The sequence below is a fragment of the Schistocerca nitens genome, chromosome 7 (assembly GCF_023898315.1).
Source record: "Schistocerca nitens isolate TAMUIC-IGC-003100 chromosome 7, iqSchNite1.1, whole genome shotgun sequence".
Classification (NCBI taxonomy): domain Eukaryota; kingdom Metazoa; phylum Arthropoda; class Insecta; order Orthoptera; family Acrididae; genus Schistocerca; species Schistocerca nitens.
In genome coordinates, this window is record NC_064620.1 from 291,535,802 (window position 1) to 291,607,890 (window position 72,089).

At 44.5% G+C, this 72,089-nt stretch overlaps 1 non-coding gene across 1 annotated transcript; it reads left to right on the forward strand.

Annotated features, from left to right (window-relative positions):
* Positions 1 to 47,709: 47,709 nt before the first annotated feature.
* Trnat-agu (transfer RNA threonine (anticodon AGU)) lies at positions 47,710 to 47,782 on the forward strand. The gene has a single exon. It is a non-coding gene; the product is annotated as a tRNA-Thr (tRNA).
* Positions 47,783 to 72,089: the final 24,307 nt, after the last annotated feature.

Here is a 72,089-nt window from a genome sequence, read left to right on the forward strand (position 1 = left end):
GATGACGTCAGCAGTTTGGTCCCTTAGGAATTCACACATATTTGAACATTTGAAAGTGCATGTACCAAATGCACCTCATTTTCAAACATGCAGCTTTATTGTTATAGTGGCTCTTGCGAGATGAAGAAGTTATTAACAGAAGCGTCTCAGAAATTCCTCGAAAGGAGCGGTGGTAACAGCTACACCAAACTGGTGGCAACACAGGGCGAGGGTGGGAGGGGGGTGCTCATAACTGTCAGGGTGGAGTCCCAATCGACCGACACGTAAAGCCGCTGCCTCGCGCCCGGCAGCAGTCACGGGCACGCAGGCCTGGTAGTTCCTGTGCGATCCAAGTCGGGTACGACACTGCGCGTCGAGGAGTGTAGGGAAACCGCGCCCTCTATATGGCTCAACGGTATCGCTCGACACTGCCCTCGGGAAATTCAAATTCCATGCCGGCATCATTGGCACTACGAATAACGTTATATTTATACCTGTGGTCGAACTATCCAGGAAAAGAGGTGAGACGTACCAAGATAATTTTCTTGATGATTGGGCCTGCAGTGAAATATATGTCTTGAAAGTACATTGTACGTAATGTTCCAGTTTGCTTAAGACATTTATTGATTATTACGACAGCTATTTCGGAATATTTCCATTTTCAAGTGCGTCTGCGTTGTCCTGAGGCATATATGACATCTTCTATGACTGTCCGGTAACTGCTCTCGTTATATTTCATGTGAAATATCGATTTCACGTCAATTTTGTGTTCTTTTGTATAGTATGGCGTAATATTCCGATATTATGTAAATATAAAACATCTGTGGTGTGAACCGACAAAAAAAATTACAGGAAATATCTACAATGTTTTATCAAAACATTACGCCACACTGTATAAAACAGCAGAAAATTGACGTTAAATGGATATTTTAGAATTTCGCGTGAAATATAACGAGAACAGTCACCAGATAGTCACACCAGATGTTATATATACATCAGAACAACGTAGACGTGCTTGAGTGTGGAAATCTCGAAACAGCTGCAGTAATAACCGATAAATGTTTTAAGGATAGGCATAAAAAAGACGTATAATCCAAGGTGGATGTATCAGCGCAGAATTTTCTCTTGTTATGTTTACTGCCGTAAAAAATGTGAAACAAGCTAGTCATAAAAGATGTAGCATTAGTTAAAAACGATAAGGTGGCAAACTAAACTGGAAGCAGACCTTGGAGAGATGCTGCTAACAACGCCCAGAAAATAAGTCCGTATAACGCTAGTTACAAGGACCAATACAATATTTCGAAAGATATGGGAATAATGACGTACGGAACACATCTGACGCCCTGCGTACCTTCGGATGTAAGATTGGGTTGGCTTGTTTGGGGGAAGAGACCAAACAGCGTGGTCATCGGTCTCATCGGATTAGGGAAGGACGGGGAAGGAAGTCGGCCGTGAGCTTTCAAAGGAATCATCCCGGAATTTGCCTGGAGCGATTTAGGGAAATCACAGAAAACCTAAATCAGGATGACCGGACGCGGGATTGAACCGTCGTCCTCCAGAATACGAGTCCAGTGTGCTAACCACTGCGCCACCTCGCTCGGTCGGACGTAGGAGAAAGATGAACAAGGTTGGTTGGTTTGGAGAGTAAAGGGACCACATTACGGGGCCATCAGTCCCTACGAACAAGAAAACGGAGGGATACAGAATTGAAAGAATTTTCATAATTTGCATTGGATGTGAGAAAGATAGAGAATTCTTGCTACACAAATCTTTCAGAAAAATAAATTCTTTGAAGTGTAGTGCATAAGATCCGAAAATGGCAATATGTTTTACTGAAACAGGTAATCTGAATAACTGCTGTAAACAGCGATCGTGGCATTTTGAAGTTTGTTACTTCCATTTTCATTTCTGGAAAAGATTACCGTTGTACCAATTCAGCAGAAAAGTTTGTGTGACGAAAACTCTTTGACAAGGGACCGATTGCAGGTAATCAAAGCGCTGTGGATATGAGTGTGGATCTGTTACGGCATCGACGTTGAGCGTTGACGATACCATTGTCGTCGTTTGAGGAAGTTTGTGCCAGTGGCAGGTACGCCCCAAACAAAATCATGACCGATCCTCTGAAAACTAAACGGAAGAATTTCTTACGAATTGTCTGCTGGTAATAGTATAAGTGCAGTGTGACAGATGCAGATACAGCTGTCAATAACAATAGGAAGTGTTTCCTGTCTGCAGCGTCCGATATCGTATTAAAACACCAGGATGCCATATGTCACACCTGTTCATTATACTTGTCTCTGGTCTACCTTGCCGACAGATGACGTCTAGCGGCGCTTGGGGTTTAACGGGATGGTTCAATTCGTTACTCAATGGGGCATTATTACTGACACGATCTTTTATTCATTCACTGAAGTCGTCATGTTTGTAGCTCACCACGAACCGCCTGAAACTCATTGCCTGTCAATTTAAGAACAACAGCAATGCCGCCGAAATATTATGCATAGTTTGTTAAATTTCTGGGTATCGATACTGGACTTGCATTCTGGAGGTCCGGGTTTCAATTTTCCGCTTAGCGACCCACAGTTACGCTTACCGTATATCCCTAAGCCGCCGAAGATAATTGCAAGGAAGGTTCTTTGGGCGATCTTATCTTTGACAGATCGTTAAACGCTAAATTTCCTTTTTTGTCTCTATCGGACTGCTTCGTCGGATAAGAACAAAAATAAATATGTAAATAACTCCTTTCTGATTTAACTACAGTCAACACTTTAAAACCGTCGCAATCGATCCAACCGAGATATTTCACTAGACACTTACTAAAGTTGAGAGCAAATCTCATGGGAAAATTTAGCTTGATACATGGATTTACGCATCGACAATATTATTTCAATCAATTCTCACATATATTTACGTGGGGCATAGTTCAGGAACGCAGCTGTGTAACAGACAAGAATGCTGAAATGAAATTACATTATAATTCAACACACTTGTTCAATACATGAAATAACATTTACAAAATTATGATTATTAAATGTACTTAGAATATTTACAGCAAGTTCGATGAGAATGTAGGGACGCAAGCTGTTTCGAAAATCATCGATGCTAATTTTGGATTTAAGATTGAAAGATAACACTTCAAAAAATAGGGCACGTCTCTTTCATTTTTTCCTTTCGTTGTTGTTGTCTTCACAAATCACATTTTTCCAGACTATTTCTTTAAATAATTTCACGATCATCTTCACCTTTCATTCACCAAATTTTTCATTCCTGATGAATACACACTTGAACTGACGACAAATCTAAGTGCGCAAGGCACTGGTAATGTTGGACTATGTATGTTGCTGATAATCGTGGGTTCGGTGTGGGGCGGCGGCGGGGTGAGTGGACTGCTGTAGCCTGTTGTGGGGTTGTGAACCACTGAGGCCTACGGCGGGGACGAAGCCTCTCCGTCGTTTCTAGGTCCCCAGTTCCATACAATACAATACAATGTATGTTGCTCATCCACAGGCTTCGTAGCACCTCACTGATTTTAAAGCTTCACTTGTACGAATATCTCCATGATTATGCATCGTTTCTGTCTACATATTTCTCACACACTTTTTTATTTGTTTCAGGTAAGACCCTTGCTTGCGAGCGACGTATCCAGCTGTTGAAATCTGCCGGCGTGGCTGTCTGCGAGAGCGCACGAGTCTTTTCAAGGTGAGCTGTGGGAACTGAGCCACGTTATCAGCACCGGCGATCACCGCGCCGGCAGCCGGCAGCCGGCTACGTCAGCGCCAGCAGGCAAGGCAGTATGGCACACGGGCCCCACGCACCAAGGGTACAGGTGTAGCAACTCAGTCGGTAACTGACACGAGTATCAGCAAAATAACTGATGGTGGTCGAAGTAGATAGGATAGAAGATTCAGACTAACTATAGCAAGAACAGTGTTTCTTAAAAGAGAGATCATAAATTGCAGTGTTGGCAAGTCTTTTATGAAGATATTTGTGTGGAGTGTACTCTTTTACAGGAGTGAAACTTGAGCAATAAACAGTTCAGACAAGAAGGGAAAGGAAGCTTTTGAAATGTGTTGCTACAGGAGAATTCTGAAGGTTAGATGGGTTTATCGAATAACTAACGAGCAGATAGTGAATAGAATCGGGTTACGAATAAATTTGTGGCACAACTTGACAGAAACAGAGATTGGATGATGCGGGGCATCAGAGAATGCTAAAGATATTAATGACAGGAAGTGTGAGGGTGAAAATTGTTGAGGGAGAGAGAGACTTGAATACAGTAAGCAGGTTGAAATGGATATAAGTTGCAGTAGTTACGTAGAGATGAATAGGCTTGGACAAGATACACAACCATAGAGACTTTAGCAGCAGTCCAATCTTTGTACTGTAGGCAACAACAACAAAAGCGATTTATCTTCTTCGATGTGTTGTCATCCTTTACGTATTGAAACGTATGTTTACTGGAGCAGTAAATGTAAATAAAATCGTGATCGGGAAAACAGATATTAAGGTTGACATTTTTTTTTCCCTCAAATTTCCGTCGTCGACATATAGCCAACTTGCTTTACTCGCAGCAGCTCTCATATGTAAGTAGTTTTGTTATGATAATGGATGGTGTCATGGTGAGTAAGTAAGCTGTTCTACATGCAATAACATCAGCTACCCTCAAGTTCGGGTAAGCGCTATGTGCGGCCCCTTCGCCCGTTACCACTCCCCCTCCCTACCCGCCCCCCTCAACTACCACAACGCATGACGCGGCAGCACACGCAGCGTCGCTGCCAAGTGGTGCGTGCGGGGCGAAGTGGGCACATCTATATATTGTGGTATTGAAGTAGCTCTACATCACAGACCGTGCATATTATGCAACAAATTAGGGATCGATTTTTTTGTTTTTTATTTACTCATTCATTTGCTTCCTGAAGTAGCCTACGTCCACCCTCGGGGTTCAAGTTACAGGGGATAAGCAAAATAATATGAACACCTGTACTTATTTGGGAATCGTTTATTAATAAGGGGTTGGACACCCATTTGCCCGTAACACAGCTGCGATTTTTCTTGGAATAAATGGCTCTGAGCACTATGGGACTTAACTTCTAAGGTCATCAGTCCCCTAGAACTTAGAACTACTTAAACCTAACTAACCTAAGGACATCACACACATCCATGCCCGAGGCAGGATTCGAACCTGCGACCATAGCGGCCGCGCGGTTCCAGACTGTAGCGCCTTTAACCGCTTCGCCACACCGGCCGGCTTTCTTGGAATACCGACATATAATGATTGTACAGTCTCCAGTGGAATGTTATGCCACTCTTCGATCAGAACCTCACCTAACTCCTGTAGTGACGAGGGAGGCGGAAATCTGCTCCGGAGGCTGCGCTCCAATGCCGCCCACAAGTGTTCGATAATATTCGAGTCCGGGGACTGTGCTGGCCAGGGAAGACGCTGCAGTTCAGTTGCATGCTCATACCACGATTTTACTATCCTAGCTGTATGAATGGATGCATTATCGTCTTGAAATATGGCATCATTATTGGGGAACAACATTTGGATCATGGGGTGCACCTGATGACCTAAAATGTTCACATAATCGTTGGCTGTAATATAACCTCTGAGAGTAATGAAGGAACCCGCAGAATACCGTGGTATGGCTGCCCACACCATCACACATCCACCTCCATGTTTAACCGCTGGAATCAAGCCATCGGGATTGTAGTTTTCTTTAGGCGTTCTCCAGACGGAAACCTGTTTCGATGTTGGAAATAACGAAAAAGTTGACTCGTTGGACTATATGACGTGTTTCCACTGATCAGCCGTCCAGGATCTATGCTTCTGACACCATGTTTTACGCTTCTTTGCGTTGGTTACCGTCACCAATGGTTTCGGTATATCAGCTCGTTCACTAATACTCGCTTTATGGAGCTCTCGACCGTCAGTATCGATAGAAACGGTGTCTCGAAGATGGCTATTGAGCTCTGCAGTCACTTTACCCGCCGTAATTTTGTGTTGTTTTGACACAATTCGTGTTAGCGACGACGATCTCTGTCATTTAGTTTTGATTTGCGCCGACAGTTACGTTTACACGATGCCGTCTTTCTATGTTTTGTGTAGGCTGTCAACTCTTTTGAAACATTTGCTCTTGAAACATTCAGTAAGTTGGCTGTCTCGGTTACTGATGCTCCAGCTAATCGGGCACCCTCAATCTGCCCTCCTTGGAACTCTCTTACGTCTTTCATTGCACGTCGACCTCGGCTCTGAATGCAAATACGAAGTGCGCACTGCTCGTAAACCAGCTGCACTGATGTCTAGTCCGTACTGAACACGCACAGCCAAGCGCGACACGTTGCCTTACCTGCGTTGTTGACCGTCAAACACAACCATCCCATTACTAGCACTGTTCACATTGTTTTGCCTATCCCCTGTGTATCGGTACCAGATTTCATCGAGATCAGCTCAGCGATTTAGTCGCAAAAATGCAACAGACAGAGTTACATTCGTGTTTATGACTTTGATATGGGAATACAGATTAAACACGTTGAGGAGCGTATAGGCATTGTATTCATTACGTTGATTCGTATTATGTAGAACATAGCAACCAATAAAAACATTTTCAGAAATATGATGAAGTTCAAAAGTGAAAGAGTAAATAGCTTTTTCAAAGGATAGATATTTTCCGCAATTCGTGTTATTTTCTTCAATCAGTAAATATACTGTACTAACTTTCTAAATAGGCTCGAGCATCTCCAAAGCAAATTTAATCGAAATCGGTTCAGTGGTTTAGTCGTTACCTGCAGACTGTGTCCATGACTCTTGATTTTTACTGGTACCGAGCAGGAGAAGGAATCATATCGCGTCTTTGCAATTTCTGACTCGTTTTCAATGCATGACGACGCGCTTAGCACCCTTTACTCCATTTTCATACGTTGTGCTAGCCACACAACTGTTTGCCAACGGACATTGAAGCAGATGGTTTCCGAAACAGAAGGGATCATAGGGTTTAGTATTCCGTTGATGTTGATGTGTTTGGAGAAGTAGTAGAAGCTCTGGGGAAGTATCGGGAAGGAAATCTTGTCAAAGGAAAAGGGCCAGTATTTGCCTTAAGCGAGTCGGGGAAATCAAGGAAAACTTTAATCTGGATGAAATGGAAATTAAAACACTTGCATCCGTCTCTTTGGCATTTAATTTATTTACGAAACCAGTTTCGGTGTTTCATTACACCATCTCCAGGCCTTTTGAGCGACGTAAACCGGGAGGAATCCAATCCAAACTTGTGTGAAGTCGTAGCAGGAGCTAATATTAAATAACCGATGTTCAGAGATCTCTGGTTTATACGACACTATCACTTCGTTCATGAAGTCACGAGAGTAATAGCGTCGTATAAACCAGAGTTATCCGGACCAAGGTTATGTAATATTGGCTCCTGTTATCACGGCACACGAGATTGGTTTGCTCAGAACGTACGTTGGTCAAGGGGCCTGAAGATAATGCAACGGGACATTAAAACTGATTGCGCCAATGAATTAAATGCAAAAGAGACGGCTGCATGTGTTTTTTCATTTAATACTGAACAGCCAAAGTCCTTGTAACGATCTACTACAAGGATGGACATACAGATATTAAATCTCGATGATCGGGCGAGAATTTGTACCGCTGACTCCCCCCCCCCCCCCTTCGAATAGGAGTCCAGTGTGTGTTACCACTTTGCTGTCTCGCTCGGTTCCGAAACGGAACATAGCTTGAGGAAGAAGAAAGACCGACGAAACACATCGGGATGCATTAAAAAATTGAAGAGGGAGATTTTGTTTTGTTTTTGTCCTTTATTGTCAAGTGGTTTGAGTGGAATATTATGTTTTAGCTGAAATTTATGACATGTGATTGCTTCGTGATAAATCATGTTGACACTTCAAGAAGGGGTCTTGCCGAACTGGAAGTATCTATTTTGAACTTGGAAACACCTGCTGTTATAATTCGTTGCTGGTGCGGCAGACCGCAGGCGGGTGATGCGTGGCACTGCGCACTAAGCCACGCCCTGGTATCGTCTTCGATCAGCGATCCCGCGCGATGCTCTCTCTGCGGCTCCACGTGTGCTCCTTGTACTCTACCCAGCCCTCCCCTGAAATACGATATCCACAACGCAGGGGCGCATCGCACTTGTTCACGAGCCTGTGAAGGGCAACGCAGGCCGGCTCGTGGTATTCACGACGTGGCAGTTCCCTGCCTGTACGTCGCCTGCGACGACTAACTTCTGCAGATTTGGAACTGTAGCAAAACTTCGTAACAGTGTCTGCAACGTTCCTTTCTTCCGCGACTCGCAGCTTCCGTAGCGTCGCGCGAAAATACACTCTCGGCGGCCAGAAAGCGCGCAATCTCAACGACGTGTCCGGCGGGCCAGACGAAGCACGCGACATACTGCTCCACAGATTTACGAGGTTCCATTCGTAAGTTCTTTATGCTTTAAGATAGGATTGAGAAAAATGGTTTATTTTACAAAATACCTTTGAAGGCCTTCAATATAATCTCCGTTCTTGCTTATGACAGCTTCCCATTGTTTTGGCAACTTCGCCCGCAGCTCGTGGTCGTGCGGTAGCGTTCTCGCTTCCGACGCCCGGGTTCCCCGGTTCGATTCCCGGCGGGGTCAGGGATTTTCTCTGCCTCGTGATGGCTGGGTGTTGTGTGATGTCCTTAGGTTAGTTAGGTTTAAGTAGTTCTAAGTTCTAGGGGACTGATGACCATCGATGTTAAGTCCCATAGTGCTCAGAGCCATTTATTTGGCAACTACATTTTTGACCTTTCTGATTACTTGGGTCAAAAAATGGTTCAAATGGCTCTGAGCACTATGGGACTCAACTTCTGAGGTCATCAGTCACCTAGAACTTAGAACTACTTAAACCTAACTAACTAAGGCCACCACACACATCCATGCCCGAGGCAGGATTCGAACCTGCGACCGTAGCGGTCGCGCGGCTCCAGACTGTAGCGCGTAGAACCGCTCGGCCACTCCGGCCGGCTACTTGGGTCACCTCACTGGCAGCTTCCTCGGTTGTATCAAAACGTTTTCCACGGAGTTGTTCCTTCAATTTGGGAAACGAATCAAAGTCTGGTGGGTTCATATCAGGACTGTATGGTAGCCTGGTGGCCGGCCGCAGTGGCCGAGTGGTTCTAGGCGCTTCAGCTTGGAACCTCGCGACCGCTACGGTCGCAGGTTCGAATCCTGCCTCGGGCATGGATGTGTGTTTTGTCCTTAGGTTAGTTAGGTTTAAATAGTTATAAGTTCTGGGGGACTGATGACCTCAGATGTTAAGTCCCCTAGTGGTCAGAGTCATTTGAACTGTATGGTGGATGGAGGGGGAAGTATTTCCAATCCATATTTGTCGACCATTTCAAATGGTTCAAATGGCTCTAAGCACAATGGAACTTAACATCCGAGGTCGTCAGTCCCCTAGAACTTAGAACTACTTAAACCTAACTAACCTAAGGACATCACACACATCCATACCCGAGGCAGGATTCGAACCTGCCACCGTAGCAGCAGCGCGGTCCAGATTGAAGCTCCTAGAACCGCTCGGTCACAGCGGCCGGCGTTGACCGTTTCTCTCACTGCTAGGGCAGTATGTGGTATTGCGTTATCGTGCAAAATGATGGGACCAGCTGCAAGCATATCAGGCCTTCTTTGACGGGTTTTCTGGCGCAAAAAATTTTGTAGAAACAGCTTACAAACGTCCACTGGACACTCTGCTTGTAGCTGCAACTCCATTCGCCTTTGACTGTTGGCGGCAGAATCTTTTCGAGCATAGAGAGTTGGAAATTTTCCATTGTGATGACAGTCTTCAGTTCAGGCTCAAAATCTTGCGTCCACGTTTCATCTTGTTCGAAATCATTGTAGCAATTCTTCAGCAATTCTTTTGCGACGTGCTTTTTGCTCTTCACTCAGATCAAGCAGAACCCATCTGGCAGCAACTTTTCTCATCTTTTCTGGAAACTAAAGTGACAGACATTCTGCCCTCACATGCGATTTCCTCACATGTATTTCGTCGATCCTCTCTCAAAATGTCAGTGACAATAACCTGAGAGGTTATAGTCTGTTGCAGTTTATGGCCTCCCTGTTCTTGGGTTGTCCTCAGTGCTTGCCCGGCCTCCACGGAAGCGAACTGACCACCGTGATACTATGCTACCATCCTCTACACTGTTCCATCACATCTCTCACAAAGGGTTGCAAACTTCCATTAGCTTACTTTCATGTAAGAAATCGATTTTGATATAGGAACGCTGGTCACTACGCGGAATCCGACCTGACTCTGTTTCAACTTCCATTTTGAAACTGAATTACTCACGACACATCCACGTGAACTGTCAAACACATATACGACAGGCACGCTTAAGGTCTTGCTCACAACTGACGTGGTCTTCAACTTCGTCACACCACCGTAATGGTCGCGCAGGGTCCAGGACTTTTGAAATGACCCTCGTAATTGGATACGTTTACTGGCGGACCGGGATTACTTTTCTGCGCTACTACACTATCCAATCAGTTTAAGTAAGGGACGCCGGCCTCGTTTTGACCTGAGAGACAAAGCTTTCCACAACTTCAAAGTCACTAATGAAATGTCCTGTAGCTTCTCCAATCACCTTCTCCTACCTTGTCAGTAATCGACCCAGCAAATGAAAGTCAGATAACGGCAACTGTTTTGGCAATATTGAAGGTAATTTTGTGACAGTGTTCTTTTTTTTCTTATAAAGGAAAGTTATAGCACTTATATTGTATTAGGTATCAGTGTCTAGCGGCTCTAATAGTGCACATCGATCTCCAATAATTACATCCGTATATCGAGGCTGATACATCATTTCTTTATTGTACTTTCAAATTTCTTATGGCGTTTATAATTCATTCGTACAACAGTTACACCATGACTGACTCATTGCAGACCAGCTACCTAAGTAACTCATTACGATAGTGCTGTAATGCCGCAATCGCCGGTCCAAAGACATTGCAATAGCTACGGCGCTTACTTAAATATTGATAACGATATAAACCTTTACCGCATTTTTTCAGTACTGACAACAGAAAATACTGCTGGTGTACGGGTTGGTTATATTTAAAGCGCAGCTTCTCATGGAGCGCCAGTGTGGCTGTGATTATCGCACGGCAACGAAACTTGGTAGTTATGCTACAGCGTTCATGCGGAACCGATTTACGCTGAAAAAAAATTAGCTTCAATTTTAGCCATCACGTGCAAATTTCGCGCTGTACACTGTGTGACGGTGTGACATCCACGCTGTCATTCGACAAGCCATACAGTGAGTGAACAGTATGTCTGTCGAGAAGAGAGGCGGCGCCCTGTTAGCGAATCGGCGGAATGTGAATGGCAGCAATTACAGGCCTGCATTGAGAGAGAATCACCGTTTGAGACAGGCTCAGTCATTAAGTGGTTTGAAGATGATGGTAATGTAATTGGGAATCATGGGTGAGCTTGGTTTGGCACCTAGAAGAGGAAGGCGTCGTATCCCGGCGGAAGTTATTGACGAGGTTACTGTTGCTGCAACTGACCACGCAGCACGTGCCCAGGGAGTGCTAGCGCTTGTGCAGTGCCATGTGAATTGTCCATCTCATGGTCAACAGTACAGAAAGTTTCACGGTCTATGTACACTGGTACTGTACAGGATTCAGACGCTGCAGCAACTGAATACTAATGATCCGCAGCAGTTCAAATTTGCCGAAACTAGTCATCACTGTACAAACAATTGCAATCTTGGCAAATAAAGTGTTTATACAAAAATACTTAAACATTTTGTAACGTAAACGATTAACATTATACTAAGGGGAGAATGGAATCTTTTGAAATGTGACGTTTACATAGCTATGCTGAAGATTATGTCTAAAAAGTAATGTACGATATTAGTATTGAATCAAGTTGGGGAGAAAGATCTTTACGCTATACAACGACTAAAAGAAAAAAATAGGTTGACTAGACACTTCATGATACATCATAGAATAGCTAATTTGATAATGGAAAGACGTGAGGGAAGTAAAAACTGTTGACGGAGAGCCAGAGTTCAATATGGTAAGCGTGCACAGATGGGCTATGTTTCAGTAGCGATGCAAAGACCGTCGCGGCATAACTTAGCGTGGAATACTGCATCAAATCTGTTGTATGTCTGAAGACTGCAATGCCAAAGGACGTCTATCAGTTGTAGAATTTTGGAACACGAATTATGTTCGAGTATAATGACTTTTCTGGAAACTAGAAATCTACTCTGTAGGAATCAGCATGAGTTTCGAAAAAGACGATCGTGTGAAACCCAGCTCGCGCTATTCGTCCACGAGACTGAGAGGGCCATAGACACGGGTTCACAGGTAGATGCCATGTTTCTTGACTTACGCAAGGCGTTCGATACAGTTCCCCACAGTCGTTTAATGAACAAAGTGAGAGCATATGGACTATCAGACCGACTGTGTGATTCCTAGATAACAGAACGAGAACGCAGCATGTCATTCTCAATGGAGAGAAGTCTTCAGAAGTAAGAGTGATTTCAGGTGTGCCGCAGGTGAGTGTCGTAGGGCCGTTGCTATTCACAGTATACATAAACGACCTTGTGGATAACATCGGAAGTTCACTGAGGCTTTTTGCGGATGATGCTGTATATTGAGAGGTTGTAACAATGGAAAATTGCACTGAAATGCAGGAGGATCTGCAACGAATTGACGCATGGTGCAGGGAATGGCAATTGAATCTCAATGTAGACAAGTGTAATGTGCTGCGTATACGTAGAAAGAAAGGCGCTTTATCATTTAGCTTCAATATAGCAGGTCAGCAAATGGAAGCAGTTAATTCCATAAATTATCTGGGAGTAGGCATTATGAGTGATTTAAAATGGAATGATCATATAAAGTTGATCGTCGGTAAAGCAGATGCCAGACTGAGATTCATTGGAAGAATCCTAAGGAAATGCAATCCGAAAACAAAGGAAGTAGGTTACAATACGCTTGTTCGCCCACTGCTTAAATACTGCTCAACAGTGTGGGATCCGTATCAGATATGGTTGATAGAAGAGATAGAGAGGATCCAACGGAGAGCAGCGCGCTTCGTTACAGGATCATTTAGTAATCGCGAAAGCGTTACGGGGATGATAGATAAACTCCAGTGGAAGACTCTGCAGGAGAGACGCTCAGTAGCTCGGTACGGGCTTTTGTTGAAGTTTCGAGAACATACCTTCACCCAGGAATCAAGCAGTATATTGCTCCCTCCTATGTATATCTCGCGAAGAGACTATGAGGATAAAATCAGAGATGTTAGAGCCCACACAGAGGCAAACCGACAATCCTTCTCTCCACGAACAATACGAGACTGGAATAGAAGGGAGGACCGATAGAGGTACTCAGGGTACCCTCCGCCATACACCGTCAGGTGGACTGCGGAGTATGGATGTAGATGTAGACGTCAGTTAGTTTCTGTCGTCCTTAGGCTTGTGGGATTGCTAGTATTTCTGATCCATGTGCGGCAAATGAACTCTTATAAATGTTCAAATGTGTGTGAATTCCTAAGGGACCAAACTGCTGAGGTCATCGGTCCCTGGACTTATACACTACTTGAATTACCTTAAAATAGTTTATACTAAGAACAACAAATACACCCATGCCCGAGGGAGGACTCGAACCTCCGGCGGGAGGGGCCACACAATCCGTGACATGGCGTCTGCAGCCGCGCGTCCACTTCGCGCGGCTAACTCTTATCAAGACGTGGTGTACGAACTTCATATTTCCGGTGAGTACTGATGGTAGGCTTCAGGGAAATGACTCAAAGCGTCCTGTTGGTCTGTCAGTACGAAACCACGTCCTGAACATGAGAACGTACATCCGATAATAGCTGTATTTGATTTACCGAAACAATGCTCTTGTGTAAGCGTAGGCTCCCGCGGCAGTTGTCGCTACCAATAAAATTCTTCGGGGTGTGTGACTGCATTGCCAAGAAATGAGAATCTCCGACATTTCGATCACTGTCGCAGATGACCTTCCTCAGGATGTTTCGCTTACTGCGTTCCGCAAAAAACGCCCTGAGAAAGGCAAGTTGCAACAGTGGCCGAAACGTCGGAGAATTTTATATACTGGCAATCTGGTCACACACCTTGAGGATTTTTATTGGTAATGGTCTAGTATTCCGAGCATGTTTCGGATCAATAAACACTGTAGTGTCGACACGATCTGGACAAGTATAATAAGTGTCATCGATATTATTATGGTCTTGCAGGTGGCTGAATGGTCCTTCTGAAGAATGGATAAGCACGTTCGATTTGACACATCTCGTGTGTATCAGTGTTGGTTCCTTTTGCCCAGAAGATGCTGTAAATGCGGAGAGTGTCCAAAGAACTGGACACTGCTTAAACAGTGGAGCGTATCACTCTAGAATCGCAACCTCCGGATATTAACAGAAAAGTTTTAATTCAATTCCGACGTAAAGTGAAACCAGAACTGCGTTCAGCACTTTGCTAACGGGAAACAAACGCTGCTTAGTGAGGGCAGCGCTGCTGTGAGAGATTTGCTTTAGACGGAGGACAGACACGGCGAATGTTCCAGCGGTTAAGAATTCGCAGTTGGACGGAGTGAGTGCATTGTCTCCTGTGAAGCCACCGCTCGTCTCCGTGACAGCTGATCGGTTCCGGCTACGGCTTAGATGTGCGCAAGAAATGGACGAGATTGGCTGGAAGCGTCTTGAGTCACGAAGTTTCGGATCCACTCTGTCGAGAGAAAAGCTCCTCCGCAACGGCAGAATCTGCGGCTCACTGACGCGACTCTCCCTGCTATTCGTTGTCCACTGCAATGAACACCGAAGATTCCTGAAGGCGAATTCGTCCATATCCCAAACAGTGATGGGGGCAGCAGTCCAGTCTTAACAGTCATATTCTTTTGATAATTTCGAATACCGCAGGGCCTGGCCTAGTCCTGCTGAATGTCCTGCTTACGAAGTGGAAACAGCTACAGCGTCCGCCCATAGGAATTCGCTCTGGGGCAAAAAGTGGCTTCGTAATAATCAGAGTGATAGTGAAAATATGTCGTTTTTTCTGTAACTGTTTAAAATAAACTACATTTTCACGATTAGTGTGTAGTCTGGTATTTCGACTGATGCATTCTGAGAAGATACGAAAAAGAATTCAGAACGAATCTCTCTAATTGCTTTGAACTTCCTGGCGGATTAAAATTGTGTGCCGGGCTGGGACTCGTAACCAAAGCCTTGAGATAGAAGTGAGGTTGTAGGTGTGGCAATTGAGCTGTGCGTGGATAACTCAGTCAGTAAGCGAGATGGTATTAATTTAAACTAAACGTTCGAAAATCCATTGAAGTGTCTGAAGTGTATATCCCATGTTGTTGGTTGTATGCATAGGGCAAACCTCGAGGTCGTCAGTGAACTTACTACACTACTTTGAGACCAGTGTTGGCCGGCCGATGTAGCCGAGCGGTTCTAGGCGCTTCAGTCTGGAACCGCGTTGCTGCGACGGTCGCAGGTCGAATCCTGCCTCTGGTATGGATGTGTGTGATGTCCTTAGGTTAGTTAGGTTTAAGTGTTCTAAGTTCTAGGGGACTGAGGACCTTGGATGTTAAGTCTCATAAGCCATTTGAACCATTTTGAGACCAATGTTGTTAAAGTGGGTAAAGTTGCGTCCCAAATATGAGCTAGAAATATATCCTCACTCTTTCAGTCTCACTCACTTACAGGTTCACTTCTGCATAAGAGCACAGCACACATAAGACTGTGTCTATAGCCTTTCGTAATATTCATTGTTAAAATACACTCACTGTATCTATACAATGTCTAAAATAATGTAGGAGTAAACTGTGACAGGCTGATTACTGTGAAGGCAACAGTATGAGGCATTCGCCCTAGAAACGCATTAAAATATCAGCTCTGAATAACTACACTCCTGGAAATGGAAAAAAGAACACATTGACACCGGTGTGTCAGACCCACCATACTTGCTCCGGACACTGCGAGAGGGCTGTACAAGCAATGATCACACGCACGGCACAGCGGACGCACCAGGACCCGCGGTGTTGGCCGTCGAATGGCGCTAGCTGCGCAGCATTTGTGCACCGCCGCCGTCAGTATCAGCCAGTTTGCCGTGGCATACGGAGCTCCATCGCAGTCTTTAACACTGGTAGCATGCCGCGACAGCGTGGACGTGAACCGTATGTGCAGTTGACGGACTTTGAGCGAGGGCGTATAGTGGGCATGCGGGAGGCCGGGTGGACGTACCGCCGAATTGCTCAACACGTGGGGCGTGAGGTCTCCACAGTACATCGATGTTGTCGCCAGTGGTCGGCGGAAGGTGCACGTGCCCGTCGACCTGGGACCGGACCGCAGCGACGCACGGATGCACGCGAAGACCGTAGGATCCTACGCAGTGCCGTAGGGGACCGCACCGCCACTTCCCAGCAAATTAGGGACACTGTTGATCCTGGGGTATCGGCGAGGACCATTCGCAACCGTCTCCATGAAGCTGGGCTACGGTCCCGCACACCGTTAGGCCGTCTTCCGCTCACGCCCCAACATCGTGCAGCCCGCCTCCAGTGGTGTCGCGACAGGCGTGAATGGAGGGACGAATGGAGACGTGTCGTCTTCAGCGATGAGAGTCGCTTCTGCCTTGGTGCCAATGATGGTCGTATGCGTGTTTGGCGCCGTGCAGGTGAGCGCCACAATCAGGACTGCATACGACCGAGGCACACAGGGCCAACACCCGGCATCATGGTGTGGGGAGCGATCTCCTACACTGGCCGTACACCACTGGTGATCGTCGAGGGTGACTGAATAGTGCACGGTACATCCAAACCGTCATCGAACCCATCGTTCTACCATTCCTAGACCGGCAAGGGAACTTGCTGTTCCAACAGGACAATGCACGTCCGCATGTATCCTGTGCCACCCAACGTGCTCTAGAAGGTGTAAGTCAACTACCCTGGCCAGCAAGATCTCCGGATCTGTCCCCCATTGAGCATGTTTGGGACTGGATGAAGCGTCGTCTCACGCGGTCTGCACGTCCAGCACGAACGCTGGTCCAACTGAGGCGCCAGGTGGAAATGGCATGGCAAGCCGTTCCACAGGACTACATCCAGCATCTCTACGATCGTCTCCATGGGAGAATAGCAGCCTGCATTGCTGCGAAAGGTGGATATACACTGTACTAGTGCCGACATTGTGCATGCTCTGTTGCGTGTGTCTATGTGCCTGTGGTTCTGTCAGTGTGATCATGTGATGTATCTGACCCCAGGAATGTGTCAATAAAGTTTCCCCTTCCTGGGACAATGAATTCACGGTGTTCTTATTTCAATTTCCAGGAGTGTATATACATTGATCAGCCAGAAAATTATGACCACCGACCTACTATCAATATAAACGCCTCCAAGCGACAGCTCTTGTCACCTGGCGAGGAAATGACTCCTAGGCAGACAAACGCACAGTGCACGTAGTATCAGTTCGTGTGCTGTCCTTGTGTAGAATGGGGAAGGCTCGCGACCTATCCGAGTTTGACCGAGGGCGGACTGTGATGGTCCGGAAGCTCGGCACGAGCGTTTCGGAAACTGGTCGACCTGTCGGGTGTTTGAAGAGTGCTGTGGTGAGTGTTTACAAGAGGTGGCGAAACCACGGGGAAACCACGTCCACACAGCGTGGGACTGGGCGGCTACTCCTCTGTACAGATGTCGGCGTCGTAGGCTAGGCAGACTGATAAAACAGGACAGGCGGCGATTTGTGACGGAACTGACAGATTTTGATGATGCTAGCCGGAGTGCAAGTGTGTCTGAACACTCCTAACACTCCGCAGTCGACGAGCCATGTATGTGCCGATGTCAACACCACTGCATCGGCAACTACGACTGAGATGGGCTCGTGACCATCGGCACTGGACGTTGAACGGCAGAGCGTTCCATGGTCTGATGAATCTCGATACCTTCTTCATCATGCCGATGGCGCGAATCTGTCGTCTTCCACGGGAACAGCTCCATGACGCGTGTACTGCAGGACGGAGACAAACTGGCGGCGGTTCCATTATGCTCTGGGGAACATTCACGTGGGCTTCCATGGGGCCAGTGGAGCTCCTGCAAGGCATCATGACGGCCAAGGAGTATCGTATACTGGTGGCCGGCCACGTGCACCCCTTCATGACGACCATGTTTCCCGAAGGCAATGGCATTTTTCAGTAAGATAATGCGCCATGTCACAAGGCCAGGAGTGTGATGGAGTGGTTCGAGGAAAACAGTGACGAGTTTCAATTTATGTACTGGCCGCCCAATTCGCCAAATCTGGTCCCTATCGAATACACCTGGGATATGACTGAACGTGGCGTCACCCCTCTCCCCGGAATTTACGGGTTATTAGATGAGTTGTCTGTTCAGATGTGGTGCCAACTTCCTCCAGCGACCTACCAAGGCTTCATTGTTCCGTGCCACGACGTGTCGTCGTTGTTATCCGTGCCAAAGTGGACATACCGGCTGTTAAGTACGTGGTCATAATGTTCTGGCTGATCAGGGTAGGTCAGATGCTACACAGAATCTTAAAACCTGAACCATATTTTTATTTATTAGCTCGTTTTGCCTTAGCTGGGCTTAGAAATAGGTTTTATTGATGAGAACGAGATTTTCACTATGCAGCGGAGTGTGCGCTGATATGAAACTTCCTGGCAGATTAAAATTGTGTGCCGGACCGGGACTCGAACTTGGGAAGGTAGGAGACGAGGTACTGGCAGAAGTAAAGCTGTGAGGACGGGGCGTGAGTCGTGCTTGGGTAGCTCAGTTGGTAGAGCACTTGCCCGCGAAAGACAAAGGTCCCGAGTTCGAGTCTCGATCCGGCACACAGTTTTAATCTGCCACGAAGTTTCACGTTTTATTGATACTTGCACTGAACTTTGTTTTTACAGATCCTAACTTTTGATCTGATGATGGCAGACGTAATAAATACACGCACATATTAAGGAATGTAAAGAGTTTTATTCACAAAATTTTCACCATGATCACGGACTCGTCCAGGAAATTTATTAATACAAACCACTTCCGTTTCATCGTCCCCTAAAATAGTGAGCAGATTAGCTGATAAGCCGGTTGTAACCCTCAAGTCGTGACATAAAATACGTCAGAGCGGTATTTAGGTGTCAGTGCACCACAAGCACTGCACATTGGTGGTCCTCTCGCTGCGGGAAGAATCCTTACGTCCTTCGACTGGAGGCGTGTTAAAAGTACTTTCCCCCTCTTTGGCAGCAGAAAGGAGGCTGTGTAGATTTTTTTAGTGACCCCAGCTTCTTGTTCCTCCACCCTAGCTACCCCTTCTCCCGCAGAAGCATGATTCTGCGTCTCAACAGCGAAGTAACCACTGAATTTTGTGAAATTTTATTTTCGGTGCAGGCATCGTTAGCTGCTTCAGCCTGTAAGACTGCGTGTTAATCACTCGTGCAACATTTCGTAAATGCTACGAAGTCGAAGCGTGTACGCTCTTTTTAGCTTATATTTATCAACACCCTATCAGGGATGATAACGAGGTTAAATTAGCTCGTTATCGTCTTGGAGATTATATACAATAACGGATGACTGAGTTTGTGGCTTGATACGTGTCTGCATTGATTGTAATATTTATGATATCATCAGTGAATGATCCCTTCGAAAACCCTAACCTTTTTGTGCAGTGATCGTATAGGACGCTTTCTGTAAAACTTCCGTTTATAACTTAGATGGGTGATAGTATGAAAGTCACTTGTGCAATTTATGGAACACAATAGTGGTAACCATGTCTTCCGTCTGCAGCTAAATTTGGTTTTGTTCAGAGGTACCTAATAATTATATTAACCAACTGCTTAACATACTATATGAAGCTCGCTGTGCTTATTTCAAATATTGGCTGGATGTTGTTACATTCCTGTAGGTATATTTCATTTTAAAAGAAAATAATTTCAACTCATTTATAAGATTCCCAATGTATGAATTTACCAGTTAAAAGAAATTGTGTCGCGTTGAATAAATAGAAGATACTTGGTGTATTTTACGTCTTCGTTAATCGTCGTAATCTTTTCTCATCCTTTGCCTCTTTACCGACTTAAAAATAAAAATCGCTTTCTGTATCGTCAACTCCCCTCCGTACAACTGATCAGTTTATTTAGTCATTTGAAACATACAAAATCATACTGTAAGTAACATGATTCAAAACGCTGGACTAACAGAGGTACTGATGTAACACGAAGAGTCACCACGTGTTGTTGTTGTTGTTGTTGTTTGTATGTATGTGTGTGTGTGTGTTTTGCTCATTCGTATTCCGTAACTTTTGGTACTGCGGAAGCAGACTGAGTGGCTCACATTCTGCGCTTGAATCTCGAAGCAGTCTCCGGTCACCGTGCCAGAAGTCATCAATATTTCGTGAGGAAATCAACATCGCAGTGAGCACCACAGATGTACACATTAATATTTCTGCTTCTGCAACAACCTGAATTGCAACTCTTTTTTGCGGAGAAATTCCTGAAAGTCTACACAAGTCACTATGACAGTGCTGAGCAGTTTTAGCGTTTCCACCTGTAAGAGGACAAAAAGAAAAAAAGCCAGAAATACATTATGTCATAATTTGCCTCGCAGTCCGCTTGCGTTATACTTAGCGTACCAGCCCTACAGAACTTTAAATTATGTATTACTTGGAAATGAAACAAGACGTAGCGTGGCATGCTGTTACAAATACAGAGCGGTCTATAAGGATGGAGAAAGAAAAAGTTCAGCTTTCTGGTGGACTGATTTTGCTTCAAAGATACTACCAGACTGTTGCGGAAAACAAAAATTGCGCGCCCTCTGAAACGCTGTATTAAGCATATGGAGGTACCAAGAGCCAGCAATCAGCCAATCTCTTGGGAGTGACTAGCAGTTTTACAGCTGGCGGGGAGGGGGGGGGGGGCGGTAAGGCGACGCACAGGACCGGAAGACAAATGTTAGACGCCGCCTAAGCTTGTACTCCACAGATAACTCTGACAACTCGTTTTTTGTCGTTGTTTTCCGCTCTTTTCTCTTAGGATAGCTGGAACGGTCGACATAATGACGCCATATAGCTAACCAGAAACCGGTATCTTTTCCTTTTATTGCCGCAAGGAAATAGCTCAGTCGTAATGGTCAAACAAAAGCAGCCCGATTGCGTCGGAGCTGTTAAAGGCGAAATACCACCAGTAGCAAACACCACATTAGCTACAATTGAAATAAATTGACATGAACCTATGGAGACTTCAATAAACCACAGTAATGTTGTGGCCAAGCGTCGCTTAAGACGAGTCCGCAGCTCGTGGTCTAGTAGCTAGCGTTGCTGCCTCTGGATCACAGGGTCCCGCGTTTGATTCCCGACCGGGTTGGGGATTTCCTCTGCTCTGGGACTGGGCGTTTGTGCTATCATCATCATTTCATCATCATCATTCGTGACATTGACTAGATTGGAATGTGCAAACACTGGACTTCGTACGGGCGCTGATGACCGCACAGTTGAGCGCCTCACAAATCACACATAATCATCGTTTAAGACGAATGAGTTACACCATCTCTGTTCTCAAACATTTGCGTTGCAGATACCTTGCTAGCAGTGTGTAGCGTGCCAGTCACCTAGCACTGACTGAAACATTTGTATCAGGTTTAAAATACAACGATGGGGGAAAAACGTTATAACCAGTTCCTATTGCGTCGCTGAATGCCACCTGGTGACGCTGCTGCCTTACGATACAAGGAAAGAGACCAGTGAGCCACCTCGCTCATTTTGCCGATCATGAGGCTTTCGTTACCAGCGGACGATATGCACAGGCCAGTATCCGGCGCCTCCAACATCAGATGGATGTTACAGTTATTGGGCGCACAACCAACAAGGTTCAGCTCGGTCTCGCTAAGATAATTCCAACATATTTTAGCAAGAAACAGTCTCCACTTCATACCACCTTGTGATTGCACTTGGAGTGCGAGGGTGACATCTGGGGTCACCTTGGACAAACATTTCTTGCCGCTCAAGGGCACTGAGTCACTCAGGTGCAAGGCATATGGCATGGCCAAGCAGGTAGTACCGTTTTTTGGCTCTGAGCACTATGGGACTCAACTGCTGTGGTTATCAGTCCCCTAGAACTTAGAACTACTTAAACCTAACCTAAGAACATCACACACATCCATGCCCGAGGCAGGATTCGAACCTGCGACCGCAGCAGTCCCACGGTTCCGGACTGCGCGCCTAGAACCGCGAGACCACCGCGGCCGGCGGTACCGTTTTTTATGACGGCATTCAGTAAGTAATGGAACACATTTTTTCACTGTCAGTTTCGGTTGAAAAAATGCAGAATCTACTGTGTGACATTTTGGTATATACACCCTTCAATTTCCATAGTTTCATCAAGTTCGACAGCTGGCGACGCTGTACGTAGCCTTCAAAAGGCGTCTGTATCGGTGGTGCGCTCAAAGTAAAGAGCTGTCATTGAGTTTCTTTTGCGGAAACCAGAGCATCGCAGATATTCGTTGGCGCTTGCTGAATGTCTTCCGAGACCAGGCAGTGAACAAACCCACGGTGAGTCGTTGGGCGACGCGTCTGTCATCATTGCAACAGGGTCGGGCAAATCTGTTCGGCCTCTCAGGTGCCGGCCGGCCGCACACAGCTGTGACCCCTGGAATATTGGAACGTGCGAACACTCTCTTTCAAGGTGATTGACAGATCACAATGAAACACCTCCCTGCGCAACTGGATGTCTCTGTTGGTAGTGCCGATATACTCGTCTACCAGTTGGGGTCATCAGACGTGTCTGCCCGCTGTGTTCCTCTCCGCCTAGCAGAAGACCACAAGGAGCAACGATGGACTATTTGTCCTGTGTTGCTGCCGCCTTACGAGGCTGATCGTGACAATTCTTTGTCAGAAGTCGCCACAGGCGATGAGACATGGGTTCATCATTTCAAACCGGAAACAAACCGGCAATCAACGGAATGGCGCAACACAACCTCTCCTCCGAAGAAAAAGTCCAAATACGTACCCTCAGCTGGTTAAGTCATGGCTATGGTCCTCTGGGGCTTTGAAGGCGTTATTCAGTTTGATGTCCTCCCTCATTTGCAACGATCAATTGTGAACTCTATTTCGTTATCCTCAGGAAATTGAAGAAACGACTTCAGCGTGTGCGTCGCCCTCAAAAATGCAAACGAACTTCACCCTCTCCATGACAACGCAAGGCCTCGCACAAGTCTGCGCGCCCGAGAGGAGTTCACGAAATTTCATTGAACTGTTCTTCCTCATCCATCCTACAGCCTGAATATCACACCTTCCGACTTCCATCTGTTTAGCCCAAGAAGGAAGCACTCCACAGAAAGCAGTATGTGCTAGGTGGGGAGGTTGTTGATGCAGTAAGACGTTGGCTCGATCATCGACCAGTACAGTTGTACTATGCGGGCATACAGGTCCTGCCAGTAAGATGGCGTAAGGCTGTCACATTGAACGGAGGTTATGTTGAAAAATAGGTTTTTGTAGGCAAAAGAATGGGCAATACTATGGTGCATGGGAATCCTGCATAAAACCAAACTGTTTTCAGAAAAAAAAAATTGTGGCGCGCCCCCTCGTGAAAGTACGGACGTAAAGTAAAGACTACCGCCAAACTTATGCAATGTAAAGCGACGGTTCTTACAAATATTATCTCTGATAGCTCTGTCTAGGATTTAGCCAGATCAACAGTAACAGGGCAACTTCAGGTTCTTGAAAACAAGCTGCTTCGGTGGACACATGATGCCACTCGGTACAGACGCATTGTCGACTTACACGGCGAACTCCATATTGGAAAGGATGATGAAATTACATCGCAGAATTGACAAAATGCGAGACTCAGTCTATCATATTCAAATTATCTCCTCCCATAGGTACAAGGTAGCCAGTAGCAGAAATTCTCATCAGATTATCAGGTAACGTCAGTGAATACAGAGAAGGGAAAGTACGTTAGTTATATGACTGATGGTGTTGTCAATGGTGTCAAAGTAATCTCAAAGCAATCAGCCTTGGCAAATAGATCAACTAAAGCCGTGCGTAAAACTCATTTATCGGATAACTTAGAAGAAAAGGAAAACTATGACCGCTTTTATTAAGCAGGTAGCAGACTCGGACTTGCTGATAAGAAAAGTTTGCAAAACTCAATCAACGTGATCGCCAACTTTCGGCTTCACCAGAAGACTTCCAATACTTAGCGAATGAAGGATGGAGAAGAGTGCAGTAAACGTGAAATTAGTAGTACACCCGTTCACCACAACGGTACAGGACACGAAATGCTCCCATTGTCCACGAAACTTACAAGAGAGAGAGAGAGAGAGAGAGAGAGAGAGAGAGGGGGGGGGGGGGAGGGAGGCTTCATTCTAACGGCGATAGAAGCCGCAAAAGAGGAAATCCTCTACAATAAGTGACTTGGGAGAAGAGCAGATGTGTGGACCGGCGGAGATGGTCGGCTATTGGCATAATACTGTTGTGAGCATCTGTGGGGTGGCTGAAGAGCGGTAAAGACGGCAAGGTGTTGGACGTTCACACCTTGCCAGAAAACGTGGATTTCGGAGGCTTGCCAGTTCTGTAAAGCTTTATAGGCGGCGCTCCGTGACAGATCTCAGTACTGCCGGAGGCAAGATTTTTTTCAGAGCTTGCTGAACACAGGGCTCCGCAACAGAAGACCTCTAATTGTCGCCATGTTGACCCAACGGTATCGTCAATTACAATTACTAAGTACATGGAATCATCGAGGTTAGACTGCGGGTCAGTGGGAACGACCCACTTTGTCTCATGAATCACACTGCTTTGTACACCAGGTAGACATGGTAGTACGCAGATATAGCATTATCCAGGCTCAATAAACGCTGCTCGAAATATGCAGTGCGCCACGGACGCAGCTGCTGGGGGGGGGGGGGGGGGGGGCATTGACCTGAGGTCTCATGGGACCTGTGTTAACATTAGAAGGCACCATGACAACTGTGGACCGCTTTCAATCTGTACGCCTGATGTCATCCCTGACGGCGATGGTATCTTCCACCTGGATAACTGCTCCTGTCACAAGGCCAGAAACGCACTATACTGATGTAAGGAGCGTGATAGTGAATTCACGTTGATGTCTTGGCCACGAAATTCGCCTGATCTGAACACATCGGGAATGGTTTCGGGCGCCAGCTCCGCGTCCACAGATCACTGGCGCATAATTTACGGAAATCCATGACTTGGGCGTAAACATCTGGTTGTCACATCTGGAAAACCAGCAGTATTTCTCGAATGTATTTATCACTCCTGTACTGTGTTTCAAGTGTGAACAAACTCGCTATTAAGCTGCGGGTCATAATGATTCGGTTTTTTTGGACCGGAACTCGAACTAGGAACGCCGACTTTCAGTGCCAGTGTCCTACCAATTGCACCATCGTTGCACGACTCAGCTTCAGTTGCTAGTCCCGTATCGTCGTGGAAATGTCTCTGCGTAGCAAGCAATGTGTCCGCGAGCGGATCATCAGCCGTTTCTGGAAAAAACTGGCTTGGAGACGTCTCGTCTGATCAAGTGAGCCATGTTCTCGAGCGTGCAGATACACGTGAGCACAAAAGTCAGTCGGAACACCTCTTTATGTTCTCCAAAAGATTACGCACGACGGACCAAGCATAGAGGATATAAGAATCAGACTAGCGGAGGCAAAGACACTACTCCCTATTAATAATCTACTAGTATCAAACATAAGACTTAGTATGGGGAAGAAATTTCGCAGAATAAACATTTGGAACACAGCTTAGTATGAAAGTGAATCACAGATGCGGGAAAACCGGAACAGAAGAGAATCAAAGCATTTGAGATGTGGTGCTGCAGAAGAATTAGGTGGACTAATAAGGCAAGGAATGAGGTGGTTCATCACAGAATCCGCGAGGAAATAAAGAAGTGTGGAGAACACTCAGGAGGAGGAGGAGGAGGAGGAGGAGGAGGAGAAAGAGAAGAAGAAAGGTAAAAGCTGTAGGGAAAGACGGAGACTAGAAATATATATCTGTATATATAAAGAAGAGGTCCGTTCGTCGTCTATTTGTTTGCTTGTTTGTAATTCATACACATTTACAGTTTTTTTCGATCTTGATAAACATTTGCACACTTTACCTTCGAGACAAGATGATAGCCACTGTCTACGTAAGATTTAGTAATCTGATTTTAAACATGTTGTTATTGTTGTGGCTTCAGTCCAGAGACTGGTTTGATGCAGCTCTCCATGCCAATCTATCCTGTGCAAGCTTCTTCATCTCCAAGTACCTACTGCAACCTACATCCTTCTGAATCTGCTTAGTGTATTCATCTCTTGGTCTCTCTCTACGATATTTACCCTCCACGCCCGCATCTCGTGGTCGTGCGGTAGCGTTCTCGCTTCCCACGCCCGGGTTCCCGGGTTCGATTCCCGGCGGGGTCAGGGATTTTCTCTGCCTCGTGATGGCTGGGTGTTGTGTGATGTCCTTAGGTTAGTTAGGTTTAAGTAGTTCTAAGTTCTAGGGGACTGATGACCATAGCTGTTAAGTCCCATAGTGCTCAGAGCCATTTACCCTCCACGTTTTCCTCCAGTACTAAATTGGTGATCCCTTGAAGCCCCAGAACATGTCAAACCAACCGATCCATTCTTATAGGCAAGTTGTGCCACAAATTCCTCTTCTCCCCAGTTCTATTCAGTACCTCCTCATTAGTTACGTTATCTACCCATCTAATCTTCAACATTCTTCTGTAGCACCACATTTCGAAAGCTTCTATTCTCTTCTTGTCTAAACTATTTATGGTCCGTATTTCACTTCCATACACGCCTACACTCGATATTAACAAATTTCTCTTCTTCAGAAACGATTTTCTCCCCGTTGCCAGTCTAAATTTTATATCCTTCCCCTTCGACCATCATCAGTTATTTTACTCCCTACATAGCAAAACTCATCTACTACTTTAAGTGTCTCATTTCCTAATCTAATTCCCTCAGCATCACCTAATTTAATTCGACTACATTCCATTATCCTCGTTTTGTTTTTGTTGATTTTCATCTTATATCCTCCTTTTAAGACACTGTCCATTCCGTTCAACTGTTCTTCCAGGTCCGTTGCTGTCTCTGACAGAATTACAATGTCATTGGCAAACCTCAAAGTCTTTATTTCTTCTCCACGATCTTTAATTCCAACTCCGAATTTTTCTTTTGTTCCTCTATTGCTTGCTCAATATAGAGATTGAATAACATCGGGGAGAGGCTACAACCCTGTCTCACTTCCTTCCCAATCACTGCTTCCCTTTCATCCCCCTCGACTCTTATAACTGCCATCTAATTTCTGTACAAATTGTAAATAGCCTTTCGATCCCTGTATTTTACCCCTGCCACCTTTAGAATTTGAAAGAGAGTATTCCAGTCAACATTGTCAAAAGCTTTCTCTAAGTCTACAAATGGTAGAAAATTATGTTTGCCTTTCCTTAATCTTTCTTCTAAGATAAGTCGTGGGGTCAGTATTGCCTCACTAGTTTCAACATTTCTACGGAATCCAAACTGATATTTGCCGAGGTCGGCTTCTACCAGTTTTTCCATTCGTCTGTAAAGAATTCATTTTAGTATTTTGCAAGCGTGACTTATTGAACTGATAGTTCGGTAATTGTCACATCTGTCAACCCCTGCTTTCCCAATCCCAAGGATTGGAATTATTATATTCTTCTTGAAGTCAGGTTATTTCGCCAGCCTCATACATCTTGCTCACCAGGTGGTAGAGTTTTGTCAGGGGTGGTTCTCCCAAGGCTATCAGTAGTTCTAATGGAGTGTTGTCTACTCCCGGGGCCTTATTTCGAATTAGGTCTTTCAGTGCTCTATCAAACTCTTCACGCAGTATCATATTTCCCATTTCATCTTCATATACGTCCTCTTCCATTTCCATAATATTGCCCTCAAGTACATCGCCCTTTTATAGACCCTCTATATATTCCTTCCACCTTTCTGCTTTCCCTTCTTTGCTTAGAAGTGGGTTTCCATCTGAGCTCTTGATATTCATGCAAGTGGTTCTCTTTTCTCCAAAGGTCTCTAATTTTCCTGTAGTTAGTATCTTGTTTTACCCCCGGTGATATATGCCTCTACATCCTTACATTTGTCCTCTATCCATCCCTGCTTAGCCATTTTGCACTTCCTGTCGATCTTATACATTTATGTATGTAACATCTAAAGAGGAACGGTTGCTACCAAAAATGTCTATAAGTTCTTGGCCGATTTACTTCAGACTTCTACACAGTCCCGTAAAGAAAATTTGGTCGGACATATGTTATACATTTTTAAATCAAATTTCTACATTCGGACGAAACAATGGAGAGAAAATTTAATGCCTGACAAACGAAGTTTATCGTGGTAAACTGACTGCAATTCCTGTCGCGAGAAGTAAATTACAGCGCAAATAGTACCATCAGACGCCACTAGATCGCGGGAGGAGAAAAAGTTCGAGAATTTGACAGAAAACATGATTGCAAACTCTTATTTATTGGTTAGTGGCCGTTGTTATATATGACACATACCGTAAAAGATATTTTAGTCCATGTTTAATAGTTATTTTTGTTATTAAAATCCGCTGTGCCATACAAACGCTGAGGCAGGTCGTGGATGCAGTGCCAACAAAAGTGACTAGATCGCAGGCCGATCGAAAGGTCGAACAGAACCCAAGATTTCCCGAACTGTGAAGTAAACTGAGCTGAAACTATGAAGACGAATTCTACAAAACTGCAGTGAGATAATTATCGCAAAATGTAACAAGAGAGTGTGCAATTAATTTTCTTTTCATGCAGGTGAGGACGTATTCATTCGTCGCATTCCGTTTACACACGGTGATTCAAAGATACCGTTCGATTTAAAGCGATTGCAGTTTCCCATGCGGTTTGCATTCGCTATATCAACAGGGTACAGGGCCAATCACTTTGTGTAGCAGATATTAAATATCCTGGGCAACGTCGGGAACTGCAGCTGGCACAATAAATAAACGAGGACGTTAGGTGTAAGTGCTGCTCTGGATAAGCAGGCAAAAAATCAAAAAAATCGTTACACAGGAAATTTAATATAACAGGCAAATATCTTCTGTGGAAACTCGATGTGCCGCAACAAATGAATCATGATTTGTTTTTTATTACTGTCTAGTGTCACCGACAAACCAATAAGTTTCAGGTGCTCAACACAACATCCATCCGTCACTAAGTGACTTACGTATGCTGTCTACAGCACCTGAAACGAACTTCTGTTGATCCCAGTTACTATATAATGAGCGAAACCGGTTATTAGTGCTTTGGTAGACAATCATAAAGAACATTATCTATGCCTCCTGCAATTAAAGTACAAATTTCGACGAAAAGTTTATTTTTTCTGGAATTTCCTTGGCGTGTCAAAAATTCTAATGGATAGCAGGGAGTCTATCAACAGAGGTCATGTGCGCGCAGTAAGAAGAGAACGGAGCTTTCTGAGCTCCCCATGGCGAACGTTGTGCGGCGTTGTGTGGGGCTGGCCACAGGCCAAGTAGATGACCGCTTCTGGTGGAAGATGTGTTCCAGAAATATACAGCTGGCTTTAGCGAAGGGAACAAGCTGACATATGTATTCCAGAAATACACAGTTGGGGTAGGGTAGGGCCATTGCTGACTTTCACCACTGGTAGTCTGCGCACAGCCTTCGGCTCGGCAAGGATGCAACGACGAAACATTAATCTGTGTTGCGATTGATTCAGTCTGCACGTAAACATCTCGCTTTAAGTCGTTTTTGCGTTTTGTGGACGCTGTACTAGTAAAATAGCAGCACATTTGCGTCGGCGAGACTGCGGACAATGCTTCATACGTAACTTATAGATAACGTGTATTACAAACATCGGGTGGGTGTGAGGACCAGCAGCTTAGTTAAATCTTGCTGTTGGTTTAAATTTTTTTTAGTTGCGTTCAAATTTGAGTTAATGGCGGATAATTTCGAACTCATTTGTTCATTTACCTGAGTAGCTGTAATGTGATTTTCAATAATTAATTAATTATTAATCGTGAGACCTCAGTTTCTCCCGTCGTATGCAATGTTCAAGTAACTTCTGGGGATGTAGCCGGGTGACGTGGCCAACAACCGCGGGATTAGCCGAGCGGTCTTGGGGGCTGCAGTCATGGACTATGCGGCTGGTCCCGGCAGAGGTTCGAGTCCTCCCTCGGGCATGGGTGCGTGTGTTTGTCCTTAGGATAATTTAGGTTAAGTAGTGTGTAAGCTTAGGGACTGTTGACCTTAGTAGTTAAGTCCCATAAGATTTCACACACATTTGAACATTTAATTACGTATTAATGAATCAATAGTAAGCTTACAGAGAACCAACCCAATTGTTTTCTTTGGCTGTGTTATTAGAGCTGTGCCATACGGACTGTGAAAACATCGTCAACCGCTAGCTCATCTCGTATCAGTGGCGACACTTGCCTATCAGTACGACACTGAAAAATAATTTTGTTATTACTTCTAGAAGGGGCCGGCCGGTGTGGCCGTACGGTTCTAGGCGCTTCAGTCTGGAACTGCGTGACCGCTACGGTCGCAGGTTCGAATCCTGCCTCGGGCATGGATGTATGTGATGTCCTTAGGTTAGTTAGGTTTAAGTAGTTCTAAGTTCTAGAGGACTGATGACCACAGGTGCTAAGTATCATAGTGCTCAGAGCCATTTTGAACTTCTAGAAGGAAACAAAGTAGCAAATAACCGCCTGTATCCAGCGTTCCGGTAGCTGGTTTCAGCGGTACCCTGCCATCCTCAAAATTTTGCTTTTTCTGTTCTGGAACACACAAAATGCACATTGTTACACAGAGGAATATGTTATATTTAAATGTTGTTTTGATTAACTTTTTGGTTATGTTCAGTTGAGTACTTTTTACTTTTTATATTCCGAACGCCTTATTAGTTTGAGGAGGTTGGATGCTTTTCTCATACAGCGTGTTTCCTACAACTGAGTGCATGTTATTAATTAAATTTATTTTTCATCCTCCATATCGTCTATATACGAATCTGTAAAATAACGACTGGAATGCGCATGCCTCAAGGCAGTTTATGTGTCTCCTTTTAAAATGTGCGTATAAGCGCAGCCAAACAGGCCTCTGTGCTTGCTTTTACCGTGACTATTAGCCTGAGGATAACCTAATCGCAAATTAAAGGAGTTTGTAGTGATTGGGTCACACTAAACGCGAAAAACAGTTAAAATGTGAAACATGATGGACTTCTTCAGGCTGCTCTCTATAGCATATTGCTTTGATCCTGTATGAATCAACACACAAGAGAATAAAATAGATTTGCTGCCAGTGGACATTGTCTTAAATTAATGGGGAAAGTTGAAAATTTGTGCCGGACTGGCATTTGAACCCTGGTACTTTCTAGGCAGATGTGTTGACTACTAAACAGTCCAGACATGCTGGTCATCGCAACTGCTCTGCCTAGTAAGAAGGAGAACCGGGTTCGAATCCTGGTCTGGCGTAAGTGTACACCTTTCGCCATTGATTTAAATCAGTGCCCACTGGCAGCTAATCTCTTTAATTCTCTTGTGTCTTGATTCATAGTGGCTGCAGGATCAAAATGATATCTGTTCTTTCGCACACGTCCGCAAGAACGGTCGCCACATACATAATTAAGGCGAGGAAGGCCAATGATCCCTCCAGTGCAGAGGCACACCAAGCTCGAACTCTTGCGAGAATCGGCGAAATGCCGTGAGTAATGAGTGATTGTGATGGGGCATTGTATTAGTAGTGCGTGGAGAAACTAAGATTTAGGTCTGACGCGATGCGTGCTATGGTAGTCCGTGCAGTTGCGATGGCCACTGTGTCCGGATTACGTAGTGGTCAGTACATGTGACAAGTGAGCAGGAGGCCTGGTTTCTAATCCCGGTCCAGCACAGATTTTCAGCTTTCCCCAATTGATTTAAATCAGTGCCCCCTGTCTTTCATTCCACTGTGTCTTTGCTCTGTATTGCTTTTGATTACTTTGGAATACAGATTCCGTTATCAGAGGTATCTGGTAAAACAACCAGATCTACGAGGGCGTGTTGAAAAGTAATGCCTTCAAATTTTTTGCAGTGAAAACTTTTATAGCTTTTTAATAAAACATACGTTATTAGCATTCTATATCTCTCTTCTTCATGCCCACGTATTTGCCTCGCTCTGCGGCTAGAGGGCTTCGAATTGTAACGTGTTGGTGTGTAACTTAAATACATCGATGCGTGAGAAACAGCTTACTGTGTACGAGTTTAGAGTTCGAAGAATTCGACAACACATGGAGAACACCCCCTCCCCCTTCCTTCCTTGACCATGACAGTGCCATCATGATCTTTGCCTACGTCGAATTCTAACTGGTTCTCCATTCGTGTCAATAATTTTCATCCTAATTTATTAATCTGATATATCGATATTACTCATCCCTGTTGTCACATGTCATCTGTCGGATTTGGGATTATTACTTTTTTCGTAAATCTGAGGGTGTACTGCCATTCAGTACCTATGTGGATCACCGATGGCTATAAGTATTTCATATTCTGTTTCCATGTCTTATAACATTTCTGCATGCTGGGTTATTCAGCTGTCTTTACCTATGGGATTTATGCAACCTGCAATGCCTTCAAAGAGCATGCGTGGCATTTTCATATTCTTTCGCTTGCTGCGTGCAAACTAACACCCCTACATAAAATATGACCAGGACCTTCTTGTAGGACATTTACTGTAAGCCGCCCGGAGTGGCTGAGCGGTTCTAGGCGCTACAGTCTGGAACCGCGCGACCGCTACGGTCGCAGGTTCGAATCCTGCCTCGGGCATGGATGTGTGTGATGTCCTTATGTTAGTTAGGTTTAAGTAGTTCTAAGTTCTAGGGGACTGATGACCTCAGATGTTAAGTCCCATAGTGCTCAGAGCCATTTGAACCATTTACTGTAGTTATATTTTGTACTGGGATATGTTTTCACTGCAGGCAACTATTTTCGAATTATGCAAGGAAAATGCATTAAAGGCCAGTTTTTTTGAATAATTTAAAAACCGCACCCTCGTACAAAAACGTATCCAACTAAATTCAATTTCCTACAAAAAGGTCCTTTTCATTTTTTGTAGGACTAATAGTTCGCACATAGCGAGCAAGAGAATATGAAAACTTTGCATGTTGTATTTGAAGGCATTATACATATAGGTAAGGGAATCTCCCGGTATTGTTACCATGTTACATACTACGTGATTTCCCTCTTAGAAATTTATGTAAAGTTTCAGTGTTTCTCTATGATCTGAGGATTGTCTTTTCAAGATGAAAATGGTCACCATAAGTGAAACATCTTTTTTTGCAATTTTGATTCATTATTTTATTAAAAAGGCTGGGAGTGTGGTGTGCTAACCCGTATGCCAGCCTGCGCCGCGTCCAGAATTCCAAACGATACCTTCGGACACAGTACGACACAGAGACTGTCCAACGTGCCGTGGTCCACTGGTCTTGATCGCGGAATTGCTATCCTTTTTCCTTCCCTGTGCAACAGAGCATTATTTTCGGCAAGTCGCCGAGGCGGTAAAAGAGGTTCTTGACTGCTCGGCATGTCCCGACAGCGTGGGCGAGAACGACCTCGAAATTATCGAAGGAATCTTCAGGAACCCGTTAGGCGTCAGAAACCCCGTTCGGAGGAAAAACTGTCGAAGCGGCAAGAAGTATCGGCGCCACACTGGTGGCGAGGCAGCGCAGGGGGCGGCACGCCGCGAAAACAGCGATGGGAGGGAACGCTGCCAAAAGAAACTTGCGCCGTTATGTCCAGGGCGACGTGGACGAGGCGCGGCAGCGACAGCGGCAGCGCCAAATAAAACAAGTCTGGCGCCGCTAAGAGACGAAAGTGAGCGGACGGGCGGGCCATTGCGGGATTGCCCGGGGACCTCCAGGGCAGTCCAGTCCAGCCCAGGCGACTGGCGACAAACGCCGGCCTTCCAGAAGAACGGACCCGGTCTGGGCGCCGCGGACGCCTCCGAGAGCCCTCCACTTCGGCTTCACTGGCGTCGCAGCGACATTTGCGTGAATCCGCCAGCTTCCGCGTGAAATACCTTGAAATTCGTCTCTGTGCGCTGAGCCGAACTTCGCGAAGTGTTCTGACAGTGCCCACCTCTTCCACAGTGTAAAGAGAAGACCCAGGAGGAACTTACGTTTATTGGTCTCCCCTGACCAAACTATGAACACTGGAGAATATTACCCTAGCAACTGTAAACAGTGAATTAATCATACACAGTTGATGTTGTTGAGATATATCGAGTCTCACATTCGTCTTCGAAAAGATGTAGCTTGAAGCAAGGAATTAAAATTTGTACCATAGCTGTAACTCGAACCCGCGTCTCCTGCTTACTGTATGCGATTAAAATACCATCTAGGTACAGGCCGGACTAACCCCATTTCGCTCATTGCTAATTTTCTATTCTGGTATCAGAGAGCCTCAGAAATACTGATGCGAGTTTACGATAGGAGTGACAATGGTCCGACGCGTGAGTTGGAATTTGTATCGGGAAGGGAGGTGTAGTAGGACAGTGTGTCGTAATGGCGAGCGCAACTGCCTAAGAAGCAGGAGACCTGGGTTCGAATGTTGGTCCTGGTACAAATTTTAAATAATAGTTTCGGCCTACATCATTATCGTAAAAACAGAGTAGTGCACTGTGATACGTATCTTTTTCTTGTGCCTTCAAGCCGCATCTGCGCAGGATCAGCATGGTAATTAACAGATTTGGCATGATCAATGTGTTTGGCTCGTCAGTCAGTTGCAGCAGACACATAGGCTGGTATCCGTGAGGATACTCGTAGCCCAAGGTATACCTCTGTGTACAGAAGCGACTCCTGTGCCTTTTCGCACCAATTGTACGATTAATCACGGTTAGTAACAAGGTGTTTGGTTTGAAAATGGACATGTCAGACCGAAACTGGTAACCACTGCAGCAAAGATTTTATATCAGTGCAAATGAGACGGACGAAATAAAAAAATAATATTCAATCTCCTCATGGTTAATTTAAGGCGGGCAGAGCAATCCTCTGTGACCTGCAAGGCCTGATACACATTCCTCGTTAGGCCTGCCAGCTGCCTGATTGCGTGATGCCACTGCAGGGCCCCCTAACGCACAACGTCGAAACTGTAAGGGTCTGTGACGTTATCGTTTATGGATTAACGCACTGATATGAACGGTAGCCCTATCGCGATGCGCCACGCTAGCAAATTATGCCTCAAAGTCCGCTTTTTTATTTTTTTTCTTTTTTTTTAGAATACATTCAGTTTATGTGCAGCTACATCTTCAGACGTTTACATTTGTTTGCGCGAGATGGATGTTATTTCTCCACTTGCGACGTTTTACAACAGCTCTCTTAAAAACTTCCGTTGCAAAACTCTGTAAGCTGCTAGCAAATAAACAATGTTCACGACACGGAGGTAAATGTAAAAGTCTGAATATATCCCATCTTCAGGTGTTTACATTCATTTACGTGTAGATGCCAAGTATCTTGAAATGTCGTCATAAAAAAAAATAAACACCTATAAATAAACAGCTTCAGCTTCAAGAACTGCAGTGCTCTCATATGTCCACAACGGGCAAGAATTATTTATTAATGTTCGTGAAAGGATGGAAAAACAAAATACGGCAATGAGGCAGGCATTTCCAGTCGACAAGCAATTAGGAATAACTTTGTAATTTTTGGCCAAAATCAGCTCATTTCTAATCTTTCAAAGTTATTTTGCTGCTATCCACAAACGCTAATAGCACGCATTTTTAAAATATTTATCCAAAAATACTTATGATGACTGATCTCATAGACATGGGTTGTTTCTGTAACAATTAATAAATATAATGCGAGTGCCTCTCTCTCTCTCTCTAATTTCTTTTGCACACCCGTCATTTAAGGGGTGGCCGATGCCCTTCTTATTGCCACCCCGTTAAGGAATGTGTGCAGACCAACTGTCTGCGTTTAGTGTTATTCACGTGACAGTGTGGGAAAGTTTCCTAAATCTTTGTAAATCGTCTAACTAAGGGGGTGCTTGGCTACCCTGCCAGTTTTCACCCAGTAGGATGTGGTAAAACGCCTAGAAACCACATTCACGCTGGCCAGTATACCAGCCCTCGTCGTTAATCCGCCACGCGGATCCGATATGGGGTCGCACACCTCCCGTCCCGGAAGCGGCGGTCTATCGCCCACGGCTATCCGGGCGGCTAGTGCCTTGTAATGATGATGACTGGTGTGTGGGGCGCGCAACTGCGCGGTCATCAGCGCCCGTACGAAGTCCCAATTTTTTTCATAGCTCAATCCAACCACTGTCAGGAATGATGATGACAATGAAATGATGAGGCCAACACAAGCACCCAGTCCCCGGGCAGAGAAAATACACTCCTGGAAATTGAAATAAGAACACCGTGAATTCATTGTCCCAGGAAGGGGAAACTTTATTGACACATTCCTGGGGTCAGATACATCACATGATCACACTGACAGAACCACAGGCACATAGACACACGCAACAGAGCATGCACAATGTCGGCACTAGTACAGTGTATATCCACCTTTCGCAGCAATGCAGGCTGCTATTCTCCCATGGAGACGATCGTAGAGATGCTGGATGTAGTCCTGTGGAACGGCTTGCCATGCCATTTCCACCTGGCGCCTCAGTTGGACCAGCGTTCGTGCTGGACGTGCAGACCGCGTGAGACGACGCTTCATCCAGTCCCAAACATGCTCAATGGGGGACAGATCCGGAGATCTTGCTGGCCAGGGTATTTGACTTACACCTTCTAGAGCACGTTGGGTGGCACGGGATACATGCGGACGTGCATTGTCCTGTTGGAACAGCAAGTTCCCTTGCCGGTCTAGGAATGGTAGAACGATGGGTTCGATGACGGTTTGGATGTACCGTGCACTATTCAGTGTCCCCTCGACGATCACCAGTGGTGTACGGCCAGTGTAGGAGATCGCTCCCCACACCATGATGCCGGGTGTTGGCCCTGTGTGCCTCGGTCGTATGCAGTCCTGATTGTGGCGCTCACCTGCACGGCGCCAAACACGCATACGACCATCATTGGCACCAAGGCAGAAGCGACTCTAATCGCTGAAGACGACACGTCTCCATTCGTCCCTCCATTCACGCCTGTCGCGACACCACTGGAGGCGGGCTGCACGATGTTGGGGCGTGAGCGGAAGACGGCCTAACGGTGTGCGGGACCGTAGCCCAGCTTCATGGAGACGGTTGCGAATGGTCCTCGCCGATACCCCAGGAGCAACAGTGTCCCTAATTTGCTGGGAAGTGGCGGTGCGGTCCCCTACGGCACTGCGTAGGATCCTACGGTCTTGGCGTGCATCCGTGCGTCGCTGCGGTCCGGTCCCAGGTCGACGGGCACGTGCACCTTCCGCCGACCACTGGCGACAACATCGATGTACTGTGGAGACCTCACGCCCCACGTGTTGAGCAATTCGGCGGTACGTCCACCCGGCCTCCCGCATGCCCACTATACGCCCTCGCTCAAAGTCCGTCAACTGCACATACGGTTCACGTCCACGCTGTCGCGGCATGCTACCAGTGTTAAAGACTGCGATGGAGCTCCGTATGCCACGGCAAACTGGCTGACACTGACGGCGGCGGTGCACAAATGCTGCGCAGCTAGCGCCATTCGACGGCCAACACCGCGGTTCCTGGTGTGTCCGCTGTGCCGTGAGTGTGATCATTGCTTGTACAGCCCTCTCGCAGTGTCCGGAGCAAATATGGTGGGTCTGACACACCGGTGTCAATGTGTTCTTTTTTCCATTTCCAGGAGTGTATGTTTGTTTTGGCAACTTCAGAGCTGAGATCGCTAAAAAAGCATTTTGTGGATGGACACTTTCGACAGTCATCATTGATGTTATCCATCAGTGTTAGAGATCTCTTCATATTGAATATGTACGCGCCACTACAATGAAGATCACTACACAATGGCATGTTCAATGTGAAAGTATTATGTACAAATACAAACATAACCCTATAGCGCCGATTGCAGGTGTCCATGTTCAGTACCATCTAGCAATCGTGGAACTTTTTTCCGCCCAATCTACATCGGTTCCGCATTAACGCATTGGCGTTTCTATGAAGTTTCGCTGTCATACGATAATTACAGTCCACACTGCATGTAGGTGAGTAACTGCGCTTTAATTATAACCATCCGAGATATATGCCACACACTTCTGTGTAAACTGAAGACTAGTCATGTAGACGTAGATACAGCGACAGATAAAAAAGTCACAACAAAAAGAAGGGGTTGTGCGACGTAAATGAAAGTTTGTTGGCGTGTTTCTACATCTGAAAGATGGTGTCTATTCGGATTTGCACCATTCACAAAGGAATGGTGTTAGTACCGCCACTGCGGGGATGCAAATCGGGTTTGCTTTAAATGCACGCTGTAACAGTCGTGAGCGGTAGTTACCTGTGAGATTGGACGTGGTGAGTTAATGTTAGAATTTCTTAAAGACGTCAAAAACGCCATTATCAGCATCTCACTGAGTTTGAACGAGGTCGTTCAATAGGGCTACCACAAGGTGGTTCCTTCTTCGATATTACAGAAGGACTTGGCAGGAATGATTGGTGGCAGCAGTGGTGACGAGAATGTACGGTAGCAAGATGGCCGGGCTCCGGACGGCCCTGTGGCATTACCGAGAGGGAAGACCATCGTGTTCGGTATATGGCTCTGGTGCATCGTACCGCGTCTGCAGCAGCAATCTGAGCAGTAGCTGGCACCACAGTGACACAACCAACCGTTACGAATCGGTTACTTCAAGGACAGCTCCGAGCCAGACGCCCTGTAGCGTGCATTCCACTGGCCGCAAACCACCGCCATTTGCGACCTCAGTGGTGTCAAGCGAGAACTCATTGAAGGGCAGGGAGGAAGTCTGTTGTGATTCCGTACATTTTCCCGGCGTCTTCGTGGGTATGCTGCCGGATATCGTGTAGTGAAGACGATCATATCCGGCAGCATACCCGTGAAGAGCAAAAACACGGAGGGGGTCTGTTGTTTTTTCTGATGAAAACTGGCTCTGCTTCGGTGCCAGTGGTGGCCGTGTGTTGGTTAGAATGGTATCAGTTGAGTCAGTTGAGGGCCTGCAAACAACCTGTCAGCGTGCTAGACACAGTGGGCCTACAGGTGGAGCTATGGTCTGGGATGCGATTCCGTATGGCAGCAGGAGCACTCTCTTGTCTATCCCACGAACCCTGACTGCAAATTTGTACATCAGTCTCGTCATTCACCCAGCTGTGCTGCTATTCATGAATAGCATTGCAGGAGGTGTTTTCCAAGAGGACAACGCTCGCCCACATAACGCTGTTCTACAGAGAGTCGACGTGTGGCCTCGGCCTGCTGGGTCTACATCTACATCTGCATGGATACTCTGCAAATCACATTTAAGTGGCTGGCAGAGGGTTCATCGAACCACCTTTACAATTCTCTATTATTCCAATCTCGTATAGCGCCCGGAATGAACGAACACCTATATGTTTCCGTACGAGCTCCGATTTCCCATATTTTATCGTGGTGATCGTTTCTCCCTATGTAGGTCGGTGTCAACAAAATATTGTCGCATTCGGAGGAGAAAGTTGGGATTGGAATTTCGTGAGAAGATTCCGTCGCAACGAAAAACGCCTTTCTTTTAATGATGTCCTTCTCAAATCCTGTATCATTTCTGTGACACTCTCTCCCTTTGTTCACGATAATACAAAACGTGCTGCCCTTCTTTGAAATTATTCGATGTACTCCGTCAGTCCTATCTGGTAAGGATCCCACACCGCGCAGCAGTATTCTAAAAGATGACGGACAAGCGTAGTGTAGGTAGTCTCCTTAGTACGTCTGTTACATTTTCTAAGTATCCTGACAATAAAACGCAGTCTTTGGTTAGCCTTCCCCCAACATTTTCTATGTGTTCCTTCCAATTTAAGTTTTTCGTAATTGTAATACCTAGGTATTTAGTTGAAAAAAAAAAAATGGTTCAAATGGCTCTGAGCACTATGGGACTCAACATCTTAGGTCATAAGTCCCCTAGAACTTAGAACTACTTAAACCTAACTAACCTAAGGACATCACACACACCCATGCCCGAGGCAGGATTCGAACCTGCGACCGTAGCAGTCCCGCGGTTCCGGACTGCAGCGTCAGAACCGCTAGACCACCGCGGCCGGCATTTAGTTGAATTTACGGCTTTTAGATTAGAGTGATTTATCGTTAACCAGATCTGTCTCCAATACACCACAAATGGGACATCGTCCGACGACAACTTCACAAGGGGAGGCCGCCAATTGTGAAATTCAGATTCGATTCATACTGCGCATAATAAAAACTCATGGCCAGAGGTGTAATGTGGCAAAGCACCAAGATGCACTTCTCAGCCGTTGTCGAGAAAATCGACAGTTAAAAGAAACCGTTGTGATGAAATACTCTCTACAATAAATAAGTTTCTACAGCGTCGTGGCGCAGCGGTAAGCGCTCGGGTTCGTAATCCAAAAGTCGCCGGATCGAATCCCGCGCCGTGCAATTTTTTTTATTGTTAGTTTTTTGTAATTCAAATATATATGAATTGCTTATGCATGTTTGTGAAGGCGGATCGCTCTCCAATTGTACCGCCTCCATTTTTACGTTTTTTTTAACAGGGTGTACCAAAGCTCTACCGTCCGTACTGATTTTCGACGATGTTATAAGTAGCGCTAGGGACCGCATCTACCTTCTTTCGAAGTTAGCAGGCAACTACCCTGTTATGCGGCGGCTCGTTTCGGCCCATTCAACATCTGTCCTTCAAGTGTAACGAGCGAGTAACAGAGTTTATATTTCATACCTGCCGCAGCAAATTTGTGTTCGTGGGGTCTCTATTCTAATTCGAACGTTTGACTTACGCTATACGTATTCGTTTCGGAAGACCATTTCTACGTCTTCCGTTAACTATACGTGGTTAACATTATGAAGACAATTAATAACATTTGTGAAATACAACTTTGTTGCCGGCCGAAGTGGCCGTGCGGTTAAAGGCGCTCCAGTCTGGAACCGCAAGACCGCTACGGTCGCAGGTTCGAATCCTGCCTCGGGCATGGCTGTTTGTGATGTCCTTAGGTTAGTTAGGTTTAACTAGTTCTAAGTTCTAGGGGACTAATGACCTCAGCAGTTGAGTCCCATAGTGCTCAGAGCCATTTGAACCATTTTTGAACAACTTTGTCTGCGGAAAACATAATGATGTTCGAAGTCGCCAGTTTTTCCACGACGAACGACTTTCAACAACTTATTATATGCATAATTGTTGCAAATGATTGCCGGGAATTATATATATATATATATATATATATATATATATATATATATATATATATAAATTACAAAAAATAAATACTAAAAAATGCGTTGCATGGCGCAAGATTCGATCCCGCGACCTTCGGATTACGAACCCGAGCGCTTACCGCTGCGCCACGACGCTGTAGAAAATTATTAATCGTAGAGAGTATTTCACCGCAACGGTTTCTTTTAACTGTCGATTTTCTCGACAACGGCTGAGAAGTGCATCTTGGTGCTTTGCCACATTACACCTCTGGCCATGAGCTTTTATTGTGCGCAGTATGAATCGAATCTGAATTTCACAATTGGCGGCCTCCCCTTGTCAGTGTCATCCACAACCAGTTTTAACCGTCCCTGTATTTGACCGACCAAGTGCATCAGGCATGGAACTTCATACCAGAAACTGACATCCAGAACTTGTGCAACACAATGCACGCGCGTTTGCATGCTTGCATTCAACATTCTGCCGGTTCCACTGATTATTAGTGTAGCAACATTTGATAATAGCAGTGCATTATCTCGCCCTTACATTAACCTGTGATCTTGCAATATTAATCACTTAAATATGCTTCCTAGAGAAATGTATTCCCGAAATGTCATTACTTTATATTAATAATTTACCATCAGTGTATGAGGGTGAAGTAGAATTCAATCGACAAAACGTGAGGGTTCGTTCACTCATATTTTCTGGGTATTTGGTATAACGGATTTGAGGTGTCCGACGGCTAGTTACAGAGTAATGGCATTTCGTTTGGTTTTCGAACCTCTTATACCTTCGTAACTGTAACGCGCTCAAAATACCTTCAGGGAAGTGCCAACACCAACAGCGTGTCGTGTGTGTCTTGCTTGTTTCCAAATTGTTCCATTAACCCACGGCACTTGCTATTGACAACTGTAATACTCATTCCACCCATCTGTTTCGAGCTTGCTTCCAGTACTGATCAGTCCTGTCTCGGCCTTGTTTTTCAGGTACTGTTGGTTCTACATTAACAGTGATATGACAGAGGTATGGATAGGTTTATGGACAGAAAGTCTGTAAATAAGGCACCGCGGGTACGAGTTCATTGAATGCAATGGAAGAGAGGAACAAGGACGGTATCGTGAGCTGTTTCCGCAGCGACGATCCACATCACAGTAGTTTCTCATTTGTGTGAGGGTTATTGCATTAATCTGTGATTTGTGTTACACTTTTTAGTGATGGCGAATTAGAGACTTTTTCACTATTGTGAAGGTACTTTCACGGATCCGAGTTTGAAAAAGAGAATTTATCTTGTATTTTTAATACTGTTCGACAACACCCGAGAAGAGATGTGGTATAACGCTTGTTAATGCCACAGAAAGTGTGAATATTGACAAAGGATAAACACAAGACCGACGGCGCACGTTTCACCTTATCTACAATATAAACGTCGGATAAGGAGTCAAACTCGTTATAATTAGGCGGTTGAGATACCTTCAGATTTAGATTTCCAATATTTAACGGAAAATTGAAGCTTCTATGTCAATGCAATCGAAAGATACGACCATTTATTCACGTATTTTGATACTCGCAAACTCGCTCATCAATACCGATACTTCCAGTTGGCTTAGAATCATGAAATTTGGCAAGAAGCAATGTTCCACAGTACAAGTGAGTGAGAAAATCCAAGTACAAGTGAGTGAGAAAATCCAAAAAGTGTTAATTTGTCGTCTGACAGTTTCTCTGTATGTCAAGACTCCTTTTCCCCCCAGACGTATCAAGTTGAAATTTACATCGCATACTAAGGTCTATGGTTCCTTGGTGGTCTAATAAATTAATAAATGTAAGCTTCTAAGTCAATACAATCAAAAGGTAGTCATTTATGCCACATATTTTGATACTCACAAAATCGCTCGTTAAAAGCTGTAAGGTACTTCCCGTTGACCTAGAATAATGCAATTTGGTAAGAAGCATCGTGCCACAGTACAAGTAAAGGAACAAATCAGAAAATTATTTTGTATTTATGGCATACGAAGAAAGTATTTATTTTGTGGTTTGTTATCCGAATTCAAACTTAAAACATTCTCAAATGTCTTAAAATTCCCGTAACTGAAATCTTGCCAGTTTCAATGTCGATAATGCGCAAAAATCTTCGTGATTCTCAGTTCCTCGGATGCATGAACTGACTATATACTGTTACATAACTAAATTTGTACAGTTTCATCAGAGCGCATGTCCTATTCGCACGTGGACAATTGCTCAGTATCGGAAGTGCTAACATCAATGACTCACGTGTGAGTCTGTGCGGTGGTCAGTCAGACACAGCTGTATCCTCATGTGTAAATATATTTTTCAGAGTAAAGAATTCCGTCTGTGTGCTGTCTTTCGTTTCAACGCCAGAGGATCCACGAGAGATTCAATGGAAAGTTTTACGTATGACTAGAACTTTCTGAAATTTTCTCAAAGATATTTCGACAGCATGTGACTGCTGCTTTGCGCATGACTCGTCTTACGGATGCGCGTGTTGCTATTAACTTTTCTCTCATCAGTTTCTCTGCCGGCTAGCGCATTGTTTCCGTCGATCTGGAAGACTAGGGATAACGCTGCACTTGGCTCGGAGATATTCTAGTTGCCAATGCTGCGTCTGTTTGACGGGAATCAGCCGCGTAGAAAGTTCGTCCGTGAGAGGAGAGCTGTAAATGACTTTTGAGGCTACGACAGCGCTGGTGTCATCGCGCTAACCCACAGCTAATTAAGCTTTTTCACACGCTGTGCTTTCACAGAAAGGAAGACTGCAGTGCCCGTAATTACCATGGCGCTTTTCTCAGTTCAGTTGAGATGGCAAAACAGGTGCCGGAGCCAAGGCACACGATGAGATTAATGTATTCTGCGAGCGCTCTCTCTCTCTCTCTCTCTCTCTCTCTCTCTCTCTCTCTTTCTAAGCGAATTAACAACGCCTCAAACCCTCGCAAACTATTAAGAAGAAATTAACAGGAGCTTTCTGTGAGAAATTTCATCTAGTTACATTTTGTACAGGGATACGTTTTGTCTAGAGGCCGTAGTTCTCGAATTATTCAAGAAAAATGTACAGCCGGCCGGAGTGGCCGAGCGGTTCTAGGCGCTTCAGTCTGGAACCGCGCGACCACCATGGTCGCAGGTTCGAATTCTGCCTCGGGCATGGATGTGTGTGATGTACTTAGGTTAGTTAGGTTTAAGTTGTTCTATGTTCTAGGGGACTGATGACCTCACATGTTAAGTCCCATAGCGCTCAGACCCAAAAATGTACAAAAGTGAATTTCAAATGCGTTTTTCTTGAGTAACTCGATAACCATGGCTTCTAGCAAAAACTCTCCTGGTACAAAGTTTAACTACATTAACTTTCCCACAAAAGGTCCTGTCGGTTTTTTACTATAGGACTAATAGTTTGCGTGTAGCGAGCAGGAGAATATAAAAATCGCGCGCGTGGTTTTTGAAGACGTTGTGGGTCTCATAAAACCCTTAGATAGGGGCAGCTGAATCTCGGTAATTAAGGACGAAAGTGACTTACACATGATGTGTCATTGCCAGGTAACATGGAGTTTGGATCATACACAGAAAAAACTGCTACAGTCTAGCACGGAAAGAGAGTGAAAGAAATGCTCGGTGATACGAACAGAAATGACACTTTTATTCAAAGAAAATTACTACCATTGAAGTCACCGCGATTTATGATGGTCCCTTGGACATTCCAAAAGTGGGACCCGGTTCTAAATAAGGCAAGTGATGACTTGGGACGGCAGTGTGTGCTGTGCGACGTGTTCCCATGCTAGCCACAAGGTTGGAAAGGAGTGGTGGGGCGCTCCATTCCTCCATCAACGCGGATGACAACAGCTGGATACTCGTTGGTGCATGTGGACGTCCTGCAAAAGGTAAAACAAAGACGTAAGAGACGCATGAATTGCGGTGACATTTTTCTCCTAAAAATGTGACATTTCTGTTCGTCTCATTGCGTATTTCCTTCAGTTTCCTTCTGTTCTGCACTGTAGCAGTTCTCTCTCTGTGTATGGTCCAAGTTTCATCGGGCTATGTTACTTGGCAGTGGGCCGGAGTGACCGTGCGGTTCTGGGCGCTGCAGTCTGGAACCGAGCGACCGCTACGGTCGCAGGTTCGAATCCTGCCTCGGGCACGGATGTGTGTGATGTCCTTAGGTTAGTTAGGTTTAATTAGTTCTAAGTTCTAGGCGACTGATGACCTCAGAAGTTAAGTCGCATAATGCTCAGAGCCATTTGAACTTAGCAGTGGAACAGCATGTGAATGTTACTTGCGTTCTTAAGTTTTACACACTAATGTATACTCGAGCGTAAAATTTCAAATGAAAAAAAGAAATTATGTAAGCCAATGGTAAATTTTCAGTTACTAACGAGATAGTCGTGAACGAGAGGATGGCATACGAGGTATGGTTAAGTTTTCCGTGATTTCCCTAGATCGCTTCAGGCAAATGCCAGGATGGTTTCTTTGATAGGGCACGACCGATATCCTTCCCCATCCTTTCCTAAACCGAGTATGCGGTCCGTCTCTAATGACCTCGTTGTCGACGGGACGTTAAACACTTATCTCATCCTCCTTCTCCACCTATAAAATAACGGGACTGATGCTGTCATAGAATAGTACGTGTGCGCCACAGATGAGAGACCAGTAGCTGTGAAGTGTGAAGCCTTCGCAGGCGAATACGGTATCTCTCATGTCTGTAGACAAATCCTTATGGTCTGGGCCTTCATTTGTGTAAAACCTGTTATCTTATTTTCCCGGAAAAATTGTAAGTGTAATAACAGAGTAAATAACTGTCGTGAACTTTCATGTGAAACTTGAAAAAACTGATGCTGAAACGTATCTGTTTCTAAAAGAAGTGTATGGCGGAGACTGTCTATTCCGTACGAGAGTTTTTGAATTGTTCAAGCGTTTCCAAGATGGCCGAGAAGAAGATGAAGATGACTCAAGCCCGGGACGCCCTTCGGCGTCAAAAACGGATGAAAATATCGGGAAAGTAGGTAATCTGATTCGATCTGATCTTCGACTGAGTAGTCCATCTATTGTTGAAATTGTATGAACTGACGAAGAATCCGTAAGGCAAATTTTTCATAACCAGTTTAAAATGAGAATAGTAAGTGCGAAACAGGTGCCGAAAAATGTCCCGATCGATCGAACAAAAAGAACTCATGAAAATGTTTGTATTGACACTTTGAATACCATTGAAAATGATCATAATTTCTTGGAAAGAGTGGCAACATGTGATGAATTTTGGTTTTTTACTGTGATCCAGAAACTAAGCGCCAATCCTTGTACCGGAAAGGCCCAACATCACCGAGATCGTTAAAAGCTGGAATGAACAAATCCAAATTCAAAGCGGTGATGATTGTTTTATTGGATTAATGTAATTGTGTATCTTTAATGGGTTCCTGAAAGTCATATTATTAACAAATACTAGAACCTTGAGGTTCTTACTAAACCTAACTGAGAAAATAAGAAGAAAAAACCGAGCCAAACTGTGGAAGAAGAAGTCATAGGCTTTGCATCAAGACAACGCACCGACCCATAACGCATTGTCTGCGGAAACGTTTCTAGCGAAGTACAGGATCACATTGTCAGAGCACCCACATTATTCGCCACACCAAGCACCATGTGACTTTTACCAATTCGCCAATGTCAGATCTGCATTAAAAGAAACAAGATTTCAGTCCATTAAAGCAGTGAAAGAAAAAGCTGCACGTGGTATCAAGAACTGGCATCAAGAACCTCACAGAGGAAGAGTTCCAGCACTGCTTCCGTCAATGGAAAATTTGCATGGGGCGTTGTAGGCGTAGAGAGGAGTGTACTGAGTGTGACAATAAATAAATATGCGAAATGCTTATGATAGTTTCAACTAACTTTGTCTCGAAACCTGGCAGAAAATCCAAAGAGACTGTGGTCGTACGTAAAGTAAGCTACAGGCAAGGCACAATCAATACCTTGTCTGTGCGATAGCAGTGGAAATAGTATCGATGACAGTTAAAGCGGGGTTACTAAACACGGCATTTCGAAATTCCTTAACCAAAGAAGAAGTAAGTATTCCAGAATTCGAAACAAGTAACTTAGATGTAGATATCCTCGGAATAGTGAAGCAACTTAAATCACTTGATAAGTCTTTTGGTCCAGATTATACACCAATTAGGCTCCTTTAAGAGTGTGCTAATGCAATAGCTCCATATTTAACAATCATATACAATCGCTCGCTCGCGGTGTCTGTCTGAAAGAATCGACACCACGCAGAATATGCGCCTCACATTCATATAAACTCTAAGCCTACTTGGGCAATGGATCCCCTTTCATCACGAGCGAATGCACAAATACATCGACCTCTTTTGGGAATCTCTGAGTAGCGAATGGGAGTGTAATGGACGGAGACTGCGGATAGGAGGCGTTCGGTGGGAGTGTGGACTGGCCGTGAGGCTCACCTAGATAATATGTGTAGTTGCGATACCGGATGACGGAGTGGGTACCGCACTTGCCTAGTAAGCAAGAGATCCCGGGTTCGAATCCCGGTCCGGTACACATTTTCGCTCGTCGCCGCTGGTTCCGCTTAATGTCCCGTTGCAGTTGACAGCAGTGATCCTCCTTTAATTTACATAGAAATTGGAAGGAATGCACAGAAAATGATGTGAGGAATGCGAGCCAAACACAGCGTTTCATTGGCAGAACACGTAGAATATGCACCAGATCTGCTAAAGAGACTGCCTACACTACGCTAGTCCGTCCTCTTTTTGTGTACTGCTGAGTGGTATGGGATCCCAGGATTAACGGAGTACATAGAGAAAATTCAGAGAAGAGCGGAACATTTTGTACTGTCGAGAAAAATGGGAGATACAGGATTTGTGGTGGACATCAATAAAACAAAGGTGTTTCTCTTTGCGGCGGGATCTTCTCACGAAATTTCAATCACCTACTTTCTCCTCCGAATTAGAAAACATTTTTTGACGCCAACCTACACAGGGAGATAAGATCATCATAATAAAATAAGGAAAATCAGAGAGCGCACGGAAAGATGTAGGTGTCCGTTTCTTCCGCGTGATATTCGAGAGTGAAATAATAAGAGAATTATTGTGTAGGCAGTTCGATGAACCCTCTGCCAGATACTTAATTGTGTGATTTTCAGATTATCCATGTAGACGTAGACGTTTTTGAAATAAAATGTTTTACAGTGAGAGTCCCGTTATTCTTACCCACTCCTCTCATATTCAGTGACGTATGGTAACAACATCTTTTTTCGCAGAAGCTTTGTCTGAAAATACACATCATAAGCTCCGTTGCCGTACAACAAAGTAATAAAAAGTACCACTACTTACGTATTTGAGTCAGGGTTTCAGTATACGAGTATATGTACTATGAGTTCAGCTTAGCCGCCGAAATATACACACATGAAAAAAGGTTTTGCATCACCTCGGTTCCGAGAGTTCAGGATACTGTACAGAAAATTGGAATAGAGATCAACATAAACAACATTTCAGCCCTTTTTATTGCTCATGAAAACCACACATTGCATGTTGTACCACCATACAGCGAGACCTTCAGAGGTGGTGGTCCAGATTGCTGTACACACCGGTACCTCTAATACCTAGTAGCACGTCCTGTTGTATTGATGCGTAACACGACGTCCTGTCACTGCACGAAAAGCATTATTCAACATGGTGGCGTTGGTGCCTGGGTTCCTCCGAGCCATAATCCGGAGGTATCGGTCACCCACTGCAGTAGTAGCCCTTGGGCGGCCTGAGAAAGGCATGTCATCGACAGTTCCAACATCGCCTTAGTTGACTGCGAGACACCTAGACACTTTCTTTGTTGAGAGCCCTTCCTGGCACAAAGTAACAATGTGGACGCGATCGGTTAGGCAAGGTTAGGTTCCCTGTATTGGCCGTCTAGGCATGGTTGAACTACAGACAAAGCGAGCCATGTACCACTCTCCTGGTGGAATGTCTGGAACTGATCTGCTGTCGGACCCCCTCCGTCTAATAGGCGCTGCTCATACATGGTTGTTTACATCTTTGGCCGGGTTTAGTGACATCTCTGAACAGTCAAAGGGACTGTGTCTGTGATACAATATCCACAGTCAACGTCTATCTTCAGGAGTTTTGGGAACCGGGGTGATACAACCGGAGATCCTTAAAAAGTAATCGGATTATTTGGCTTTAAATTGAGGAGCATTAGCATCCTTTCTCCTTCCTGCACAAGGGTCACAGCAAAGCTACTCACAATATAAAATGAAGTTGTGAGACATAAATCATTAATTTTGCGTTATATAGGGAACATGCGTGAAGGGATGGTGGGATTATTTATTGTTATTGTTGAACTCATTCTGCGTACTGCTTCTTCTTCTGCGATGAAATTAGTCGATTTCTTTTGTGAGGCTCTACCGACTTGTGAAGAATTCGTGGTCGGGAAACGTTGGGACGTGCTAGCGTGGATAACGTGCAGTAATGACGTGCAAAGCACGGGAGTGCGCTGTTAGTTCGTTGTTAGAAGAATGTGCTTTACTCGCATATACGGCAGGCTTCGTCGTGACGCAACGGGCTCTGTCGCAACTGAGTGTTAATTTCGGAAATAGCTGCGCGACAGCTGGTTCCCGCGTCGCGTGCCGCCCGCCATCCCACACCAGCAGCTGAAATTGTAGGAGCTGCCAGCAAGCCGCCCGTCACTCCTCCCGTCTGCAGTGCCACTGTTTTTAAATGGGTAGCGTGACTGCTGGTGACAACGTCTGTAACAGCGCGATGCACGATTCTGCTGACGCAAAAACCTGTGGCACGTCCGTCTCACACTGTTGGAATCGCGAATTCTCATGTAAGGATCCGTAGCCTCATTTAGTGTCATGGTCTTAATCAGGGTCTCCAAAACTTGCAGCCTAAGGGCCACGCTGTCTCTTCCACCAAGTCCCAAGAGCTAGGACCTAGCTATAGTCTGTTTACTTGAGGCCTGATAGACAAAGTTGGACAAACTATAGTTCATTGTACCAACATACTGTAGTGTTGAATTACACGCAAGTCTTCGTTTCAGGACTACAATAGATGGTGATTGAGCTATCTGTGGCGCAGGGAAAGGGAGTGGATTCCATTTCGCAGTTTTTGTTGGCACTTCCGGACAAATGACCAGATCATTTTATTGTCGTGGTGATAGTCGATGCGCGTGGTGCACTTCCGACAATGCTACATGTATTGTAGTGACGTCTTCTGGAGACTAGAGAAGTCAAGGGTAGTAGTACAATACCATCTCGCCGGTCGTGGCAACATGTGCGATCTAAAAAGCAAAATGTAGTGGGACTAGTGTGTTTTGTTACTGCACTTTCTTACAAGGGAACCTCCCCATTGCACCCCCCTCAGATTTAGTTATAAGTTGGCACAGTGGATAGGCCTTGAAAAACTGAACACTGATCAATCGAGAAAACGGGAAGAAGTTGTGTGGAACTATGAAAAAAAAAGCAAAATATACAAACTGAGTAGTCCATGCGCAGAATAGGCAACATCAAGGATACTGTCAGTGTAGGAGTGCCGTGGTCCCGTGGTTAGCGTGAGCACCTGCCGAACGAGAGGTCCTTGGGTCAAGTCCTCCTTCGAGTGAAAAGTTTACTTACTTTATTTTCGCAAAGTTATGATCTGTCCGTGCGTTCATTGACGTCTCTGTTCACTGTAATAAGTTTAGTGTCTGTGTTTTCCGACCGCACCGCAAAACCGTGCGATTAGAAGACGAAAGGACGTGCCTCTCCAATGGGAACCGAAAACATTTGATCGCAAGGTCATAGGTCAACCGAATCCTCCACAGGAAAGCAAGTCTGATATATTCTATACGACACTGGTGACGTCATGTGTGTCACATGACAGGAATATGTTGTCGACCCACCTAACTTGTACACTTGGCGAATGGGTAAAAATATTCTTCTACCTTGCCCGATTTAGGTTTTCTTGTGGATGTGATAATCAATCCCATCACTCGCATCGGACGGACAGATAATAATTGCCTGAAAATAAAAAATTAAAATTTTCGCTCGAGGGAAGACTTGAACCAAGGATCTTTCGTTCCGCAACTACTCACGCTAACCACGGGTCCACGGCGCTCCTGAGCTTGATTTACCCTTGATGTTGGTTATGTTGCACACGGACTACTCAATTTGTATATTTTGCTTATTTTTTTCATACTTCCACACAACGTCTTCCTGTTTTCTCGGTTGATCTGTGTTCAGTTTTTCAAGGCCTATCCACTGTGCCAACTTATAACTAAATCTGAGGGGGGTGCGATGGGGAGGTTCCCTTGTTAGTGAAGATACAGTGTGTTGAATAGTGAGTACTTTAATTAAAATTCCAATACAATTCCTTACTCAGAACACTTGCTTTTAATACTCTTAATTGGCATCATTCTAATGTGCACTCACGTCCCTTTTGTGTGAATTTGTGTAAGTAAGGAGCACAGGCGGAAGATAGTGTGTGAAGAAATTTTAAAGAGCAATGGGTACATCAGTATTTATTGATTGAGTCAGGTTGTAAGACTGTTGTATAATTTGAAACGAAACAATATCAAAATCAAATGTGTGTGAAATCTTATGGGACTTAACTGCTAAGGTCATCAGTCCCTAAGCTTACACACTACTTAACCTAAATTATCCTAAGGACAAACACACACACCCATGCCCGAGGAAGGACTCGAACCTCCGCCCTGACCAGCCGTACAGTCCATGACTGCAGCGTCTTAGATCGCTCGACTAATCCCGCGCGGCGAAACAATATCAGTTGTCAAAGATTACAATATAAAACGGCATTGTGAATCTAAACATTCTAACGGTTATTCTAAATTTACCGGAAGCCAACGATTAGAGAAATATACGACTTCGCAATGCGGTTTGAAATCGCAGCAAATATTATTTATGAAAGTTGATGCCCAACAAGAAGCAGCAGCTCGTGCTTGTTTCCGCGTGGCTCACTCAACAGCAAAACCGTTTGCAGAGAATTAATGAAGGATTGCGTGATTGCAGCAGTTGAAAAAAATGTGTCCAGAAGAAGCTCATTTATTCAGAAACACCAGTTTGTCAGCAAACACTGTGTCTCTAAGAGTAAATGATATTGCTGAAAATATGTTAACTGTCTGAGAAAACTCGAAACTTAGAGTCATTCTCTTTGGCTCTGGATGAATCAACAGATGTTTCGGGTACTGCACACGTGTTAAGTTTTCTTCAGGCTTAAACAAAAATTATGATGTGTATGAAGAGCTTCTTGACGTCCATAGTATTCATGACCACGCGAGAAATTTTTTTTAAAGGAGTAGAGAATGCTGTTCAGAAACACAATCCTCAGTGGAAAAACAAAAGGTGTATCACAACTAATGATGGCAAAAACATGTGTCGTAAAATAGAGTCGTCGCTCGAGCGTAAAAGCCGGTAGACTGTTGCTCAAAACCATTAGCCACACATAGCATCATTCATCAACAGCCTTTTTGCGGAGAATTGTTTGATGTATCGGAAGTTTTAAGACCAGTCAAATCAAATGTTGTACGCTGGCTTAGCTGTGGGAAAGCTCTGACGTGATTTTTTTGAGCGAACAACAATCGATATTTTCTCGAACGAAAGACTCTATGTACCATGTATGGCAGCTGCTCGTCGAGGGGTGCAAAATCGAATTGTTAAAGCTATCGATTCAATAAAAAGGAACCTATCGAATCGTCTGTGGACTTAAATAGGCTACGTTTCGATGTTTCTCGAGCAACGCACGGTGTTCATGTTGAGTGTAAGTTACAGTGTCTGTGCGGACACGCGAAATGTCTGTCTGTCTTTCATAGTTTCCCCTATAAACAATGAAGTTATTGCGATTCTTCAGTTTCTCCCGGCGTATTTGTTGCTCGAACAGTCCACGGGTATACTGCTGGTTCATAGTGTGCAACGGACACAATATTTCGGCGATCAGACATGTCGCCATCGTCAGGAGCGCTGACGAACTGTGTATTGCGAAGATTATTTCACGGCCGCACTGCGACCGCCATTTGGACAGACAGAGTGCTACTGTACCCTTAAAGGTATTCAAATAAGTAGTGTTCTAACACCACCGATATACAGATGAAATCTTCAATAAATCTGCTACGCCAGATTTTATCGCATGTAACATTAATATATCGGTGGCACAGCTTTCCGGATGGGAGATGAATGAGACTACCCATGCAATATTTGGACTGTGGGCGTAGATTATAAGAATGCAGTGTATGTGAATATCAAGAAAACTGCAAGTGTTCGCCTTAACCGCTCTGGTAATCCGAGCACTATTAACGGCCAGACCCAAACTTCCATGTGTCGTCATCCATGTGTGATACCTGTACTTGTACATCATGCATACGTGTCCGAAGGAACATTGTAACCTACTTCTTCACAACACAGGCGCTGCAATTTCGTATTTATCGACCGATACTGAGAGTGTGACTTGCAAATAAGATGTCTTCCCTGTACGGGAATAAAATTAATCGTATGTATGAGTACAGGCATAACATATGGACGATGACGTACGGAAGTTTCGGCCTGGCCATGAGTCGTGCATCGATAGTCGATGCGATGCCGGAATGGTAGCTCAGTGTGTTCGGTCAGAGGGTTAGCTGCCATCTGTAATAGTAACTGAGTGAATGGATTAAGAATGGACTCGAACGGATATCATGGGACGTCCGCACCGAACAAATGCAACAAACAATGACGAACAAAAGGAGAGTTTAAAAAAAGCGATTAAGGCGACCGCTCGCGTAAAGCGGTATATCCGGGTTCGAGTACCGATCTGACACAGATTTTCGTTGTAGTCATTCCATTATACAGCTAGTGGTTCTTATTCACGACTGCCAGTATATTTCATTTCTTTCAGAGAAAAAAATAACCAACACGTTGATGAGTGTACATATTGAGGTAGCAAATATAAAAATATCGATACTTATATCCGTTACAACCTATACAGTACTATTCATGAGTTTAAAACTTTATACACAATACCCATCTAATAAAACTGCTATATATACTACTGAAACTACTATAACTTGCTAAAAAAATACGAATACTTGCTACTTCCATTTGTGCTGCTCAGTTTTTACCGTTCGCCAACACCTGTTCTCCGCCGCGATAGCTGAGTGGTCAGCGTGACGGATTGCCGTCCTACGCGCCCGGGTTCGATTCCCGGCTGGGTCGGGGATTTTCTCCGCTCAGGGGCTGGGTGTTGTGCTGTCTTCATCATCATTTCATCCCCATCCGGCGCGCAGGTCGCCCAATGTGGCGTCGGATGTAATAAGACCTGCACCAAGGCGGGCTGACCTGCTCCGCAAGGGGCCTCCCGGCCAATGACGCAAAACGCTCATTTCCATTTGCCAACACCTGGTGCTGTGTGTTATCTTTCGCTAATACCACTAGTCCTTACTGTTTCGTAAACTGTTATACTTGAACAAACTTAAGCAAATTTTCTGTAACTGCGTACATTTTACACACTCAAGCACAAAATAAACTGGTATACCCATACTCATTCAAATACAGATATATGTAACCAGGCCGAATACAGCACTACTGTCGGCAACGCCTTTACTGAATAAGTCAACACGTGTCTCTCCGAGTTGTTGGATCGATTACTGCTGCTACAATGGCAGGTTATAAAGATTTAAGTGAGTCTGGACGTGGTGTCATAGTCGGCGCACGTGCGATGGGACACAGCATTCCGAGGTAGCGATGAAGTGGCCATTTTCCCGTACGACCATTTCACGAGTCTACCGTGTATATCCGAAATCCGGTAAAACAGCAAATCTTCGTCATCGCTGCGGCCGGAAAAAGATCCAACAAGAACGGGACCAACGGCAACTAAAGAGAATCGTTCCACGTGACAGAAGTGCAAACATTCCGCAAGTAGCTGCTGGTTTCAGTGCTGGACCGTCAACAAGTGTCGGCGTGTGAACCATTCAGTGAAAAATCATCGATATGGACTTTCGGAGTTGAAGGCCCTTTCGTGTACCCTTCAAGACTGCACATCACAAAGCGTTACGCCTCACATGGGCCCGTCAACACCGATATTGGACTAACGATGACGGGAAACATGTTGCCTGGAGTCTCGTTTCAAATTGTATCGAGTGCATGGACGTGTACGAGTATGGAGACAACCTCATGAATTCATGGACCCTGAATGTCAGCAGGGGACTGTTAAAGCCGGTGGAGGCTCTGTAATGGTGTGAAGCATGTGCAGTTGGAGTGATACGGGCCCCTGATACGTCTAGATACGGCTCTGACAGGTGACACGTACGTAAGCATTTTGTATGATCACCTGCGTCCGTTTATGTCCATTGTGCATTCCGACAGACTTGGGCAATTCCAGCAGGATAATGCGACGCCCCATACGTCCAGAATTGCTACAGAGTGGCTCCACGAACACTCTTCTGAGTTGAAACACTTTCGTTGGCCATCAAACTCCCTAGACATGAACATTATTGAGCGTATCTGGAATGACTTGCAACGTGCTGCACAGAAGAGACCTCCACCCCCTCGTACTCTTGCGGATTTACGGACAGCAGTGCAGGATTCATGGTGTCAGTTCCCTCCAGCACTGCTTGAGACATTAGTCGAGTCCAAGCCACGGCGTGTTGCGGCACTTCAGCGTGCTCGCGGTGCCCCTACACGATATTAGGCAGGTGTACCAGTGTCTTTGGCTTTTCAGTGTACATTCATACTTTGCTAATAGCGTTGCTACTTTCTCTTTCGTAACTGCTATATCTGAACAAACTTCAGCAAGTTTTCTTTAACTGCATACGTTTTATAGATTCATAGTTGGTTTCGTACATACAAACACACTTCCAGAACACTGAACAAATTTGTAGCAGTAGGCCTACACTTTAACCATATGAGAACATCGCAGTAATAACATGCGTGAATGGAGAAATAAAAACTACTGTGTCTGGTTTATATTACGTTAAATATTCAGATGGTAGATGAACTTGTTTATTATTGTAATTTGCCATGAGGCATTTGACATTTGTCAAATTTAAACAGCAAATGAAGACGTTAGCTTTAACTTCTAATAATGCACGTTCAAGAATAACCGCAGCTAATACGCATTTAACTTTTTTTGTCTGGTACTTCACTGAAGTTTCTCTTCTGAGACATCTCGCTGAATCTGACTAAAAGTTTTGGCCAAATAAAGTTTCACTAACTTTCACTGTCGGATGTCTCTTTAAAATTAACTGGTTACATGAAAAGATTGTGGTAGCGTACGGTCAATTCTGGGTATCTAATAGATTAATATGAGTCCTCACTATGAAAATTAACGGAAATGTTTATAAGTACTGCAACAGGCGGATTTTTCACACGTGATGCTTTCATTATTGTTTTGATCTGTGAGTAGCGATATAACACCTTTCCTCGGTGGCGTTATCAGTTGCTGCGATGAGATGCTGCGTGATCTCTGCCTCTCACTCGTTGTCATGACTAATGGAGATGGTCTTCGCCAACCATATTAGGATAAGTTATATTGAAAACGTAGGCTCCAGATCGTCGTTTGAATTGGAGTAAAAATTATGACAGAAGGGGATTGCTGGACAGGCCATGACTTATAATTAAAACTTTTGCGAGATGGCACTGCACGCAAGATTGAATTTACGAGGCTGCTTGCACGGGCCTTTATCAAAAAACTTCCACTTCGCTAAACTCGTGCAAGTCTTACAGTTATCTGACAACTCTGATTTAGCTGGCCAATTTGAATGTCTACATGTTAGTTTTATTTTTTTAAAGACCCACTTCGTTTACAGTACATACGAATTTCTTCCCTCACAATATTATAAATGTCTGATGTTAACAAATTTTTCACACTTCATACAGTCGTAGGTCGTGCTAAAATGCTTATAAATGGCGTGCCCTCTCGAATTTCACGTAGAGAGTATGCACCAATAAAATTCTTCCGAATGTCTTCAGATTTTCTTCCTTGCCCACGAATTATCTCTGGTAAAACACATCTTTCCCCTCTTAAGTTCTCGTTCTTCTTGCCTGGCTTTCTTTAATACACCCACCGCCCCGTGTACGACGCATAGACGAAGGCTCCATGTGGTGTTCAACAAAAAGTTCCACTGCGCCGCCATTACACGATGACACCACGATAATTTAAAAAGTAAGTCAATTTCTCTCAAAGCTACCTTCACGTTACATGACTTAGGCATACGCCTCGTTTAAGGTTCTGTTCGCCGACATCGTCCAAGTTAATACTGTTCTTCACGTTTTCACTGTATTAACTTCAATAAAACCCGCGAACTCCACCGCACTTCAACTACAGCTTACTCTCAATACTCAACTGTCTCCTTCTCCCTCTTTCGTTTAAAACACGGATTACTTTGAATCTTCACTGGGAATAGCACTTAATTAACTAATTTAAAGTAAATTGCATATTACACAAGTTTTCATAACGGAAACAATTTTACAACCAACACTTTTACATAAGAGCACACTTATAAATTAATTACATCTGTATTAACAGAATTAGTCAATATATGTAAAATAATTACTCTAAATATAAGTTAATCATAGCACATCGCCAGCTCAGAAAAGAAAATCGCAGGGTAACAAAATTTCCGTCTCAAGCCACGTGGTGGTTCCGTTTCTAAAAAGTGAAGTTTGAATTTAATTGAATGCTATTCGATCTCGAGCGTTACTGCTCCGCCTAAACGTATGTTCCTTTTATAATTCTGCTTTGGTGGACCACCGCAATATAGGGCATGAAATGAAATCCCCGGGAAAGTTTAAGTTTCCAGTATCAAAACATAACTGTGGCCCTAGATTAGGCATCAGACTGCATTAAAAAAAAAAAAAATCGACCTCTACGGGCGCCTCACATAAAACATTTGAACGCAAAATGATAAAAACAAAGGGTAAAAGTTTTTGTCAGCTTCACGCCGCGGTTTAAAAACTGCGCTCTACGTAAAGCTACCGAAAACAAATAACCACAATGACATATAAATTCACTCTGTAAATTAAACCATTGTTCACTGCATTAAAAAACGCAATATATTTTTCATTCATATTACAGGCCCCATGACTCGTAGAAATAACTTCCTAGCTGTCTTTTTTTTTTTTTTTTTTTTTTTTTTTTAAAGAATATTGACAATAACCACAACAGCCCTGCTGCAGTTTTATAAGGCAGCCCAGAATGAATGCAGTACAAGAGCTGCCTGTTACATTCTTCAAATTGTCCTCCTATTTCAGAGACAAAGACGAGTTGTTTGATTCTGTGACTCCTAGACCATTGCTCCAAGCCTACATGGCATTAACGTGCTTCCCATGTACTGCGTCGCCTGGAACGCAAAGGTTTGTGGCTGAGGTCGCTATGTTTGCACAACAATATTCTAGAAGAACAAAGCCGCGTTTCTTCCAGTATTTCCATTTACGTTTCCTGAGCATATACGTTCCACGTTTATGAAGCCTGTACTGATATTCGACGATTCAGCAAAATTTCTCTGAATTCGGTCAGTGCCTGCTGTCACGCTTACTTCATAGTAAGATATCTGTAAGATGTGGCTGGCTCAAGATGTCTACACTCATGTCGTAATAGGTTACTATTGGTTCTATTTTCCTGTTTATCAGTATTATCTTCATTTATCCACTTTAAAGAGAGGTACCATTGGTTAACCAAGTGTCAGTACTATCAGTACTATTTTACTTGTTCCACATCTATTTTCAATCATCCAGTGACCATACTTTCATGTAGACAGAATCATCGTCTGGAAACAGTCTGATAGCTCTTCTGACTCTATAGGGTGATAAAGCCTTGCCGGCCGGTGTGGCCGAACGGTTCTAGGCGCTTCAGTCTGGAACCACGCTACCGCTACGGTCGCAGGTTCGAATCCTGCCTCGGGCATGGATGTGTGTGATGTCCTTAGGTTAGTTAGGTTTAAGTAGTTCTAAGTTCTTGGGGACTGATGACCTCAGAAGTTAAGTCCCATAGTGCTCAGAGCCATTTGAACCATTTGATAAAGCCTTACGTCGTTGAATAACCCAGTTCTTGTCAGATTACCGAAGTTAAGCAACGTCGGGCGTGGCCAGTACTTGGATGAGTTTGCTACGTGCAATTGCGTGCTTTCTCTAAGCCTTTATGGCAAGGGAGAGGAGTGATGTTCGCGTTAAGTCCCTGATCACGATGTCGTGGATTAAACCAAAACCTCTCCGCACTGTTTCATGCCTCGAGGGCATGCAACACTGTTGATCCGTCCGTCGGATATGGACGTTAGGTTCAACGGTTCCCTTGGTGCTCTCCCTTCTATCATCATTATCATCACCACCACCACCACCACCACCACCACCACCACCACCACCACCACCACCGTCCTCAACACAACAACACAAACGTCACCAAACTACACACAAAGAACCACGACAGTCACCTACACTTATCATATAGGCATACAAACACAGTTCTCACACCTCATTTAGGAAAGGTGCCATTGTGCACGAAGGACAGAAAACTCTCTCCAATTTGGCGGCTGAATATATCCTCCAGTGTAATTGCGTAGGCCTCCGCGGCCAGAGTCAGCCGATATAAAAGTTTTCTGGGTGTGGTACCGCGTCATAATGTATAGAACTACTGCTGCTGGATCATTAGACCCAGGAGAAGGCCGCTGCAACCGTGGCCGAAACGTTTGATTTTCTCCAGCAGCAGTATTTTTAAAAACTATGACGCGGTAGCATACCCAGAAAACGTATGTCGACGGATATCCTCCTGTGTTTCCTAGCCAACATTTCCATACGACTTAATTTTTTTTTTGTAAATCTTTTATGTAGCTTTTTTTTCTATCACCTATCGCAACTATGGATTTGTGGCTCAAACTGGGATGTCGTTTTGAATGTTATATCACAGTTTCTGATAATTAAACAAGTACAAACATGTAAAGACTAAGCACCTATGTTGTGTATTCGCTGGTTGTTTCCACATAGGCGCGCTGATGTGTATCCTCTACAACACTGACGTGCCTTTACTCAAGACGATTCCATCCGAATAGACCTTAGTCCTTCAGTTGTCCGTGTAGCAGTCAGTTTGCATTAGTTTACAGTACAGTGTGTGCATCTAGTAGTGTGTTAGCGTGCCTGATCAAGTTCATACCATATTATCTCGTAATGGATTGTAAGCAGGAGATTGTAATTGAAAAACATGCTTGTAGCTCTGCGTCAGGAAGGTTGTTCTAGTAGGACAGTAGCAACAAAAGTTTTCGTAACCCTACCTACAGTGATGTACACACTGCGGCGTTTCAAGAAAACTGGTCCAAGTGCAAGTGTTTCACGATGTGAACGACACTAAAAACATTGTACAAAGACGACCTGGCAGTACGTGTACAGAGTAAACACCAGAAGATTCGAACTGCACCTGAAATTTGCGGCCGGCCGCGGTGGTCGTGCGGTTCTAGGCGCTCCAGTCCGGAGCCGCGCTGCTGCTACGGTCGCAGGTTCGAATCCTGCCTCGGGCATGGATGTGTGTGATGTCTTTAGGTTAGTTAGGTTTAATTAGTTCTAAGTTCTAGGGGACTGATGACCACAGCAGTTGAGTCCCATAGTGCTCAGAGCCATTTGAACCATTTTTTTGAAATTTGCGAAGAAGTAAATATTGTGCGACCATTTCCAATCTCTGTTTCAACAATGCAGCGACGACTTCATGAAGTAAGTTTTAGAGGGGGGTGGATGCCGGTGAAAAAACCTTTACCACGCAATCAACGTAAGGTGAAAAGATTGCAATTGGCATAGCAACATAAAACTGGATGGTACAGCAATGGTGCAAACTGTTATTCCGATCGATTCTGAGTATGAAGTATTTGAAAGCCACGGTCGAATGTTTGTTGCCTTCATGGAGAATATGAAGAGCCAGTGCGGGACGCCATCGGTAAAGAATGGTGGAGGGTCGGTCATGGCGTGGGACTCTTTGTGGGTGATAAAAATGGTCATGTAGTGAGAATTAATGGAACATTAAGGAAGGAAGTATATAATAGAAGATTGCTCAAGAATGCAAATCCAACTGGCATGAGGCTTATTGGTCCGGGGTTTGTTCTACTGCAGGGTGATGATCCCAAACATGCTTCTAAATTGTGCAGAGCGTATGCTATTAGAAAAAAGAAAAGTGCGGAACTGAAGAATATAATTTGGGCAAGTCATTCACCTAGCTTTAAATTCCTATTGAACTCGTGCGGTATGAACTTGACAAGGGGTCAGAAAACTGACATCATCTAATGTTGAAGATCTATGGTCTAATTCACAAACGTATTGGACTGCAATATCTGCAAAAATATTACAAAATCTTATCTCCAGACTGCCAAGAGTTTGTGAAGCCGTTATGAGGTCAACATTGTTAGGAGACTAAAATCTCAACCATAATGTATTTTACTTAATGGCAGCGAGAGAAAATATTTATTTTGTTGATCTATTTTGTGTGTACAATGTGTTTGTAATTTATATCAAAGTACATAGTTTTTCTCATGGGTGAGCGAAAACTTTTGACTGGTAGTAGATAAAGCGCATCAGTTTGGAACCGCGTGACCGCTACGGTCGCAGGTTCGAATCCTGCCTCGGGCATGGATGTGTGTGATGTCCTTAGGTTAGTTAGGTTTAAGTAGTTCTAAGTTCTAGGGGACTGATGACCTCAGAAGTTAAGTCCCATAGTGCTCAGAGCCCTTTGAACCCCCTTTTTGGTAGTAGATATTGAGAACATTAGATGTTCTGCTCCACTCACACCCGATGTTACTATCTTTCCTGTTGAATTTTTTCCAAGCGGTGTAATGTACATGGTTGTATTAGTCAAACATACCTCATATACTGGTCAAGCTACTCTATACGATTGTATCTCGTTCATCGGTTTACAGTATAGTACAGTGCTGAATGCGATTTCAAAATCTACTAGATAGAATCTTCCTCACTTGCATCTAGTATCTGCAAAATATGCTGCGTTAAAAAAACTTTTTTGTACTAACTATGGTACGTGCTCGCACTTTTGACACGTTTCGTGCGCTATCTTGGCAGACTGCCTCTCCAAAGTGCTTTGTTTACGTTTTGACAAAACATTTCCTTGTTTTCCTCCCTGCTCCTGTTCTTAATTCCGTGCTGTTCCACTACTCTGGCAGGTACTCCAAAATCCCCGGCGATAGTTAAAGTAACTTGAGCTGAGTGGTTTCGTTTCTTTCTATCAGATACTGGCCCCGAGCCAGACACTTGCCCGAGCGGCGCTCTAAGCCGTTGAGCGCTTCTGCAAAAGGCGTTTCTTTCCGGACTATCGACCGGAAACCGCAACGAGTTTCGACCGGAGGTGGTGGAGGCGGCAACACGGCTGGTGAGAAGGGAGCTTCGTCTGCGCGTTTACAAGACTTGGCGGGGGGGGGGGGGGGGGGAGGGAATCTTGGGGGAAGTAGCAAGTTAGGGGAGAGGCTCGTCTGTCGAGGGGCGCGCTTGGTTTATTACAGAATGGCGTGTTCCCCCTCTTTGTGAGACAGTGAAATGGTTCAGCGGTCATGCTCGCCACTACACTTACGGGGAAAGTAGCAACGGGAGCTCCAGTTTCTTCTCAACACTTTGCACTATTTTTAGCGTTCAATTAATACAATTCTGCCAGCGTCCGCTAGGCAGCTCTCGCTTTCCCTTGCAGCACGTTGCGATAGTTTTTCGCATGTAACAGTGACGGCGCGCCTTTTGATACTGCCAGCTGTTCTCACAGTCCACGCTATCCCTCAACGACGAGGTCGAACTATGCTTGCGAAATATAGGCACCACCGAGCAAGAAGAACCTGCCGAGATCGTTTGGTTCTAGTTGATAAAGTAGTTATTAAAAAAGTAATACGTATATATAAAAGGCGAAGAAATATTAGTGGGCTCGGGCTTCATAGCTAGATTCCTCACATACTGCCACTACAAAAATGTCTCACAAAATTTCGTCCTGCTCATATTTCTGGCAGTAAATGGACGTTAAAGGTTGGCAATCTGGCAACAGTGTAATTACATTTACGGTAGCTACATCTGTCAGCAGCTAGAGCAGTGGTGTACAGTTAGTGCAGTGGATAGTGTTGTGTCTAGGAATCCTGCCTACTCCGTTCGCTGGACAAACAATCAAACAACTCGTATCAGTGAGTTTTATTACAATAAGACAAACTACAATACTTTGATATACACTCCTGGAAATTCAAATAAGAACACCGTGAATTCATTGTCCCAGGACGGGGAAACTTTATTGACATATTCCTGGGGTCAGATACATCACATGATCACACTGACAGAACCACAGGCACATAGACACAGGAACAGAGCATGCACAATGTCGGCACTAGTACAGTGTATATCCACCTTTCGCAGCAATGCAGGCTGCTATTCTCCCATGGAGACGATCGTAGAGATGCTGGATGTAGTCCTGTGGAACGGCTTGCCATGCCATTTCCACCTGGCGCCTCAGTTAGACCAGCGTTCGTGCTGGACGTGCAGACCGCGTGAGACGACGCTTCATCCAGTCCCAAACATGCTCAATGGGGGACAGATCCGGAGATCTTGCTGGCCAGGGTAGTTGACTTACACCTTCTAGAGCACGTTGGGTGGCACGGGATACATGCGGACGTGCATTGTCCTGTTGGAACAGCAAGTTCCCTTGCCGGTCTAGGAATGGTAGAACGATGGGTTCGATGACGGTTTGGATGTACCGTGCACTATTCAGTGTCCCCTCGACGATCACCAGTGGTGTACGGCCAGTGTAGGAGATAGCTCCCCACACCATGATGCCGGGTGTTGGCCCTGTGTGCCTCGGTCGTATGCAGTCCTGATTGTGGCGCTCACCTGCACGGCGCCAAACACGCATACGACCATCATTGGCACCAAGGCAGAAGCGACTCTCATCGCTGAAGACGACACGTCTCCATTCGTCCCTCCATTCACGCCTGTCGCGACACCACTGGAGGCGGGCTGCACGATGTTGGGGCGTGAGCGGAAGACGGCCTAACGGTGTGCGGGACCGTAGCCCAGCTTCATGGAGACGGTTGCGAATGGTCCTCGCCGATACCCCAGGAGCAACAGTGTCCCTAATTTGCTGGGAAGTGGCGGTGCGGTCCCCTACGGCACTGCGTAGGATCCTACGGTCTTGGCGTGCATCCGTGCGTCGCTGCGGTCCGGTCCCAGGTCGACGGGCACGTGCACCTTCCGCCGACCACTGGCGACAACATCGATGTACTGTGGAGACCTCACGCCCCACGTGTTGAGCAATTCGGCGGTACGTCCACCCGGCCTCCCGCATGCCCACTATACGCCCTCGCTCAAAGTCCGTCAATTGCACATACGGTTCACGTCCACGCTGTCGCGGCATGCTACCAGTGTTAAAGACTGCGATGGAGCTCCGTATGCCACGGCAAACTGGCTGACACTGACGGCGGCGGTGCACAAATGCTGCGCAGCTAGCGCCATTCGACGGCCAACACCGCGGTTCCTGGTGTGTCCGCTGTGCCGTGCGTGTGATCATTGCTTGTACAGCCCTCTCGCAGTGTCCGGAGCAAGTATGGTGGGTCTGACACACCGGTGTCAATGTGTTCTTTTTTCCATTTCCAGGGGTGTATGTTGCAAGCAAAGCGCGACATACAAAATAACCAGTCTTCTTCAGAATAGACAAATACAAATCTGTACTATATACAGTTTACTATTGAAGTGGCTAACACTAAAGCTGTTATGGAAGTGGGCCCAACAGTCGGGCGCGGCGGTGATGTCGTCTTCACGTAGGGGCCGCTGCTGTCGCGTTGTCGTCATGGAAGGGGGTCGGTCACTGTGCTATTGGCTGACCTCTTCTCACAGCCTTCTCTTTACTGTCGTTCCCGATTGGAGTACCGGCTCTTGACTTTACGCCGTAGCATATAGTGTTTTTGGGCTGGCATGCAGGAGGTGAGGGTTCGATTCTAGGTCGAGCCATATTTGTTTTTATTTCCTAAAAGTACATGGTGCGGTATCTGGCGTCTTAATCGTGATACAGCGATTACAGTGGGTCTTCTACAAAACATTTGCACTCAGGAACTACGAACACGGAAGTACAACCGTTTTCATCGACCAGCTTCTAAAGAAGCCTTTTGCCGATCGTAAATGCGTATTGTTTCGCGCCGCTGCAACTACTAGATTCCTGTTTTCTGTGTACCCTCCTCCAATGGTCCCATAGAAATTATTTGCAAAGCACGTTGCTAGCCCTACTGGTGACCTAAGGCCCTAACGGATTTTTATGGACCTGAACGTGGCAAGAATAATAGTTGATATTATTCGATGGGATCATTGGGTGAGGAAACACACGTAACAAGTTTGGAATCTAGGGAAAGCAGTGGTGCGATACCATTCACGCCCACGACATGCAAAACGTTTTATGTAATATAAAGATATGCCGATGATATAACTGTCCTAGCTGAAAGTGAAGAAGATCTTGTAGTCCTACTGAATAGCATGGATAAAGTTATGGGGGAAGAAAATAATATGAGAATTAATAAAGCAAAAACAAAAGTAATGGCATGCGACAAAAATGCTGAAAGGCATTATTAGTCTTAAATGATGATGATGATGATGATGATGATGATGATGCGACAAAAAAGATCAAGTGAAAGTCCAAGTTCATGTAGGCAATGAACTGCTTGAACAAGTTGATAAATTTACTTATCTGGGCAGTAATATTACCAGGGATGGAAGGAGCAAGGTAAAAGTGAGAAGTAGAATTGCTCAAGCAAAGGCTGCTTTTAACAAGAAGAAAAACATCTTAACATCTAAGAGCATTAGCCTTGAAATGAGGAAAAGATTTTTGAAATGTGTGGAGTGTGGAATGCTATGGGTGTGAAACATGGACTCTCGGGACAGAGGAAGACCAGAAGCTAAATTCTTTTGAAATATGGTGCTATAGATGCATGCTCGAAGGAAAATCTATCGACAAGGTCATAAACGAAGTGGTTCTGGAAAGAGCAGGTGAGAAGAGAAGCTTCTGGAGTTTGATTGTTAAAAGAAGAGTGCAATTTACAGGCCATCTATTAAGACGTAAAGGACTCCTGAACACAATCATAGAGGGATATGTCGAGGGAAAAAGACCAAGAGGAAGACCACTGCTGAGGTACATAGATCAAATCGTGAAAGATATGGGATGTAACACCTATAAAGAAATGAAGAGAAAAGCTGAAAGACGCATAGAATGGAGACAAGCTGTCATTGTAGCTGTTGCAAACCAATCCTTGGATTGACCACTGCAGAAGAAGAATATTTAATTGCAAATGTTTTGTAGAAGACCCACTTTAAACTCTGCATGACGATTAAGATGCCAGATACGGTACCACACAGACTACTTTTAACAAATGAAAATAAATAATCGACGACCAGTATCGAACCCTTGGCCTCCTGAATGCTGTCCCAAAACTCTATCCTCTGCATCAACTGCACAACACTGCTGCTATATTCTGACAGATGTAGTTGCCGTTCGCGTGAGTACAGTGTTGCCATATTGCCGATCTTTAACATCCATTTACTGCCCGAAATATGCACAGGACGAAATTTTAGGAGACACATTTTTTACTACCAGTATGTGAGGAATCGCGCCTGAAGTTCGAATGCATGCATTTTTCTTCACCAAGTCCGAAAGACCAGGCCCATTTTGATCCAGCATCCATTATGAATGAAGGAATTATGAATTACAGACATTGCCTGCGAGCGGGTATTGATTGAAATAAATGGGGAAAGTTGAAAATTTGTGGCAGGCCGGGATTCGAACCCAAGTGTCCTGTTTCCTAGACAGATGCTCTGACCACTGAGCCATCCGGGCACAGTGGTCATTGCAACTACACGGGCTGCCCTAGCATGCTTCCTGTCAGACCAATATTCTCAACTTCTCCACACACCACTTATGTAGTGCCCTGCGCCGAACACAAATTTTCAACTTCCACTTTGATTTGAAACAACGCTCGCTCTCAGCCAAAGTCTATAATTCTTTTGTGACTTAAAAGTAATCTTTAACTGTGAAAAACGTAAATAACATATCGAAATGTCAGATGCACCACTGAATGCAGTATTCCTTCAAGTTTTATTTAAAAATATTATTTTGTACCACGGCAAATGTCTTTGCTGTAATCAGCTTTCTGCAAAATTCTATGAAGAACGTCATGATGTATGACGGCAACTGCTAGTGTTATCCATTTTCGCAGCTCGTCGACGTTTCCTGGAAGGGAGGAACAGACACTGTCTTTAATGTAATCCAATACAAGGAAATCCATTGGAATTCAGTTGGGTGATCGTTGTGGCCAGGATATTGTTCCACCATGCCCAACCCAAACCGCCACATTCCTTCGGAGACACGCAACAAATTCACGATGACAAACTGGTGGCCCGGAAAAATAAAGCTCGGAAAATAAATGGTGCGTATATTACGTTGTAATTTTGGCAATAGATAATATTAAAGCAAGTCCAGTTACAGCTGACTCGCAAATGAAGATACGAGCGTAAATCTTACAACTTACATCGCAAAAAAGCTTTACCTGAGGCGATTGCCACACACGTTCAGTTACGTGACGTGGTTTCTGCTCATCCCACATCCGAACATTATGCCGATTCACTTTACCGCAGGTATGGAAGGTGGCTCCGTCACTCAACACAATTTTACTAAGGAAACCATCTTCAGTCTGCATATTGTTAAACATTTCTACTTATAACTCAGCTCGTTTTTTCTAGTTTTGTCTTAAAGCTTGCAAACGTTCCATTTTGTTGGATTTGAAAGACAGACGATTCCATAATACCTTCCACACTGTAACATATTCAGTTCTAACGTGGCACGTCTCGTTGATATACCCAGAGTACGAATGTAAGACTGCCGTACTTGTTCAATTGATGTGTCAGGGACAGCTGGCTCACACTGACCCGACGTTCTATGTGATACACATCCAGTTTCGGTGACGTAGTGTACCAGTTAATAACGGTTTGTCTTTGAGGTGGAGGCTTGCGAAAGTTGGTCCTGAATTGTCTCTGAGCTGTTGTGGCGGATTTGGATTGATGAAACCATGAACAACACGGCACACGCTCTGCACCCTTATACGGCTCCACGATGACTGTTGTAATAACTGATGCTCGATTGCCACATAGCGGGAACGTGGAGAACTAACAGTATTTGGCGGGAATAAAACGTGCAGATACACTACATTCACTGCTGTGTCAAAGATTTCCGCAAATTATTGACCCTTTTCACAATTAAAGATTATTTTTTTATAAAAATTTATAAAACCCTGTGGACAGCTTTGGAACTACAGTACCGTAGAGAACGCGTTAATCAGGAAATGGAGCGTGCTGGTGGATTCGACACCCGAAATAACATTTCTTTAAAAATAATTTTTCATGAAGCTGTCACTGCCTGTTCACGTCTTCCACACTTACAAGTAACGTTACTCACAACGTTTATTCTCTGGAGGAAATACAAAAGTTTGAAAAGTTGTGTTTGTTACCTGTGTAATTCGTAGTAACAATTACTGAATGCTTTAGTACTTGAGACCAATAAGAACATCAAAGCGTTAAGATTATAAACAAATAGCTTTCTTTCAAATTTCGCTGAAAGACAGTCGATGTGAACACGGCTTAACAATGTTGTGCAGTGAACACATAGTGTGTTGTGGGGCAATCGTTCTGTTGCATAAATAATTCAAAAGCCAAGATTGCTTAAACACTTTTTACTAGATGACCGGTTTCAACACACTGAAGGTGCCATCATCGGATCTGAATGTAGCTTAACATGCATAAATCATTTGGGTATAACGATACATGAGGCAGACCAGCTGATATAAAATCATTGTCGCAGAAATAAAAATTAAAAAAACAACTGCTCTCATGGTCATTCTGTTACATCAGATACATAAAACCGAAGTCACAAGATAAAACCCTTATCTTGTGACTTCGGTTTTATGTATCTGATTATTTATTAACAATATTGCATTAATTAGTGAAACAGTTCAGTTCACTATGGCCTCGCCTTTTAAAAACGACGAAATCGCAGATTACACGTTTGACAACGCCCGTCTTCTGGTAAAAACTTAGACTGCAGCGTGAAAGAACTTTAATTTAACTGCCCTTAAATTCCTGATAAAAAAGAATTGTCCTAGAACCTGCTCCATCATCCAAGCTTGAGAGTGTTCAGATAATGATTGCAAAATTATTCAAACAACAGATCTAGCCAACGAACAATACTCGAAGAGCTCACATGCGCACTAATGTTTTAACGACAGTTCCAGGACGCTGGCCACGCCAACATAGATCATTATCAGTTTAGTACAGCTGATTTCAAACAACGAAAACCGCACAACTTCGATAATGCTAGCGCAAGCTCTTGCCCAGGTCAAAATGCTCGCACCTCGATGCCATAAAGGCATGCAATAAGACAGACATACACTGGTGTGAAAAGTTAAGGACGAAAATAACTTCCTCATGATGTGTCACTGCTAAGTAACGTAGTTCGATAAATTTGGACCATACACATAAAGAACTAGCACAGTACAATCGGGAACGTTAAGGAAAGAAATACGCAATGAGACGAACATAAACTACACTTTTATTCAAAGACAATAATTAATACTGAAGTCAGCCGGATTCATGATTGCGCTATGGACAATACATATGGCTGGACATGGTTCGTAATAGCGTGTGTGATCACAACGGACGGCAAAGCATGCTCTGCTTTGTGCTCCAGTGCTGGCCACAAGACTGGTAAGGATTTCCTGTCGTAGCGCGTTCCAGTCCTCCACCGGTGCGGTTGATAACTGCTCGGATAGTCGTTCGTGCAGGTCGACATGTTAGTAGATCTCCTCTCCTCATCCCACATGTGCTCGAAGGGATTTAACTCCTGATAACGGGCAGCCCAGTCTATTCGCCGAGCATCCCCTCGTCCCAACAGCATTTCCATCTGCGCGGTTCGATACGATCGCACATTGTCATCTATAAGAAAAAAATCCGAACAGTGCTAACAGAATATATAAAATAGAAAATAAAAGTGTTCCGTGCAAACCTGATTGTGTCTATAGATGATAATAATAATAATAATAATAATAATAATAATGTCCAGTTACTCAGTGGCCTGGAGCATTCTTTCTATTGGACGCCACTTCGGCGATTTGCATGTCCCTAACTGGGCAAAGGGGACCTATTGTTTGACATGGAATCCGAACCACGTCTTGTTTCCGGCGACACCTCATGTCTGGTCTGAATGTTTTTTTTTTAGAATTGAGGCATTTGTACTTCGTTCAACCAACAATATTTCAAAAGCACCAATTTCCTTACGATCGGCTTCGCTTATGTTCCATGTTCATGGATTTATGGGTTCGTATCTATTGAGATGGTCTGATTTATTACCCCATTATTAATAATCGCCCTCATGGCTTAATGCGCAGAGGTTCAAACAGTTGTGATTTGAGGATCTGGAGCTTTTTTGCGACGCTTTGTGTGTGTTTCCATGGAAATTAAGAATCTGGCAAAAACTTCAGCCAATAATTTGAGGCCAATTATTTCACTAGAAGATTAAAAGCAGCAGCCGGCTGTTATTTACAATAACTGAAGACGACCAGCATGCTTAAAACAGTCTCCCTTGAACAACCAACTGTACGTAGCTAGTTAGTCAAATTCTGAGTTCCTGTCAATAGTAATTCAAAAGAAATCGCTTAGAAAGCTCCCCAGTTGTGAGAGCTACATATAATTGTAAAAATTTATGTAATATTGAATGTCATATAACTGTGTCGAAGCAGGAAAATGTCCCTCGCTGTTAAACCTGTATCGGTCCGATGTGTTTATCCAAATATGTGAACTGTTGTAAATGAAATCAGATGCACTAAATTTCGACCTTCCGACGCCAGTTAAGAGGCCTAGGAAGACGCTGAACCGTGAAATACGTAATGTATATCGTATGAAGATTGAGGTCGCTGCATGTTAGTTACATAATCTCCACAAAACACTAAACGATTTTCACCACTTAAATTCGCTGAAATACTACCAACGAGACGAAACTTAAACAGTATAGGATTTAGTTGTGCATGCTCTTACAACTAGTTTTTGTCATCCGTTGCAGTAAATATGGTGAAGCAGGGAATGAGACACAGAACCAGTACAAGTTTTTACCTTTATTTTTCTTATTTTGTATCTGAATTTCCGTTAATATTTCCTACCGCCATGCACAGAAATAACATTAAAAACTCGGAGCGTCTCAGATGTGACTGCAATCACGAACTATTCGAGTAACTAGGTTATTTGGTAATTGCGCAGCGGTGCCAGTATTAATATTTTGCGTACTTTCAAATCCCCGTTAATGACGTACGTGTTTGTGCTGCCTCCTTTCAAATTGCTATTTTCCGTGCTGCAATGCACCGTGATTATTAACTTACTGTTTTTTACGCTGGCTTTCCACCGTGCCAGGGACACCAAAGTGAAATTCATGGCCAAGTTCTGACGTTATATGCGGATTAATCACACTATACGCGGCTAATGCAGCTGCAATGGAAGATGCACTAATCGCACGACGCAAAAACCAGCCATTTTGTAATTGTGATTTTCTCGTCCTACTACTGTAATATTTATGTTGAGCACTAAATAACAATCTTAGCGACGATAGATACACTCACACGTATTGTTGTTTGGAGCTATAAACGTATTAGAGCAGTACATGTATACCGAGGTATACGCAATGACGAGACAAAATATTAAGACCACCTGATTAATAGCGTGCTGGTCCACCTGTGGAACTAAGAACATCGGCGATTGAACGTTGGAACTAAGAACAGCGGCGATTGTACCTGACATGGATTCGACAGCTCCTTGGTTTGATTCTGAAGGTGTGTGACGCCAAATGTCTAAGCACGGGTCAGCAATTC